Source organism: Electrona antarctica (genome assembly GCF_951216825.1).
Source record: "Electrona antarctica genome assembly, chromosome: 12".
Classification (NCBI taxonomy): domain Eukaryota; kingdom Metazoa; phylum Chordata; class Actinopteri; order Myctophiformes; family Myctophidae; genus Electrona; species Electrona antarctica.
The window spans coordinates 21,681,122-21,753,210 of NC_136793.1; positions in this window are offsets into that span (position 1 = coordinate 21,681,122).

A 72,089-nucleotide genomic window follows, 5' to 3' on the forward strand; every position below is an offset into this window, starting at 1 on the left:
CTGATGTGATGAGTGTATATATATCTGCATATAACAATCATACTCATAATTATTATTGTATACAGAATATGGTATTTGACCATATTCCTGTCTTTAACTTTCAAAAATCTCTGCCCATAGTCAATTTACAATTTAGGCATTTAGCAGACGCTCTTAATCCAGAGCGATTTACATTAAGCAAGAACAAAAAAGCATGGGAATACACATTCGTGTTAATGCTTTTGAATGTAGGCTATACTTCGATGCGTGCCGGTGTCATTTGCCAAAAATAGCAGATGTGATCTATTGTGAGCTTGTAGATCTGGTTGACACCGGCACAAAACGTTGTATGAAACAGACTTAACTTAAAGCGCAAATAACATGCATTTTAAAACTGCTTCTAATATTTAATATCATATTGTCTATGTCCCTCAAAGTTATTTCTAATGGTTTGAGCCTCAATCACCACTCTGATATAACCAGTTCTTGTCATTTCTTTCTGGACTTTGAAAGCCGTTTTAGCTGCAGTACCACAATGTCCTGGGGTGGTGGGGGTGCTGATATGCAGATTATTTAATATTTGAGTCATTATAATATTGATGCTAGATAAAACCAGGCTTGTTTCCATTCCATGCCAGCTTGGAAAATCAACAATGGTGGACATTGTAAACAAAGTGGAAATGCACATTTGGAACTGAAGACTGAAGAAGGGGAGGAATTATACAAAGTAGGGTGGCATTGATGACATCACGATGAGGACAAAATCAGTTGAGCTGTTCCTGAGAGCAATTCCATTAAAAGCACCTATATGATATGAAAGCCTGATTGTTCAAAATTGGTTATTTGTGGGGAGAGAAAACACATATGGGAGCCCCAAAAACACAAAATAAATTGAAAAAGTTGAATTTGATGTTATAGGTCCTTTAAGAGTGAACTGGTGACATCTGTAGATATACAGGTATGATTGTTGCCTGTGTCAGTCGCATGATATACTATCACACAGCTCCCTGACCGCTGTCATCTCCATGCGCGTGTGTGTATGTTTCAGGAGTGAAGGAGAGAGAGAGAGAGAGAGAGAGAGAAACAGAGAGAGAGAGAGTTGTTGCCTGCTCCCTGACCCCACTCGTGTAAACACGGACACACTCCGGCGAGGTGCTGAATGGCGGTGATTATGAGAGAGCGCGTACACACACACACACACACACACACACACACACACACACACACACACACACACACACACACACACACACACCAACACACGTTCTGGGAGCTCTGCCAAGGAGGGAAGACCTAGAGAGCAAGGCTCCCCTTGGCTCACTGCCAGCGCTCCATTAACAGAGTGAGGATGTGGAGAGGAGGGAGGGAGGGACAGAGGGAGGGAGCTGAGGAAAGGAGGAGGAGAGAAAGAAAACTAAGTGAAGGAGGGGAACTAGACGCAGAAGCAGAGAGGCAGGAAAGACAGAGGAAGGAGAAGAAAGACGCACCAGGAAATTGAAAGCGGCTGTGCTGTGCCGTGACCCTTGACCCGTGCCCCATAAACCCTACCCTGGCCTGTACAGTACCTGTGTTTTTGTTTTTTTTAACTGGAAACAACAATGATTTGACTTTGTTTAACTCACTGCTGGTTTTCAGAGGCACAATAAAGACATTTAAAGAATTAACCCATTACATCCGAAAGATCTGTGTAAGCGAAAAAGCATTATTTTATACTGTTAAAAAATAGCAGGTATACAAGCTCATAGTGTCAAACTCACTATGAGTTTGTAGATCTGCTATTTTTGAAAAATCTTGACAATTTATGCAAATCTTATATATATATACAGTATATATTTTCTTTTAAAGCAAACATTTCTCAAATCTAGTAGAATCGGCTTCAGGACTCAATGGGTTAAAGTTTGTGCTGCTGAGTTTAACTGTATTTATTCATTACAATCTGAAGCAGCAGGTTATACATGACATCCTGCAACCTTTTTTAAGTGTACAGTCAGCATGATATTTTGCAAAGCATACTACAAGACTTTTGTGTGCCTGCTAATATGTTTCCAAATGAACAGGTTTAAGAAACTCTAGGGTCTAATAGGTGTCTTCAAGATCGCAACAGCAACAAATCAATAATTCACTGAACTGCACTTTATACAAGCTGGGAAGGGAGAACTATTTAGCAGCGTCTCTGAGAGGACAGCAATAATTGATTGCTAAGGGGAAAGAAAGAAAGACAGAAAGACATATATTGGAGAAGTCATGCTGTGTTGTTTGCCAGATCACACTTTTCTGTCCTTTGCCCGTCTGGCTTGTTATCACAGAGGTGGGTTCATCCTATCAGCTGACTACATATGACCCGCGTCGACCCTGCAACCTCCACACAGATCATGTGATGGCATTGGTTACATTATATCCAGGACCATGGTCAATGTGGATGTGTTCATCAACACGCTCCCAAAACACACGCAAACAGTACAGTACTATGTATACAGTGCCTGGATACATATAGGTCTTCTAAAGATACATTTATTTAACACAAGAGTATTCAAATGGAACCAAATGGACCTCTGATGGTCTGTAAACAGACAGCGTACAAATGAAACCAAAAGGACCCTATTTGGTTCAGAGTTAAGTTAACACAGTATAGCTGAGATCAAGTCAGGGCATGAGTGTCTGATTGGGAGACATTTCAGGACAAGTTCTTATCAGGGGCAGGTCAATGATTAAAGGAAAATGCTTTTACACTCATCTATATCAGTTCTCTGCTACTCAGACCCACGTAGCCGGCTGCTGCGGTAGTTGGCGGCCATAGCTGGATGGGTAGAGTGGTCGCCTGGGAATCAGAAGGTCCCTGGTTCACCCCTGTGTCTGCGCAGCCTAGGACTCCACGTGTGCCTGAGCAAGACACTTAACCCTAACTGCTCCCTGGGTGCCGTATTAATAGCGCCCACTGCTCCTAATAGTTATGATGGGTTAATGCAGAGGACAAATTTCACATATGTGCAATGTACAGTGACAAAACAATGTATAAACCGCTGGATGCATACAGTACACAATCAAATCCTGTTCATTTTAACACGTACTAACAATGTGAAAATGGACAGTCCCATGTGTAAATTTGTACACCTTTGAAGTCGACTTTTGGGCCATGTTTAAACACTCATGGTTAAATTAACACTGAGGATTTGTGTACAGTGTGCCATGAGAATGTATTGGCTCACTATACACTATACGTTACCTCCTGCCCCTGGCTAAGGGCTCACTATACACTACGTTACCTCCTGCCCCTGGCTAAGGGCTCACTATACACTACGTTACCTCCTGCCCCTGGCTAAGGGCTCACTATACACTACATTACCTCCTGCCCCTGGCTAAGGGCTCACTATACACTACGTTACCTCCTGCCCCTGGCTAAGGGCTCACTATACACTACGTTACCTCCTGCCCCTGGCTAAGGGCTCACTATACACTATGTTACCTCCTGCCCCTGGCTAAGCGCTCACTATACACTACGTTACCTCCTGCCCCTGGCTAAGGGCGAAAGATCCTATTGCATTTGAAACATCCCAAACTCATAAATCCACTACAAAAGCAATTCAGTGGGAAATGGCATGGATGATGTAGTGTGGTGGTGCAATGGAGGAAATTATCCTTCCAATAAGTGAAGAACAATGATATTTTCATTTAAGAGCCAAGCCAAAGATTTGTACTGTGTACTCTTCATGGGTAATTGACTCAACTTCTTAATCGTCTTCGAGGCATTGAGTTTAGGTTGTATATGAGCCCCTGTTCCCCTGACACAGTGACAAATAGACAAACCCCCAACCCAGTGCACAAGTTCTCAAATGGCTAGGTACGGTATGAGTGAATTATTGCTTACAACCTTAAAGCAGCTCATATACTGTAGTTTAATAAATACAGCACACAAACTTTATAAAAAAGTGGTACAGCCAGCACACATGCTGCTGGTGGACAGTTTGAATAATGCATGGATGGTGTGCGAAGGGAAAAAACCCATGCAGACAGACCAGGTGCACTTCATGCCCTAGTACAGGGGTCTTCAACAGGGGGTCCGGAACCCTCCTCAGAGTTACTGCAGGGGGACCATCAAATCTTTGTGTCATATATATTTTTCTGAGCGGTGGCTAACCGCTCCAATGACTGCCTGGTCACGTGTGTCTGTCTGTCTGTCTGTCTGTCTGTCTGTCTGTCTGTCTGTCTGTCTGTCTGTCTGTCTGTCTGTCTGTTGGAGTACGAACAGCTGCAATACCGCTGGGTGACCTAAAGTGGCACTGTTGTGCAGCCTAAAGGGCCATTCACAATGAGCGCTCTGACTATAATTGCAGCCAGCCAGCGGTGTTGTTGAGCAGCCTGCACCGCTAAAAGAGGGAGGGTCTGAAAAAGAAAAAGAAAACGTGGTAGAATGTTCATTACCCAAAGACACACTTAACACTTAAGTGTCCAAGTCGGAGTTCTCCGTCCAAGTTCAAGGTCACGGTCAAGTGCCCAACACGGAGATTGATAAACAAGACGGAGATTAATGAAAACAAAACCGTTCGCATCGCTCTAGAGCCTTGGAGCGCTTGTTGCCCGAGCCGATGACGTGTCAAAAAGTGACACGTCATCGAAAATCTCCCCTGCCTGTTTAGCTGACGAAAACGAAATAACTCCCGATCTAAATCATCCCGTCTAATTCTGAAAAAAGATCCTGTGTTAGACGGCGCTCAGCGGTCCAGTCGCTAGTCGCGATAGATTTATTATTACCTCCCGTTGTTGTCGATCGACTCGACTCTGGTGTGGTTATAAGCCTATCTCACAGAATTTCCCCGCCCCCCTAAATACGCCCCCTTTCGGGGTTAGTGGTGATAGCGTGATGTCACTCCATAGACGCTACATGTTAACAGAGGTAATTTAAGAAGTCTACAACTTTTGTTTTCTCAAGGTAAGGTTTGTTCTATCTGTTCGACCTGATTTACCATCTTGTTTGCTTCATAATAATATTGGTCTGTCTATTTTTACATTAGAAAATGTACTTAGATTCTCCAGAGAAAAAAACGTGTAAATGCTCATGTTAAAGACACCACTATTTACCGGAAGTGGGCGTGGAAAGCGGGCTGTGAGATAGGCCTATTGTTAGCTGCTACACAGACATGCACACCAGCTTCCGGTGTGCCGGTAAAAGTGGTCCGTGCGCTACAAATTATGGGCACCCTGGATGAAATGGATTAAATAGTTCCGGGCTTCTAAGGTGTTTTCACACAAAAAAAAGAAAAGAAAAAGAAAATCAAAAACAATGTACAAGTGAAGGGAGTGCACCAAGTCATAGAGCCCCGGGACCCTGGTTAACTAAGTATATAGGGTTAAAGTGAGCAAACTTTCTTTCAAAATTATTACAAATAGGGGTGAGGACTGATGGTGATTTCAACTCAAAATGTTGTCTAAACTGGTTCCAAATTTTTAGAGAAGATAAGACTACAGGGTTATTGGTATGCTGAGAGTAACGTGTTGGTAGAGGAGCAAACAGTAAGGCAGGAAGAGAGGATGAAGTGCAAGAATTTGCCTCCATACTGCACCAAATAATGTCGGGGGAGTGGCACCACTTTTTGACCATTTGGAGGTTTGCAGCCCAGTAGTAAAATAGCATATTGGGTGATGCGAAGCCGCCGTCTTGTTTGGGTCTCTGAAGAGTCGATATTGGGATCCTAGGTGACTTACCAGCCCAGATGAAGGATGATAAAATATATCTAGGGACTTAAAAAAAACGTGGTAGAATGTTCATTACCCAAAGACACACTTAACCACTTTCACACAAAAAAAAGAAAAAATAAAGAAAGAAAAAGAAAATCAAAAACAACGTACAAGTGAAGGGAGTGAACCAAGTCATAGAGCCCCGGGACCCTGGTTAACTAAGTATATAGGGTTAAAGTGAGCAAACTTTCTTCCAAAATTAATTAGAAGACTAACTAAACAGACCGACATAACCACAGTGATCAATCAAAAAGACAGACATCTTGGGGGGAAAAACTATGATGTGGATCTCTGGATCAGTCATCCAAGATGTCAGTCTATAACGTATCTATGACGTATGATTCCAAATTTGGGCAAGATTTCAGTGTGATGCCAGCCCTATTGACCTCCATTATAAAATTAAATGAAGTAAAAGTAAGTATCACTAGTCTGAGTCATAGTGTTGGGGGTTGTCAGAGTACCCGTTGTACCTTTTATGTAGCCTCACTTAGCGATACTAATATCACTGCGTAGATATTAGTCTCGTCCCTCTCAGTATTAGATTTCTTTCTGCAATGTCCCGCCCCATATTTGCATACTGGGCCCTGGTTGGTTATAGCCTGGTTCCAGACACATCTGGTTGGCTCGTCACCACTTCGGCCGTGAAGTCAGACTTAATCTGCCTGGATATATGCCTATTCTATATGGACATATCGGTCGGATCGGTGGTTCTGGACAACCACATAATCTGACGTACTAGACAACAGAATCTCCAAATATGCCTATACACACATGGGTGTATGGGGTTTGTTTATGGTTAGTGACGTGACCGTGGATACCCCACCCGCCCTCCTAGCCAATTTGAATATAAGATGTGTGTGTGTGTGTGTGTGTGTGGGGGGGGGGGGGGGGGGGGGGGGTTGGGGGGCAGGATCAGCTCCGGCACACACACACACACACACACACACACACACACACACACACACACACACACACACACACACACATCACACACACACACACACACACACACACACACACACACACACACACACACACATCACACACACACACACACACACACACACACACACACACACACACACACACACACACACACACACACACACACACACACACACAGAGACCCTGTCATAGACTAGTCTCTTACAGAACTACGCCGTGAAGACGTGCTCTTCTTTTCTCCTTCCTCTCAGCCTCCCTGCATAGTTGTGTGGGAACTTTTTGCCACTGGACGGCTCCGTTAATACAGTAACTGCCCCCCTCCACCTTTTTCTTCTTCTTCTTCTTCTCCTTTTTTACTTTTTTTTTACCTCACCCCGTCCGCTCTCCTTCCTCCCCCGCTGAGGGGAAAAATGTGTCTCATTCCAATTTAATGCATGGCCAATTCCCACCTCGACAGAGCAGTAATTAAAATCCACACGCAAGGCCCCATTCATCAACAGAGATGACAGAGAGAGAGCAAGAATGAGAGAAGAGAGGCTGGAAGGAGGAAGGGGTGTGGACCGGAGGGTCTGGGAGGGTGGGGAGGGTGTGTGTGGGGGGTATGGTTGGTGGCAAAAGGGGTTCTGTCTCCAACCCTTGAATTCAAGAAACCCATTCAGAATGGGATAGGCGAGGGTAGGTCAGAGGGGTAGGCATCGGGTCAAACCATGCTTTTCCACACGGCAGAGAACGACATCCGTTCCATGTACACATGGTGCCCAGTGGATCATGTCTCCATGAATTGTTTCCTAGAAACAGCTGTAGTGAATTTAACTCTGAGTGTGTGAAAATGGTGCACTCAACGAGTTCAGAGTATTTCTGTGTGCATCTGTGTATTTAATGTATGTTCTTCTCTTATACAGTGTTGCATTGAGCTCTCATTGACTATAATAGATTCAGCTGCCACTCTGCCATACCTGCAGCAACTCATCCCCAGTTTAGCTCCGCCCATCTAGGCTACCACATGGCCCATCCAGCCCCACCCCCACCGCACCCCACCCTTTGCACCCCGTGGCAGACTTTCTGTGTTTTGACAGCAGTCCTGCTGTGCTTTCTTTGCTCCACACACACACATGCAAAACACGCACGCACGCACGCACGCACGCACGCACGCACGCACGCACGCACGCACGCACGCACGCACGCACGCACGCACGCACGCACGCACGCACAGACAGACAGACAGACAGACAGACAGACAGACAGACAGACAGACCCACCCACGCAGGCACACTGCATGACCATGACCCTTGGAGAGCCCTGTGTGTACTTGAGGGGCACATGGACAGCAGAGGGCTTCTGAGGGAGCTGAGGGGGGGGGGTATCTGTGTGTGTGTGTGTGTGTGCGTGCGTGCGTGCGTGCGTGCGTGCGTGCGTGCGTGCGTGCGTGCGTGCGTGCGTGCGTGCGTGCGTGCGTGCGTGCGTGCGCGTGTGTGTGTGTGTGTGTGTGTGTGTGTGTGTGTGTGTGTGTGTTTGTGTGTTTGTGTGTGTGGGTGTGTGTGTGGGTCATTGTTTGTTGTCTGATTGTGTGTGCGTTGCCACCCAGCAGCTGTTTGCATGTTTTATCCTGCTGCCCGTCCGTCCGCACATGGACTTGGGGCCACGTCTGGCGCCACAGTGACATCACAAAGCCAATGATGTCACTCACGCATACAGTGTACATAGATGCATACATACGTAAATACACATACACACGCATAAGTAAGTGTGCATAAGTAAGTTCATTTGCTTCCAGGGTGCTATCAAACTCTAAAGATCAAAATGAAATGAAATGAAAAGACAGTTTTTCCGTTGTATAGTGTGCAGATCAATGACCTATACAGTTTAACAAGACTTGATCATTTGAAGAAAAAGAAAATGCCCCACAACACTATTGTTTCTTTAAATGTATCCATTTGTAAATCTAAGAGTTCATATTGGTGCAAATATTTACGCTGCCTGCAATCCCTAACTACCCAGGATTCAAACCCCTGCATGAGAGTACTACACTACTCGTCAGTCTAAATGTCTCAATGGAAGAGCAGGGAGATGTGGCATATGTCCAGTATGGCCTCTGCCTCCAGCTACACTGTGTCTGAACCCCCCCTCCAGCCTGCAGTAGACTGCACTTGAGCTTGAATGGCTGGAGAGAGGTCCAGGCAGCTGGCTGGGCCTGCACCACCAGGCCGAGGGTATAGGGGAGGGATGGGGAGGGGTCACACATTTTAATGAGATGCGTTGTGTCAATGGCCACTCTCTCTGAAGAGGGCAAGAAGAAAAGAGTGCTCTCTCTTTTTCTCAGCTCCCCTCTCCTCTGTGCCCCTCTCGCTCCCTCTCTCTCTCTCTGTGTCTTCTGCCCTCCTCCCCAGCTGGCGAGGGTCTTTGTTAGGCGCCAGATGATACCCCAGATGCCCCGTCCCAGCCGCCCCTTTCAGCCACATTCACCAGCCTCCCCTCGGGTCAAAGGTCACCGCCGGGCATCTGAATGGGTCTCCGTGACAACCGCAGTCATGGCGGTTGAGAGGGAGAGAGCGAGAGAGAGTGGCATAGTTTTCTTTTTTTGTTATTGTTTGGCTGTCACGGGTAGTGCTAATTTACACCAATTCAGTGGGTGAAAATGCGTTTGAATATTAGGAATCTGAGGCTGTAGAGAGGAGGAAAAGCCAGTGAGTTAGGCCTATACCCTTTACAGTTGACGACACGGTTGGTGTAATGGACTCAAATCAAACTGAGGAAGAACTGAGTGGCCTGAGACACAAAAGGAATGGTGTATAGCGGGTTCATCTAATCAGGCATGAATGGTTTCACATACATTAGATTCTAATAATGTATGTGAAACCATTCCCGCCTGTACAGAATTCAAAGGCTTCACTGCTCTCAGTTTGTTAGTGCCTCAGCCCTCTGCTGGCCAAACAGCACACTGCAGTCAGTCAGTCAGTCAGAAGGGGAGCTCCCCCTCCCCACAAACCCAACCCAATTGACTGACTTATATGTAAACCAAAATTCATTAGCCCCCGCTCTAATTAGCCAGCCCACCTATAGTCCCCACAGTCACAATTTTCTGGAGCCATCGCTGTCAGTCAGTCAGTCACACCCAATACACAAAAGGTTTTGCCCCTTTTGTCAAATGTTATATCACTGCAACATTGTGTACTGTGGACTGAATGTATTTATGAATTTGAAAGCAGGTTTCAGCACTTAGTTCAAACTAACTAAGTCAACTAAGTATAGTTTAGTCTAGATCCAGTGAGTGGATATGGTATTGATTAGTTGACCGTCTCTAAATCCCAAAGATGTGCTCCAAGAATGTCCCATAGAAATGGAGCATTGTGAGAAAGCAGAATTATTTCCTTGTAATTCTGGGGCAAGGTTCCATCCTGAGATGCCATGCGAGTGTGCTGGTACGGGTGTGGCGCATTATTTACGTATAAAGATACAAGGCCATGCTGTGATTGATGTGCTGGAGTACAATGTCAACACAACAGCAATTAACATGCATAGTAGATCTAGTGAAGATATGGAGAGGACTCAGAGGAGTGACATGCAACAAGCTGGGAGCTCACAAGATTCACAACATACAGAGAGAGATGACAGAGTCGTTTTTGCTGTATACAAAGATATGTTTATCTGGGCGATACAAACATGAATTAAGTTTCATATCGCTATAGACATGGTGGTACATTGTTTAGACTAGCATTTTGGTCAAGGTGGGTTTAAGAATGACTTATGTCTTTCCCCATAGTTGACTCTGGCTGCTGTGTTGCAGCAGCCCCCCACCCCACCAACCCCCCCCCCCCCTCCCGCTCTTTCCTCACTGTAGCCCCCATCGGTCACGCTGTCCAAACAGATCAAAGGTCACACGATAAGGGAGGGCGAACACAGGGCCCCATTCAACAGGCCAGACCCTCAGACTGTAACACGTGGGCACAGATGAGAGAGAGAGAGAATTGCCCAATGTCTGTCCTGACAAGCCCTCACATATATATAGTGTGGAGGGGTGGTCTTTACTTTGGAATGGCCCTGCATGAGATAGCAGTGTGTTTGTGACAATAAAGGTATAACTTCAGGGTATAACTTCAGTGAAGTTACCTTGTGGTTCTACCTTTCTCTTATAAGGAACCTCAGCAGAATTGTTCCATTGGTGTGGAGGTAAATCTGACATGCGCGTGTCCTCACTTGAGTGTGTGTGTGTGGAAGCATATATATATATATATATATTTTTTTTTGTTTTGTTTTGTGAATGAGCAGTATTTGTCGCCTTATACTGCCTTTAGTCACCAGGTAAACAGTACGTAAGTGAGTGAATGAGTGTCTGTCATTATGAAGTTTAACCCCTCTGCCTGTCTTTTTAACCGTCACGCAATCAAAAAGCACAACACACAGATAACCGTTACAGTCACAGAGCCATAAGTTATTAACTCCTAATGCCATGCAGGACAAATCAAGCACCAACGTATAGTATATGAAATATACTGTATAATACTTATCACCATGCAGAAACGTTGTGTCCCCTTATTTTTTGCTATTTTAGCAATTTAAGTGAAAGTGTTTAAGTATCACTGTGGGTTTTATAATACTAAACCAATGTAAAATATTAAAAAGAGCTTGTGACTAAATAACTACACTGGATCCATCAAAACACAGGTTCTTTTTTCCCATTTCCTGAAAAGTTTGGTTGGTTTCCACCCAACAGTAACGATATGAAATACATATGAAAAAAATATTAAATATATATTTCTTCCATTTGAGTCATCTTTCAGATGGTTATGTGATGTGTGATGTGGATGTCATGGTAGCAGGGAGATCTCAGCTCTGATATTCAAGGGCCAGTATTTTGTCCCCCCCCCAGACACGGACCACCATTGGGCTTGGGCCCAATGGCACCACTGTGGAGTTGGTCCAGATTTATGGGATTGCCTCTCGGTGGCGTTAGCCTTTTGAGGTGAAAATAAACCGGTGCGACTACGACGGCAACCATGGAGGTGCTGGTGGTGGAGGTGGGGGATTACAGCCAGACTCTTGTGTGGCACCCGGCCTCTCTGCCGCGAAAAAGTACATAAACGCAGCTATTCAGGGCACAGTGGACGCTATTTCTGATTAGCGGCAGCGTCTCATCAATAGGCCTGACTGTCTGCAGTGGCCTTTGGACAAGTGGCCCTTTCTCCTCACCCTCACTCCTCACTGCTTTAATGGCTGGAACGACTCGGAGAACAGTTAATTATTGCACAGCACATGGCTGGCATACCGGGCCCTGGCCACACCAGTTCAAGGAGCACGAACATGTCACAAGACCCCCCCCCCCCCCTCGCACCAGAACCCCCCCCCAGCCCTGTCTTCACTTCAACGCATGTGATAAAAGATGAGATGTACAGAGATCGATTGAGGGGGGGGGGGGGGGGGGGGGGGGGCATGCATATGGCCGTTCTGGGGTTGAACGTTGCTCACTGGTTTTCACTTTTCAGTAATAGCCGTCTGGGTTTGCCCACTTACACTAGTTATGCATGAACCCACACAGTGTGCACACAAAATCACTCAAATGCTGGCACTGCACTGCAGGGTGTTACTTTAACTCTAAGTTTGACATACACAGACCCCACTCAAGACCCCACTCATGCTCACGGCCGCACGCACGGCCGCACGCACGCACGCACGCACGCACGCACGCACGCACGCACGCACGCACACACACACACACACACACACACACACACACACACGACACATGACATACTCCAAGCCCAGGCTCAGCCCAGGACTATCAGAATCATTGTCTCATGGTTTGATCAAGCCACACGCTGCAAGGCTGATAACAGTGTTGTTTTTAGAGACACTCCCATATCTTTAAACTCTGTAAAACGTTGGCTAACTGTGAAGTTAATCAATCAGTTATGTGATTGGCTTAATGGGCAGAGCATAGTTAAGCAGTGGATGGCTTTAGAAGAGTATTATCAACAACCCTGTTTACATTATCCAATATTTAGTCTTCAAGATCATATTGGTTCACATCTTGTCAGATTATAGTAGTATAATGTTTTCGAACGAGTGAAGCGCACACACACACACACACACACACACACACACACACACACACACACACACACACACACACACACGCGCGCACGCACGCACACACACACACACACACACACACACACACGCGCACGCGCACGCGCACGCGCACGCGCACGCGCACACGCACACATTCACACACACACACACACACACACACACACACACACACACACACACACACACACACACACACACACACACACACACACACACACACACACTTTGGGACACACTTTTTGAACACACACTTTGACAAAGAGCTGTGTTAATTGAAATTAAAACTGTGTACCGTACTGTACTACACTGCAGAATGTATAAATGTCTCCATGAAGCTTTGGGGATTGGATTAGCATGCCTGGAGGACCACAGGGAGTAGCCATGACAGATTTTACCACCGAGTGATCTGATCTCATCAAAAATGCATCACAGGGTGTCCCCTCTGGACATCTGTATGCAATGAAATATTAACCAAATATAGCACCTCCGCTCATAAACAAACAGAGCTGTGTTTTCTGTAAAGAAGTTATTAATCAGAGCCACAGGGATCTCAGCTGCGAGGGCTTAAAGGCAAGAGTAGCCTGAATCTGCCCGTGAACCAGCAGGTTATCATGGGATCTCTCTCTATTCCACTCTCTCTGTAGTCATTGTTTGAGTCATACATATAGGAGCCTGGCCTAAGGCATGTAGTCATTGTTTGAGTCACAGGAGCCTGGCCTAAGGCATGTTGCCCTGGTTCTTTCCTCAAGGTACTCCCTCTCATGTGCTGCTGACGCACCCAACTGTCCATCGCTCAGGTTCCATGCCCTCGCCTCTTTTGGGCTGGATGTTACTTTGAAGCTACTCACTCTAAATTTGTATGAATAATTCATACATAATGGGAAGAACACAACACGATTCCCACTGGACTACTGATGCATTTCACTCTTCCCCCCAAAAAAGGGTCTAATAATTAACTCATTTTGTTTTGCCTTTACATTTGGCAAGCAACCTCCTCTCTCTGAAGCAAAGCAGTTTCTAGCTCTGTTTTTTTTCACAGATACTTTATTTACATTAGTCAACATGCTATACTGCACACCTCTCCCACTGACAGCACAGATAAAATGTTCATTTAACTCTGACAGTGTGCTCTGAGCCTGAAGTGAAACCCCATTCGGAATGCCTCCTGGAATGCCACCCAACTAAGTTTCACACCTTTAATGGGCTGTTTTATTCCTATTTCCAGACTGTGCTTTACCCAACCTGTTTGGCAGGATGTCAACCACTTAGCTGTGTTCCAAGCCTGCCTTTTGACCAGCACAAACAGGCATGTACATGTTAGCGTTTTGCCAAAGCAATGCCGCCTCGTCGTCTGTAGTAGTATGTCAAGACATTTCTTCTAGTGTGGAGACAGCAATTAAGTAAGTCTGGCTTCTCAGTTTGACAAGGGTAAAACCTAGATGCCTTGTGAAAAACAAGGCACTCAAATTAACTGATATAAAGATAAAACGTCATGTGGTTTGCTTCAAGAAGTAGCTGTTTCTCTCAGATGAGTCATGCAACTTGTACAGAAACACAGACTCTCTAAACAATTAAATATTTCTTGTCTCTTCTCTATAACTATAATAGGTCCCATCACTGACTGACTGGCACCCACTAGAAAGATGTAAACATTTTGTTATGTCTGCTGCCCCCTGGTGGCATTTAATGTTATTAACATGTGGGGTCCAGTGGGGACAACATAACCTCATTAGTAGGCTAAACTAAGAGATTTCAGACCTCATACATATACTTGCCTACACTGTACACAACACTGCATCAAACCTATTTAGGTTCATCCTACGGTGGACACTTAAACGCCCAATGCATTCTCAAAGTGGCAAGTCAAAAAATCACTTTCACCTAGAAACTCCATTCACACTCACACTTTTTATAATTCAGCTTACTGTGGAGACACATGCTGGAACCTTTTACTTTGAAATGTCTTGTAGTTTCTGAGTTATTTAACTTAAACGCCCAATGCAATCTCAATGGCAATAGCACAAACTTTGGCATGCTACTAGTCCTACATACTTACACCTAGAATCCCCATTCAAACCTATTTAGGTTCATCTTACGGTGGACATGTTTGCCTGAAAAGGAATCTTTGAAATGTTTAATAGTTTTAGAAATATAGTGCTTTAAATTTGAGACATTTACAATGGGGCTCAATGGCAGATATAGGCATGTCAAAAAAGCACTTTCACCTAGAAACTCCATTCACACTTTTTATAATTCAGCTTTCTGTGGAGACACATGCTGGAACTTTTTACTTTGAAATGTTTTGTAGTTTCTGAGTTATTTAGGTTAAACGCCCAATGCATTCCCAATGGCAATAGCACAAACTTTGGCATGCTAGTGGTCCTACATACTTACACCTAGAAACCCCATGCAAACCTATTTAGGTTCATCTTACGGTGGACATGTTTGCCTGAAAAGGAATCTTTGAAATGTTTCATAGTTTTAGAAATATAGTGCTTTTAAATTTGAGAAATTCAGAATGGGGGTCAATGGCAGATTTTGGCAAGTAAAGATTTGAGTGGGGTTTGAACCCATAGATATATATATAAACACTAGATGGCTCAAGGCGGAGTTTCTGACGTCGTTCACCCGGCAGCCATTTTACTTCGGGGCTACAGTACAGTATGTTCAATGGCAGCTCAAACAGAAACAGTCATAACTCGCTCAAATCTTGACGGATTTACAAACGGGTTGGTTTATTACAAACGTTGTCAACGTGGCTATGATTCAGGACGCTTATCTGCTTAATTTATGTTTTTTATATGAACGTCGTATAAAATCATATACGTATGCGGACGTCTCTGACGTTTATAACAAACCAAACCGTTTGAAAATCGGTTGAAAATTGAGCAAGTTATGGTCATTTAAGAGTACATGCCCCATATACACAATGTTATGTGTCCCGAGGTAAGATGGCCGCCACGTAACGACGTCGCTCTCCATTGGCCAACAGCGTGGGTGAGCTATCTAGAGTTTATATATATCTATGTTTGAACCCACAATCTCCAGATCATGCAGACAGTGTGCAAAGTCACTGATCTACTTGCTACCTGCCACAACACAGTCTGCTGTTCCCTTTGTGTCATGTAATAAATAAATAGGTTAAAACATTTAAACATTATTCTAAATAAACCTGAATGCATATGGTTTAAATAGGGTCAAATATATGGAAGAAGCCATGTATTAAAATAGGAAACTAATTCACAGTGCTTTGAGTTGAAACCTTGAAATGAGTGCATTAGGCCTTTAATGCATTTGTTTGCATTGTACATTGCCCAGCACATGGTGTGCAGGCACACAATTCCTATCTTGTTAGCAGAAGTTGTGTCAATCTTGTTTTCGATTTGTTCATGCTTAATTGACAGCCAATCGGGAGTCCAGTCTCAGGTGGAGGTGGGCTCTCAGAGCCAGCTAGGGAACAGGTGTTCTAAATCAGCCCAAAAGCCTCTAATCAGTCATTCTAACAGAGACAGGCAGAGTGAGAAGTCACAGTTTGTTCAGTGATCCTGTGTGAAGAGAAAATAAGTTTGTAACCTTGGTTGACGACCAGTTATCCTGTTGGTGTGAACATTATTGATCTGCAAGAGGTAAATATGCCTGTGTAATGTTTCTGTGCTGTAACTAAATGTTGGAGTGTAACAGTTAATTTGTATGTATATTGTGACTAGCAATTAGCATTTTCACAACATCACATGGCTTTGTATTATGTTGTAAATGCATAGCTTGGCATTCTAAGTGACTGATTTAAGTACAAGCTACAACTATCTCTTCATGATGTAGTATATGGACTTGTTGCTTAGGTGATTTATTTGCTTCAGGACACTGGCAATTGTGAGCATCACAGTTCCATTGGAACACACTGCCCTGCTGAAGAGTGGCTGTCTCTACTGTTTCTTCTTCCTGAGTGTTTCTTCTGGAGTTTGTTCTCCTGGAGTGTTTCATCGCTGCTGTTCCCTGTGCTGCATTCCCACCATCACGCAGCTAACCCTCACCATTCCCCCTCTAACATATCCCTGGACTTGTGAGTACTGTACATGAGCACGTGCACTTTTATTTTCTGCTTGTGAAACAAGTGAAGCGGCCACTACAGTTTGTAGGCCACAACGCACCCAAGCCACGACTCAGGCCTGCAACGAGCGTTCAGTTAGGGTCACTAAAGAACTTTAAGTTGCAAAGTCAGGTGTGTGTGTGAGTGTGCGAGTGGGGCCCATAACTGTATGTGATCTGTTGTTTACCATTCTGCAATTATTCACATTCTGAATCTTTTTATTTTATATTTCATACTGCATTGAGAAACGTTCATTGTTTTTGGTGTTAATAAATACCCCTGTCTATGCTAGGTATTTATAAGGTTTTCAAAAACCATCGCAAGCGAGTTGGGCTTGCCTCCTAGTGGTCTGTTTGCAATTAATCAAATATTAAAGTATATGGTTTTTAACCATATACTGGCCCATTTAATATTAGATTCATTGCAAACGGACCACTAGGGGGTGAGCCCAACTCGTTGGCGATGGTTTTTCAAAACCTTATGCCCATCCCTAACACCATGCCAAAATTCAAGAACTTGTCATCAAGTGCACGATTACGAATTGGGACCCAGCTATGTATTTTAAACTGAACAAAGAGAGTAGGACTACTTGCAATCAATTGAGCTATCAATAACAGCCCACTTGATCTCTTAGCTCCTCCTTCACTTTTGAAGAAAAACTCTCCACCTACTATATAGGTAGCTCAGTTTCAGAGACAGTCTGACTAGCGGTCTGACTCTGCATTTGCTTGTGAACCTGCACTTTTGGCACACAGTAAGTGGAAACACACTCTACTTTTTCTTCCTTTACACTTCTGAGCTTTCTTAGCTCCTTTCCTTTCCCCCACACTTAGACCGTGACCCATGGCTGGTTGAATCTCGATCTTTATCGAACAAATCACACAGGCTGACTTATATAGCCTAGTGTCCAATCCAAAGACCCGGACATCCAGACACATCCAGCGAAGGAGGCCGCCTCCTAGGGTTTTGTATCAACTTACTTCCTACTTCCTATTATTATGTTATAATTATTAGTTATTTATTATTATTATTATTACTCTATTATTATTATCTCTTATATCTGTTTATAATGTGCTTTCCCACCGTCCCTATAGAGCGTCGCAGTCCCGCCTCCTACCCTGGACCAGGAAATGAAATCCAATGCATTATTCTCATAGACATTTCTTAAAGTATTTATTTAAAGACTGTTACGCCGCGGACAAAGCCAACTCGAGTCGTGACAACTCATGACAACACAAACAATATTTTGGACCAAACAAATAATTACAAAGAAGAAAAACAACAAAAAAAGTGTTGTAACCTGCCGTTTTTTTCTTCTTTCTAATTATTTGTTTGGTCCAAAATATTGTTTGTGTTGTCATGAGTTGTCACGACTCGAGTTGGCTTTGTCCGCGGCGTAACCGTCTTTAAATAAATACTTTAAGAAATGTCTATGAGAATAATGCATTGGATTTCATTTCCTGGTCCAGGGTAGGAGGCGGGACTGCGACGCTCTATACTGTCCTCCTCATGTCGCCCTAGACCAGGGCTATTCAACTAAATTGTTCAGGGGGCCACATTGTCAGAAACCCAAGGGGCCGGACTGCCACGGCGCCTCCCCCGTGCTATGAATATATGTACACTTGACACAACACTCAACCACATTTTCACAACTTTTATTTAACTACATTGCAAAAGTAGTATACTTTTCAAAAAAAGTGCTTCATTTATGTGCAACTGCAAATAAACAAGTGCATGATGTGCATCTGAACATTCTAACACCAACACTTGTAACACATGTATAGTGCATCTGAGCTTATGAAAAAGTGCTTCATTTATGTGCAACTGCAACATCTCTTCTTATACATTTCAATATAAAAATAAAATAAAAATAAACAAGTGCATGATGTGCATCTGAACATACCAACACCAACACTTGAACAAAAACAAATTTATAGTGCAGCTGAGCACTAAGTGCTGAGAAAAAGTGCTTCATGTCTGTGCAACAACAGCAAATCACAGCATCTTATTGTCCACTCTTAATATCTCTCAAACATCAGGGGGGGCAGGGGGCAGACAGGCCTAGCCTACATACACACAACTAATGAGAGAGATTGCACTTCCTTGACTGGGCAATGGAAGAGAAAGAGGGTTCATAGGAAGTGAGGGCTACCCGCAAACAGTGATGCAAATGCTCATTTGTCAAGGAGGCACGGTTGTTTGTTTTAATGGCATTCATGTGAGAGAAACTGGATTCACAGGTGTATGTTGAGCCAAACATTGTTAGCGCAGATCTTGCCAGCTTTCTTATGTTGGGGAATGTGTTGACATGAATACACTTTGTCCAAAATGTTGTGGTGGATTCATTCTCAAGAGCCTGCTTCAGAGCAGAAGATGCTTGCATGTCAATTATTTCAAGCTGCACAAAATCCATCAATTCTCTGGGCATGTCAAATTCATCAAATCGTCTTGCAAAGTTTTCCCTCAATTTAGCAATGAAATCTGTCATTAATTGAGTGACTTTTGGCTTGACTTTACTTGTTGATGACTTGATCAGGTTACAAAGTGTGGGAAATTGGAGCATTCTGTCAGTGAGATCAGATGAGAAAAGAACTAGTTTCGTTTGAAATGCAGTTAGACTTTCAACAATATCAACAACTGTTTTATTTCTACCCTGCAGTCCCAGATTAAGATGATTCAAATGATGAAATATGTCGCTTAAAAAGCACATATTGGACACAAACCCATCATCCAACATTAGCGACAGAAACGTGTTGGCTTTCTTCTGCTTGGAGTCAGAATGTCCTCTCTGAAAACGTCACCATCGAAAAAACGCACAAATAAACACAGCTGAGCTATGTCGGAGTTATCTGTGGACTCGTCCGCAGCCAGCTATATTACAGCAGCTTTCCTCAATTGACCCAAAAGAGTTTCAAAGACGTCTGTGGCTAAAATATCTATCCTTCTCGCTGTTGTTGTATCCGACATGGGTATTGACTTGATAGAGGCCATCACTTGCTCTCTCACTTTATCCTCCGTTACCACCTCCTCAACAGCGGCCAGCATGCATTCTTTTATCATCTCAGCATCTGTGAATGGTTTTTTCTTTTTGCCAAGGATCCATGACACACGGAGAGATGCTGCAGTTGCTTTCTCCTGTACTGTGCAGGCCCGAGTGAAGTTACGCCGTGTTTTATCGTAACTTTCAGACAGCTTTTTTTATCCTTTCCTTGCGCATATCTGAACCTGGTGGATAGTTTGCATCAAACTTGTCATGAGTTGTGTTGAAGTGCCTCCGCAGGTTATACTCCTTTGCAACAGCGTTGATTTGGTTGCAGAGCAAACACATTGGTTTGCCCTCGGGAGTTTCAATGTATGCATATTTCTCGGTCCACTCGTTATTAAACTGGCGATTTTCTGAATCAACTTTTCTCTTTTTCAATTTCGATAGCGACATGGTTACACTAGTACACACACTACACGACACCACACCAGTGGGAGCGAGCCGGGTGGGATGCAATGTTTGTTTTCATTTGATTTCACGTGCAGGAAGGAGAGCTCGGAGCGTTCTTTTTCTTCTGTCGTTTGGGTGCATGGCACTGCATACCGCACACAGACATAATGATTATTATGTCTGTGTACATATGGCGAACGTATGTGGTTGTTCCGACCATTCCGGTATAATAAGTAAATAAGTAACATAACGATTTATATATTAAAAAAAAAATGTTACTGTTCAGTATGTCATTATCTGCGATTGTAGCATTGTCATTATCACTGATGTCCTGACGGAGGCGCGCCGTGTCTGGTGGCCATGAGCTACGTGAGGCACCGCAGAGCCGAGCGCTGCGAAGGCCACCAGACCCGACTCAGCGCCGTTCGAGTTACGTCCTGATAGACAGAGAATAGTATATATTAGTAGCTCCTAGTTCCATCATGCACCAAACTGACACGTCCACCAGGGGGAAACCTTGACCAGGCTATGTGGTGAGGATGCCAGTATGGACATTTTGGCCCCATTCAAACGGGCTGATAACAGATGATTTTGCCGATTTATATGGGGTGATATCAGTCTAATCGGCTGCAAATCTCATCTATCCAGCTCGTTCACCCAGTCACCACATTGTGGTGGAGGGAGGCCTATGGAACTGCCACGCAGCTACCAAGAAGAATATGCCTGAATTCATTTCAGGCCAAGCCTCCCTCAGGTCTCTGCATTTCCTTGCTCTGACTGAAACCTGGATTACCCCAGATAACACTGCAACCCCGGCCGCCCTCTGTTTCTCACAAGTTTACCCACACCCCTCGCCCAACAGGTACAGGGGGTGGTACAGGACTACTAATGTCCCCCAAATGGAATTTCCGTGTCTTAAATATCTCTCACCTTTCCCTGTCCACATTTGAATTCCATGCTATCTCAATATCACAACCAGTCCCCCTCACCCTCATTGTGCTCTATCGCCCCCCCAGGAACTCTAGGGAACTTCCTGGAAGAACTAGATTCTCTGATCAGCTCGTGTCCGGAGGATGGCACCCCACTGATCCTACTGGGTGATTTCAACCTACCTACAGCAGAGAAGTATCTTCCCGTTACATCCCTTCTGGCCTCACTTGACCTCTCCCTCCCCTCCCATTCACAAGGCTGGTAATGTTTTGGACCTGGTGTTCTCCAGAGCCTGCTCTCCCTCTACACTCTCTGTTACACCCTTAATTAGGTCTGACCACCACTTCATAACCTTCTCCCTCTCTCTCTCCACCCTCCCGCCTAAACCTACTAACCCTCCGAACGTCACCACCCGACGCAATCTCAAGTCCCTAAACCCCTCCTCCCTCTCATCCTCTATTCTCTCCTCTCTACCCTCACTGGAGTCCTTCCTCTCTCTCTCTCACCTGACTCTGCAACCTCATCCTTCCTCTCCTCCATCTCATCGGCATTCGACCAACACTGCTGGCCTCTCATCCAGGCCAGCTCGCTCATGTCCACCGGCCCCCTGGTTATCTGAAACTCTCAGATCTGAACGAACACCTCTAAGGACAGCCGAAAGGAAGTGGCCAATCCTGTACTTCTAACCCAAGGAAGCTCTTCTCCACTTTCTCCTCCCTCCTTAAGCCCCCTCCCCCCACCCAACCTTCATCCCTCACTGCTGATGTTTTTGTCAACTACTTCGAGAAGAAGGTTGATGATATCAGCAGCTCCTTCCCCCCCTCCCCCATAAAGTGGCATCTGACTCAACCAACACTAACCCCAACATACCATGCATGTCCTCCTTCTCTCCTCTTTCCCCAGACGAGGTCCTACAACTAGTGACTTCCACTAGACCTACCACCTGTCCTCTCGACCCTGTCCCGTCTCCAATCTTCCAGACCATCGCACCTGATCTGCTCCCCTTCATCACCTCCATCATCAACACCTCAGTAACCTCAGGCTGCGTCCCATCTGCCCTCAAGTCAGCCAGAGTAACACCACTCCTCAAGAAACCAACCCTTGACCCCTCGGGTGTCAAGAACTACAGACCGGTATCACTCCTTTCATTTCTGTCTAAAAGCATTGAACGTGTTGTCTCCAACCAGCTCTCTCTCCATCTCTCACAGAACAACCTGCTGGATCCCAACCAGTCCGGATTCAAAAAGGCCCACTCCACAGAAACTGCCCTGCTGGCAGTCACAGAAGCACTACATGCTGCCCAGGCTGCTTCCCACTCTGCAGTCCTGATTCTCCTAGACCTATCAGCAGCATTTGACACAGTGAACCACCAGCTGCTCCTAGACACCCTAGCGGATCTAGGCATCGGCGGGACAGCACTAAAGTGGTTCTCTTCCTATCTCACAGACCGGACCTACCAGGTCTCCTGGAAAGGTCTGCTATCATCCCCCCGAACCCTCCAAACTGGGGTCCCACAGGGATCTGTACTTGGTCCCCTCCTTTTCTCACTGTACACTAAATCCCTTGGCACTATCATCTCTGCTCACAATATATCCTATCACTGTTATGCCGATGACACACAACTGTTTCTATCCTTCCCCCCCCTCTGCCACCCAGGTGGAAGAGCGCATCACTGCATGCCTGGCTGACATTTCACAGTGGATGTCCTCCAACCACCTCAAGCTGAACCCAGACAAGACTGAGCTTCTCTTCTTCCCAGCTAAGTCCTGCCCTATGCGGGAGCTAACTATTTCCGTAGACAACACCCTGGTAACGTCTGTCCCAACAGCCAGGAACCTTGGTATAGTCCTGGACAGTCAGCTCTCGTTCAAAACTCACATCACAGCTGTCACTCGATCCTGTAGGTTCACACTCTATAACATACGACGAATTAGACCGTTCCTCACCCAGGAATCAGCCCAGCTCCTAATCCAGACAACAGTCTTGTCAACTTGACTATTGTAACTCCCTCCTCACTGGCCTACCGGCATGTGCACTTAAGCCTCTCCAACTGATCCAAAATGCCGCAGCTCGCTTGGTCTTCAACCAGCCAAAATTCTCACATGTCTCCCCCCTGCACTGGCTCCCGGTCGCTGCCCGCACAGAATACAAAACTCTGATGCTGGCATTTAAAGCAACCAAAGGTATGGCTCCCCCGTATCTTGCAAGCATGATTGAACCCTACAAACCCTCCCGCGCACTCAGATCAGCCAACGCAGGGAAGCTGGAAGTACCCTCACTAAAAACGCCGGGACAACGCTCCACACGTCCCAAACTCTTCTCCCTTCTGGCCCCAAAACTGTGGAATGCACTTCCCGTTGCAATCAGAACTGCAGCATCACTCCCGATCTTCCGCCATAGTTTGAAAACCCACCTTTTCAGACTCCACCATGGCCCATAGCACTTACCCTACCCCCTTAGACAGCACTTTTTAGACTTAGATAGCACTTGAAACAGACTTATAGCAGGTCATGTAGACAGCACAACAACAGTACAGCATAGTATCATTTATATGTATAGCTTATATGTATAGTGTCATTATATATAGATATGTTCTAGTTACGTTCTTAGCTTACGCATGTTTCTTGATAAATGCTTTTTATATATGTGATGTATTCCCATGCTTTTTGTTCTTGCTTAATGTAAGTCGCTCTGGATTAAGAGCGTCTGCTAAATGCCTAAATTGTAAAATTATGAAGGTCATTTATACTGGTCAAGGTCATTTATACTGGTCAAGGTCATTTACTAGTCTTATGAAGGTAATTTATACTGGTCAAGGTCATTTAAACTGGTGAAGGTCATTGAGGGGCGCGCTTTAGTGCGCGATTCTTCAACATTCTTGAGGATTTGAAAGAAAGGTGAAAATCTCTCGGAGGGCGCATACTATAGTACGCTATGTCGTTTTTCACGATTTCTGAGAATTAAAAGATTTTCCAATGGATTCTATTAGTATTGGGTATGCTAAATAACATATTAAAAATGTGGGTGAAAATAACTTCTGGAAAGGCATCATTTTCAAGATGGTGTCCACGATGGCCTCAGTGAGCTTAAAATGCTTATAAACTGGGATTGAATACATAAAAAATCATAACAATTATACACTTGGTGACAAGTTTTTGTTTTTTGGCATGGTGTTAGGTATGGGCATAAGGTTTTCAAAAACCATCGCAAGCGAGTTGGGCTCGCCCCCTAGTGGTCCGTTTGCAATGAATCCAATGTTAAATAGGCCAGCATTGGATTCATTGCAAACAGACCACTATGGGGCGAGCCCAACTTGTTTGCAATGGTTTTTGAAAACATTATGCCCATACCTAACATCGTGCCAAATATCTAAAACCTGTCACCAAGTGCATAATTGTTATGATTTGTTATGTATTAAATCCCAGTTTATAGGCATTTTAGGCTCACTGAGGTCACCGTGGACGCCATCTTGAAAATGATGCCTTCCAGAAGTTGTTTCCTACATTTTTAATGTTATTTAGCATAGCCAATACTAATAGAATCCATTGAATATTTTCTTTTATCCATTATTATGGTTTTTAACCATATACTGGCCCATTTAATATTAGATTCATTGCAAACGGACCACTAGGGGGCGAGCCCAATTCGTTGGCGATGGTTTTTCAAAAGCTTATGCCCATCCCTAACACCATGCCAAAATTGAAGAACTTGTCATGAAGTGCACGATTATAACTAATTCACGATTATAACTAATTGGGACCCAGCTATGAAGGTCATTTACTAGTCTTATGAAGGTCATTATTCTGGTCAAGGTCATTTATACTGGTCATTTACTAGTCTTATGAAGGTAATTTATACTGGTCAAGGTCATTTAAACTGGTGAAGGTAATTTACTAGTCTTATGAAGGTCATTTTTACTGGTAAAGGTCATTGAGGGGCGTGCTTTAGTGCGCGATTCGTCATAATTCTTGAGGTTTTGAAAGAAAGGTGAAAATCTCTCGGAGGGCATACTATAGTACGGTATGTCGTTTTTCACGATTTCGGAGGACTTGAAAAAAAGTTGAAAATCACGGAAAAGTTAAAGGCTATAGTTTATGGTCTCGGACGGCATACTATAGTATGTTGTTTTTCACCATTTCGGAGGTCATTTATACTGGTCAAGGTCATTTATACTGGTCAAGGTAATTTACTAGTCTTACGAAGGTCATTTATACTGGTCAAGGTCATTTATACTGGTCAAGGTCATTTATACTGGTGAAGGTAATTTACTAGTCTTACGAAGGTAATTTATACTAGTCAAGGTCATTTATACTGGTCAAGGTCATTTACTAGTCTTTTGAAGGTCATTTATAATGGTCACGGTCATTTATACTGTTCAAGGTAATTTAAACTGGTGAAGGTCATTTACGAGTCTTATGAAGGTCATTTATACTCAAGGTCATTGATATTGGTCAAGGTCATTGAGTGACGCGCTATAGTGCGCGATTCTTCATCATTGTTGAGGATTTGAAAAAAAGGTGAAAATCCCGGAATACGAAAGGCTATAGTCCAAGGTCTCGGAGGGCTTTAAATAAATACTTTCTGAAGTCTGAGGAAAATGAACAGGGATTTATTTTCCGGGTCTCTCGAGGGGGGGACTGCGACGCTCTATAGTATGCCGTGGTGCAACCCAACGGAGTTGCACCACTTACTTCACACGGGTGTGATTTTCATGATTTTGGAGGATTAAAAAAAAAGAAGGGCATACTATAGTCCATGGTTTCGGACTGCATGACGTTTTTCATGATTTTGCAGGATTTGAGAACAAGATGAAAATAATGGACCTGTAAATTACAACAAAACAAACTAAGGCACTGGTGTGGTACTCCTGGTTTTCCAGAACGGGGTTCAAGTCCCTGCAGTGCTCTGCTCAATGTGTTGTATTTACATGGTTTATTTTAATGTTCTGCTCATTGTGTTGCCTTTTCATAGATGATAGATGATAACCCCCAGGTCACGCTTTCGTCACGCTTTTTCGTCACGCTTTTTCTCTGAGTGATTTTCGTCTTTTCAAATCCTCAAAAATGATATAAAACGGCATGTTTGCCTGAAAAGGAATCTTTGAAATGTTTCATAGTTTTAGAAATATAGTGCTTTTAAATTTGAGAAATTCAGAATGGGGTCAATGGCAGATTTTGGCAAGTAAAGATTTGAGTGGGGTTTGAACCCACAATCTCCAGATCATGCAGCCAGTGTGCAAAGTCACTGATCTACTTGCTACCTGCCACAATGCCGTCCGAGACCATGGTCAAAAATGATGAAAAACGAGGATTTGAAAAAAAGACTAAAGTCACTCCGAGACCATTGGCTATAGTCCATTGTCTCGAGTGATTTTCGTCTTTTTCAAATCCTCAAAAATGATGAAAAATGGCATGCTATAGTATGCCGTCTGAGATGGGCTATAATAGTATGTCGCTTTCTTCTCGATTTTCATCTTTCTCTCAAAACCTAAAAAATCGAGAAACTACAACTATAGTATGCCGTCCGAAAAAATATATATCTTTGCCATGCTACTAGTCCTACATACTTACACCATGTTTGCCTGAAAATGAATCTTTGAAATGTTTCATAGTTTTAGAAATATAGTGCTTTAAATTTGAGAAATTTATAATGACAGATAGTGGCACGTCAAAAATCACTTTCACCTAGAAATTCCATGTTGGCCTGAAAAGGAATCTTTGAAGTGTTTCGTTTTAGAAATATAGTGCTTTGAAATTTGAGACATTTACAATGGGGCTCAATGGCAGATATAGGCACGTCAAAAAAGCACTTTCACCTAGAAACTCCATTCACACTTTTTATAATTCAGCTTTCTGTGGAGACACATGCTGGAACTTTTTACTTTGAAATGTTTTGTAGTTTCTGAGTTATTTAAGTTAAACGCCCAATGCATTCTCAATGGCAATAGCACATACTTTGGCATGCTAGTGGTCCTACATACTTACACCTAGAAACCCCATTCAAACCTATTTAGGTTCATCTTACGGTGGACATGTTTGCCTGAAAAGGAATCTTTGAAATGTTTCATCGTTTTAGAAATATAGTGCTTTTAAATTTGAGAAATTCAGAATGGGGGTCAATGGCAGATTTTGGCAAGTAAAGATTTGAGTGGGGTTTGAACCCACAATCTCCAGATCATGCAGACAGTGTGCAAAGTCACTGATCTACTTGCTACCTGCCACAACACAGTCTGCTGTTCCCTTTGAGTACAACATTGATACAAAAATAAAATACAAAAAATAAAATAACAGGAGATTTGTCTATTGTTTCTTTTGCTGTTGTTTATCTCTAGACGTTCGAATGTTTATGAACCACAATGGAAACAAGTCTCTGGCTCTTCTGTCATTATCTATGCGGCCTTTTAAGAACAGCATGCACAGTGGCTCACTGTGTACAGAGCCTGCCTGGGAATCAGGAGGCTGCAGGTTCAAGTCCTGGCTCTGACATAGTGTCCCAAAATCATAAATATGACAAAATATATTATGCCGTCCCAAACCATGGACTATAGTGTGTCGTTTTTTCATGATTTTCATCTTTTTTTCAAATCCTCCAAAATCATGAAAAACGACATGCTATAGTATGCCGTCCGAAACCATGTCCATAGTATGTCGTTTTTTCATGATTTTCATCTTTTTTTCAAATAGTCCAAAATCACGAAAAACGACATGCTATAGTATGCCGTCCGAAAAAAATTATAACTTTGGCATGCTACTAGTCCTACATACTTACACCTAGAATCCCCATTCAAACCTATTTAGGTTCATCTTACGGTGGACATGTTTGCCTGAAAAGGAATCTTTGAAATGTTTCATAGTTTTAGAAATATAGTGCTTTAAATTTGAGAAATGTATAATGGCAGATAGTGGCACGTCAAAATCACTTTCACCTAGAAACTCCATTCACACGTTTTATAATTCAGCTTACTGTGGAGACACATGCTGGAACTTTTTACTTTGAAATGTTTTGTAGTTTCTGAGTTATTTAACTTAAACGCCCAATGCATTCCCAATGGCAATAGCACAAACTTTGGCATGCTACTAGTCCTACATACTTACACCTAGAAACCCCATTCAAACCTATTTAGGTTCATCTTACGGTGGACATGTTTGCCTGAAAAGGAATCTTTGAAATGTTTCATCGTTTTAGAAATATAGTGCTTTTAAATTTAAGACATTTACAATGGGGCTCAATGGCAGATATTGGCACGTCAAAAAAGCACTTTCACCTAGAAACTCCATTCACACTTTTTATAATTCAGCTTTCTGTGGAGACACATGCTGGAACTTTTTACTTTTAAATGTTTTGTAGTTTCTGAGTTATTTAAGTTAAACGCCCAATGCATTCCCAATGGCAATAGCACAAACTTTGGCATGCTACTAGTCCTACATACTTACACCTAGAAACCCCATTCAAACCTATTTAGGTTCATCTTACGGTGGACATGTTTACCTGAAAAGGAATCTTTGAAATGTTTCATCGTTTTAGAAATATAGTGCTTTCAAATTTGAGACATTTACAATGGGGCTCAATGGCAGATATTGGCACGTCAAAAAAGCACTTTCACCTAGAAACTCCATTCACACTTTTTATAATTCAGCTTTCTGTGGAGACACATGCTGGAACTTTTTACTTTGAAATGTTTTGTAGTTTCTGAGTTATTTAGGTTAAACGCCCAATGCATTCCCAATGGCAATAGCACAAACTTTGGCATGCTAGTGGTCCTACATACTTACACCTAGAAACCCCATTCAAACCTATTTAGGTTCATCTTACGGTGGACATGTTTGCCTGAAAAGGAATCTTTGAAATGTTTCATCGTTTTAGAAATATAGTGCTTTTAAATTTGAGAAATTCAGAATGGGGGTCAATGGCAGATTTTGGCAAGTAAAGATTTGAGTGGGGTTTGAACCCACAATCTCCAGATCATGCAGCCAGTGTGCAAAGTCACTGATCTACTTGCTACCTGCCACAACACAGTCTGCTGTTCCCTTTGAGTACAACATTGATACAAAAATAAAATACAAAAAATAAAATAACAGGAGATTTGTCTATTGTTTCTTTTGCTGTTGTTTATCTCTAGACGTTCGAATGTTTATGAACCACAATGGAAACAAGTCTCTGGCTCTTCTGTCATTATCTATTCGGCCTTTTAAGAACAGCATGCACAGTGGCTCACTGGGTACAGAGCCTGCCTGGGAATCAGGAGGCTGCAGGTTCAAGTCCTGGCTCTGACATAGTGTCCCAAAATCATGAAAATATGACAAAATATATTATGCCGTCCCAAACCATGGACTATAGTATGTCGTTTTTTCATGATTTTCATCTTTTTTTCAAATCCTCCAAAATCATGAAAAACGACATGCTATAGTATGCCGTCCGAAACCATGTCCATAGTATGTCGTTTTTTCATGATTTTCATATTTTTTTCAAATAGTCCAAAATCACGAAAAACGACATGCTATAGTATGCCGTCCGAAAAAAATTATAACTTTGGCATGCTACTAGTCCTACATACTTACACCTAGAAACCCCATTCAAACCTATTTAGGTTCATCTTACGGTGGACATGTTTACCTGAAAAGGAATCTTTGAAATGTTTCATCGTTTTAGAAATATAGTGCTTTCAAATTTGAGACATTTACAATGGGGCTCAATGGCAGATATTGGCACGTCAAAAAAGCACTTTCACCTAGAAACTCCATTCACACTTTTTATAATTCAGCTTTCTGTGGAGACACATGCTGGAACTTTTTACTTTGAAATGTTTTGTAGTTTCTGAGTTATTTAGGTTAAACGCCCAATGCATTCCCAATGGCAATAGCACAAACTTTGGCATGCTACTAGTCCTACATACTTACACCTAGAAACCCCATTCAAACCTATTTAGGTTCATCTTACGGTGGACATGTTTGCCTGAAAAGGAATCTTTGAAATGTTTCATCGTTTTAGAAATATAGTGCTTTTAAATTTGAGACATTTACAATGGGGCTCAATGGCAGATATTGGCACGTCAAAAAAGCACTTTCACCTAGAAACTCCATTCACACTTTTTATAATTCAGCTTTCTGTGGAGACACATGCTGGAACTTTTTACTTTGAAATGTTTTGTAGTTTCTGAGTTATTTAAGTTAAACGCCCAATGCATTCCCAATGGCAATAGCACAAACTTTGGCATGCTACTAGTCCTACATACTTACACCTAGAAACCCCATTCAAACCTATTTAGGTTCATCTTACGGTGGACATGTTTGCCTGAAAAGGAATCTTTGAAATGTTTCATCGTTTTAGAAATATAGTGCTTTTAAATTTGAGACATTTACAATGGGGCTCAATGGCAGATATTGGCACGTCAAAAAAGCACTTTCACCTAGAAACTCCATTCACACTTTTTATAATTCAGCTTTCTGTGGAGACACATGCTGGAACTTTTTACTTTGAAATGTTTTGTAGTTTCTGAGTTATTTAAGTTAAACGCCCAATGCATTCCCAATGGCAATAGCACAAACTTTGGCATGCTACTAGTCCTACATACTTACACCTAGAAACCCCATTCAAACCTATTTAGGTTCATCTTACGGTGGACATGTTTACCTGAAAAGGAATCTTTGAAATGTTTCATCGTTTTAGAAATATAGTGCTTTCAAATTTGAGACATTTACAATGGGGCTCAATGGCAGATATTGGCACGTCAAAAAAGCACTTTCACCTAGAAACTCCATTCACACTTTTTATAATTCAGCTTTCTGTGGAGACACATGCTGGAACTTTTTACTTTGAAATGTTTTGTAGTTTCTGAGTTATTTAGGTTAAACGCCCAATGCATTCCCAATGGCAATAGCACAAACTTTGGCATGCTAGTGGTCCTACATACTTACACCTAGAAACCCCATTCAAACCTATTTAGGTTCATCTTACGGTGGACATGTTTGCCTGAAAAGGAATCTTTGAAATGTTTCATCGTTTTAGAAATATAGTGCTTTTAAATTTGAGAAATTCAGAATGGGGGTCAATGGCAGATTTTGGCAAGTAAAGATTTGAGTGGGGTTTGAACCCACAATCTCCAGATCATGCAGCCAGTGTGCAAAGTCACTGATCTACTTGCTACCTGCCACAACACAGTCTGCTGTTCCCTTTGAGTACAACATTGATACAAAAATAAAATACAAAAAATAAAATAACAGGAGATTTGTCTATTGTTTCTTTTGCTGTTGTTTATCTCTAGACGTTCGAATGTTTATGAACCACAATGGAAACAAGTCTCTGGCTCTTCTGTCATTATCTATTCGGCCTTTTAAGAACAGCATGCACAGTGGCTCACTGGGTACAGAGCCTGCCTGGGAATCAGGAGGCTGCAGGTTCAAGTCCTGGCTCTGACATAGTGTCCCAAAATCATGAAAATATGACAAAATATATTATGCCGTCCCAAACCATGGACTATAGTATGTCGTTTTTTCATGATTTTCATCTTTTTTTCAAATCCTCCAAAATCATGAAAAACGACATGCTATAGTATGCCGTCCGAAACCATGTCCATAGTATGTCGTTTTTTCATGATTTTCATATTTTTTTCAAATAGTCCAAAATCACGAAAAACGACATGCTATAGTATGCCGTCCGAAAAAAATTATAACTTTGGCATGCTACTAGTCCTACATACTTACACCTAGAAACCCCATTCAAACCTATTTAGGTTCATCTTACGGTGGACATGTTTACCTGAAAAGGAATCTTTGAAATGTTTCATCGTTTTAGAAATATAGTGCTTTCAAATTTGAGACATTTACAATGGGGCTCAATGGCAGATATTGGCACGTCAAAAAAGCACTTTCACCTAGAAACTCCATTCACACTTTTTATAATTCAGCTTTCTGTGGAGACACATGCTGGAACTTTTTACTTTGAAATGTTTTGTAGTTTCTGAGTTATTTAGGTTAAACGCCCAATGCATTCCCAATGGCAATAGCACAAACTTTGGCATGCTACTAGTCCTACATACTTACACCTAGAAACCCCATTCAAACCTATTTAGGTTCATCTTACGGTGGACATGTTTGCCTGAAAAGGAATCTTTGAAATGTTTCATCGTTTTAGAAATATAGTGCTTTTAAATTTGAGACATTTACAATGGGGCTCAATGGCAGATATTGGCACGTCAAAAAAGCACTTTCACCTAGAAACTCCATTCACACTTTTTATAATTCAGCTTTCTGTGGAGACACATGCTGGAACTTTTTACTTTGAAATGTTTTGTAGTTTCTGAGTTATTTAAGTTAAACGCCCAATGCATTCCCAATGGCAATAGCACAAACTTTGGCATGCTACTAGTCCTACATACTTACACCTAGAAACCCCATTCAAACCTATTTAGGTTCATCTTACGGTGGACATGTTTACCTGAAAAGGAATCTTTGAAATGTTTCATCGTTTTAGAAATATAGTGCTTTCAAATTTGAGACATTTACAATGGGGCTCAATGGCAGATATTGGCACGTCAAAAAAGCACTTTCACCTAGAAACTCCATTCACACTTTTTATAATTCAGCTTTCTGTGGAGACACATGCTGGAACTTTTTACTTTGAAATGTTTTGTAGTTTCTGAGTTATTTAGGTTAAACGCCCAATGCATTCCCAATGGCAATAGCACAAACTTTGGCATGCTAGTGGTCCTACATACTTACACCTAGAAACCCCATTCAAACCTATTTAGGTTCATCTTACGGTGGACATGTTTGCCTGAAAAGGAATCTTTGAAATGTTTCATCGTTTTAGAAATATAGTGCTTTTAAATTTGAGAAATTCAGAATGGGGGTCAATGGCAGATTTTGGCAAGTAAAGATTTGAGTGGGGTTTGAACCCACAATCTCCAGATCATGCAGCCAGTGTGCAAAGTCACTGATCTACTTGCTACCTGCCACAACACAGTCTGCTGTTCCCTTTGAGTACAACATTGATACAAAAATAAAATACAAAAAATAAAATAACAGGAGATTTGTCTATTGTTTCTTTTGCTGTTGTTTATCTCTAGACGTTCGAATGTTTATGAACCACAATGGAAACAAGTCTCTGGCTCTTCTGTCATTATCTATTCGGCCTTTTAAGAACAGCATGCACAGTGGCTCACTGGGTACAGAGCCTGCCTGGGAATCAGGAGGCTGCAGGTTCAAGTCCTGGCTCTGACATAGTGTCCCAAAATCATGAAAATATGACAAAATATATTATGCCGTCCCAAATCATGGACTATAGTATGTCGTTTTTTCATGATTTTCATCTTTTTTTCAAATCCTCCAAAATCATGAAAAACGACATGCTATAGTATGCCGTCCGAAACCATGTCCATAGTATGTAGTTTTTTCATGATTTTCATCTTTTTTTCAAATAGTCCAAAATCACGACATGCTATAGTATGCCGTCCGAAAAAAATTATAACTTTGGCATGCTACTAGTCCTACATACTTACACCTAGAATCCCCATTCAAACCTATTTAGGTTCATCTTACGGTGGACATGTTTGCCTGAAAAGGAATCTTTGAAATGTTTCATAGTTTTAGAAATATAGTGCTTTAAATTTGAGAAATGTATAATGGCAGATAGTGGCACGTCAAAATCACTTTCACCTAGAAACTCCATTCACACGTTTTATAATTCAGCTTACTGTGGAGACACATGCTGGAACTTTTTACTTTGAAATGTTTTATAGTTTGAGTTATTTAACTTAAACGCCCAATGCATTCCCAATGGCAATAGCACAAACTTTGGCATGCTACTAGTCCTACATACTTACACCTAGAAACCCCATTCAAACCTATTTAGGTTCATCTTACGGTGGACATGTTTACCTGAAAAGGAATCTTTGAAATGTTTCATCGTTTTAGAAATATAGTGCTTTTAAATTTAAGACATTTACAATGGGGCTCAATGGCAGATATTGGCACGTCAAAAAATCACTTTCACCTAGAAACCCCATTCACACGTTTTATAATTCAGCTTTCTGTGGAGACACATGCTGGAACCTTTTACTTTGAAATGTTTTGTAGTTTCTGAGTTATTTAAGTTAAACGCCCAATGCATTCCCAATGGCAATAGCACAAACTTTGGCATGCTACTAGTCCTACATACTTACACCTAGAAACCCCATTCAAACCTATTTAGGTTCATCTTACGGTGGACATGTTTGCCTGAAAAGGAATCTTTGAAATGTTTCATCGTTTTAGAAATATAGTGCTTTTAAATTTAAGACATTTACAATGGGGCTCAATGGCAGATATTGGCACGTCAAAAAAGCACTTTCACCTAGAAACTCCATTCACACTTTTTATAATTCAGCTTTCTGTGGAGACACATGCTGGAACTTTTTACTTTGAAATGTTTTGTAGTTTCTGAGTTATTTAAGTTAAACGCCCAATGCATTCCCAATGGCAATAGCACAAACTTTGGCATGCTACTAGTCCTACATACTTACACCTAGAAACCCCATTCAAACCTATTTAGGTTCATCTTACGGTGGACATGTTTACCTGAAAAGGAATCTTTGAAATGTTTCATCGTTTTAGAAATATAGTGCTTTCAAATTTGAGACATTTACAATGGGGCTCAATGGCAGATATTGGCACGTCAAAAAAGCACTTTCACCTAGAAACTCCATTCACACTTTTTATAATTCAGCTTTCTGTGGAGACACATGCTGGAACTTTTTACTTTGAAATGTTTTGTAGTTTCTGAGTTATTTAGGTTAAACGCCCAATGCATTCCCAATGGCAATAGCACAAACTTTGGCATGCTAGTGGTCCTACATACTTACACCTAGAAACCCCATTCAAACCTATTTAGGTTCATCATACGGTGGACATGTTTGCCTGAAAAGGAATCTTTGAAATGTTTAATCGTTTTAGAAATATAGTGCTTTTAAATTTGAGAAATTCAGAATGGGGGTCAATGGCAGATTTTGGCAAGTAAAGATTTGAGTGGGGTTTGAACCCACAATCTCCAGATCATGCAGCCAGTGTGCAAAGTCACTGATCTACTTGCTACCTGCCACAACACAGTCTGCTGTTCCCTTTGAGTACAACATTGATACAAAAATAAAATAAAATAAATAAAATAACAGGAGATTTGTCTATTGTTTCTTTTGCTGTTGTTTATCTCTAGACGTTCGAATGTTTATGAACCACAATGGAAACAAGTCTCTGGCTCTTCTGTCATTATCTATTCGGCCTTTTAAGAACAGCATGCACAGTGGCTCACTGGGTACAGAGCCTGCCTGGGAATCAGGAGGCTGCAGGTTCAAGTCCTGTCTCTGACATAGTGTCCCAAAATCATGAAAATATGACAAAATATATTATGCCGTCCCAAACCATGGACTATAGTATGTCGTTTTTTCATGATTTTCATCTTTTTTTCAAATCCTCCAAAATCATGAAAAACGACATGCTATAGTATGCCGTCCGAAACCATGTCCATAGTATGTCGTTTTTTCATGATTTTCATCTTTTTTTCAAATAGTCCAAAATCACGACATGCTATAGTATGCCGTCCGAAAAAAATTATAACTTTGGCATGCTACTAGTCCTACATACTTACACCTAGAATCCCCATTCAAACCTATTTAGGTTCATCTTACGGTGGACATGTTTGCCTGAAAAGGAATCTTTGAAATGTTTCATAGCTTTAGAAATATAGTGCTTTAAATTTGAGAAATGTATAATGGCAGATAGTGGCACGTCAAAATCACTTTCACCTAGAAACTCCATTCACACGTTTTATAATTCAGCTTACTGTGGAGACACATGCTGGAACTTTTTACTTTGAAATGTTTTGTAGTTTCTGAGTTATTTAACTTAAACGCCCAATGCATTCCCAATGGCAATAGCACAAACGTTGGCATGCTACTAGTCCTACATACTTACACCTAGAAACCCCATTCAAACCTATTTAGGTTCATCTTACGGTGGACATGTTTGCCTGAAAAGGAATCTTTGAAATGTTTCATCGTTTTAGAAATATAGTGCTTTTAAATTTGAGACATTTACAATGGGGCTCAATGGCAGATATTGGCACGTCAAAAAAGCACTTTCACCTAGAAACTCCATTCACACTTTTTATAATTCAGCTTTCTGTGGAGACACATGCTGGAACTTTTTACTTTTAAATGTTTTGTAGTTTCTGAGTTATTTAAGTTAAACGCCCAATGCATTCCCCATGGCAATAGCACAAACTTTGGCATGCTACTAGTCCTACATACTTACACCTAGAAACCCCATTCAAACCTATTTAGGTTCATCCTACGGTGGACATGTTTGCCTGAAAATGAATCTTTGAAATGTTTCATCGTTTTAGAAATATAGTGCTTTTAAATTTAAGACATTTACAATGGGGCTCAATGGCAGATATTGGCACGTCAAAAAAGCACTTTCACCTAGAAACTCCATTCACACTTTTTATAATTCAGCTTTCTGTGGAGACACATGCTGGAACTTTTTACTTTGAAATGTTTTGTAGTTTCTGAGTTATTTAAGTTAAACGCCCAATGCATTCCCAATGGCAATAGCACAAACTTTGGCATGCTACTAGTCCTACATACTTACACCTAGAAACCCCATTCAAACCTATTTAGGTTCATCTTACGGTGGACATGTTTACCTGAAAAGGAATCTTTGAAATGTTTCATCGTTTTAGAAATATAGTGCTTTCAAATTTGAGACATTTACAATGGGGCTCAATGGCAGATATTGGCACGTCAAAAAAGCACTTTCACCTAGAAACTCCATTCACACTTTTTATAATTCAGCTTTCTGTGGAGACACATGCTGGAACTTTTTACTTTGAAATGTTTTGTAGTTTCTGAGTTATTTAGGTTAAACGCCCAATGCATTCCCAATGGCAATAGCACAAACTTTGGCATGCTACTAGTCCTACATACTTACACCTAGAAACCCCATTCAAACCTATTTAGGTTCATCTTACGGTGGACATGTTTGCCTGAAATGGAATCTTTGAAATGTTTCATCGTTTTAGAAATATAGTGCTTTTAAATTTGAGACATTTACAATGGGGCTCAATGGCAGATATTGGCACGTCAAAAAAGCACTTTCACCTAGAAACTCCATTCACACGTTTTATAATTCAGCTTTCTGTGGAGACACATGCTGGAACTTTTTACTTTGAAATGTTTTGTAGTTTCTGAGTTATTTAAGTTAAACGCCCAATGCATTCCCAATGGCAATAGCACAAACTTTGGCATGCTACTAGTCCTACATACTTACACCTAGAAACCCCATTCAAACCTATTTAGGTTCATCTTACGGTGGACATGTTTGCCTGAAAAGGAATCTTTGAAATGTTTCATCGTTTTAGAAATATAGTGCTTTTAAATTTAAGACATTTACAATGGGGCTCAATGGCAGATATTGGCACGTCAAAAAATCACTTTCACCTAGAAACTCCATTCACACGTTTTATAATTCAGCTTTCTGTGGAGACACATGCTGGAACTTTTTACTTTGAAATGTTTTGTAGTTTCTGAGTTATTTAAGTTAAACGCCCAATGCATTCCCAATGGCAATAGCACAAACTTTGGCATGCTACTAGTCCTACATACTTACACCTAGAAACCCCATTCAAACCTATTTAGGTTCATCTTACGGTGGACATGTTTACCTGAAAAGGAATCTTTGAAATGTTTCATCGTTTTAGAAATATAGTGCTTTCAAATTTGAGACATTTACAATGGGGCTCAATGGCAGATATTGGCACGTCAAAAAAGCACTTTCACCTAGAAACTCCATTCACACTTTTTATAATTCAGCTTTCTGTGGAGACACATGCTGGAACTTTTTACTTTGAAATGTTTTGTAGTTTCTGAGTTATTTAAGTTAAACGCCCAATGCATTCCCAATGGCAATAGCACAAACTTTGGCATGCTACTAGTCCTACATACTTACACCTAGAAACCCCATTCAAACCTATTTAGGTTCATCCTACGGTGGACATGTTTGCCTGAAAAGGAATCTTTGAAATGTTTCATCGTTTTAGAAATATAGTGCTTTTAAATTTAAGACATTTACAATGGGGCTCAATGGCAGATATTGGCACGTCAAAAAAGCACTTTCACCTAGAAACTCCATTCACACTTTTTATAATTCAGCTTTCTGTGGAGACACATGCTGGAACTTTTTACTTTGAAATGTTTTGTAGTTTCTGAGTTATTTAAGTTAAACGCCCAATGCATTCCCAATGGCAATAGCACAAACTTTGGCATGCTACTAGTCCTACATACTTACACCTAGAAACCCCATTCAAACCTATTTAGGTTCATCTTACGGTGGACATGTTTACCTGAAAAGGAATCTTTGAAATGTTTCATCGTTTTAGAAATATAGTGCTTTCAAATTTGAGACATTTACAATGGGGCTCAATGGCAGATATTGGCACGTCAAAAAAGCACTTTCACCTAGAAACTCCATTCACACTTTTTATAATTCAGCTTTCTGTGGAGACACATGCTGGAACTTTTTACTTTGAAATGTTTTGTAGTTTCTGAGTTATTTAGGTTAAACGCCCAATGCATTCCCAATGGCAATAGCACAAACTTTGGCATGCTAGTGGTCCTACATACTTACACCTAGAAACCCCATTCAAACCTATTTAGGTTCATCTTACGGTGGACATGTTTGCCTGAAAAGGAATCTTTGAAATGTTTCATCGTTTTAGAAATATAGTGCTTTTAAATTTGAGAAATTCAGAATGGGGGTCAATGGCAGATTTTGGCAAGTAAAGATTTGAGTGGGGTTTGAACCCACAATCTCCAGATCATGCAGACAGTGTGCAAAGTCACTGATCTACTTGCTACCTGCCACAACACAGTCTGCTGTTCCCTTTGAGTACAACATTGATACAAAAATAAAATACAAAAAATAAAATAACAGGAGATTTGTCTATTGTTTCTTTTGCTGTTGTTTATCTCTAGACGTTCGAATGTTTATGAACCACAATGGAAACAAGTCTCTGGCGCTTCTGTCATTATCTATTCGGCCTTTTAAGAACAGCATGCACAGTGGCTCACTGGGTACAGAGCCTGCCTGGGAATCAGGAGGCTGCAGGTTCAAGTCCTGGCTCTGACATAGTGTCCCAAAATCATGAAAATATGACAAAATATATTATGCCGTCCCAAACCATGGACTGTAGTATGTCGTTTTTTCATGATTTTCATCTTTTTTTCAAATCCTCCAAAATCATGAAAAACGACATGCTATAGTATGCCGTCTGAAACCATGTCCATAGTATGTCGTTTTTTCATGATTTTCATATTTTTTTCAAATAGTCCAAAATCACGAAAAACGACATGCTTTAGTATGCCGTCCGAAAAAAATTATAACTTTGGCATGCTACTAGTCCTACATACTTACACCTAGAATCCCCATTCAAACCTATTTAGGTTCATCTTACGGTGGACATGTTTGCCTGAAAAGGAATCTTTGAAATGTTTCATAGTTTTAGAAATATAGTGCTTTAAATTTGAGAAATGTATAATGGCAGATAGTGGCACGTCAAAATCACTTTCACCTAGAAACTCCATTCACACGTTTTATAATTCAGCTTACTGTGGAGACACATGCTGGAACTTTTTACTTTGAAATGTTTTCTAGTTTCTGAGTTATTTAACTTAAACGCCCAATGCATTCCCAATGGCAATAGCACAAACTTTGGCATGCTACTAGTCCTACATACTTACACCTAGAAACCCCATTCAAACCTATTTAGGTTCATCTTACGGTGGACATGTTTGCCTGAAAAGGAATCTTTGAAATGTTTCATCGTTTTAGAAATATAGTGCTTTTAAATTTGAGACATTTACAATGGGGCTCAATGGCAGATATTGGCACGTCAAAAAAGCACTTTCACCTAGAAACTCCATTCACACTTTTTATAATTCAGCTTTCTGTGGAGACACATGCTGGAACTTTTTACTTTGAAATGTTTTGTAGTTTCTGAGTTATTTAAGTTAAACGCCCAATGCATTCCCAATGGCAATAGCACAAACTTTGGCATGCTACTAGTCCTACATACTTACACCTAGAAACCCCATTCAAACCTATTTAGGTTCATCTTACGGTGGACATGTTTGCCTGAAAAGGAATCTTTGAAATGTTTCATCGTTTTAGAAATATAGTGCTTTTAAATTTGAGACATTTACAATGGGGCTCAATGGCAGATATTGGCACGTCAAAAAAGCACTTTCACCTAGAAACTCCATTCACACTTTTTATAATTCAGCTTTCTGTGGAGACACATGCTGGAACTTTTTACTTTGAAATGTTTTGTAGTTTCTGAGTTATTTAAGTTAAACGCCCAATGCATTCCCAATGGCAATAGCACAAACTTTGGCATGCTACTAGTCCTACATACTTACACCTAGAAACCCCATTCAAACCTATTTAGGTTCATCTTACGGTGGACATGTTTGCCTGAAAAGGAATCTTTGAAATGTTTCATCGTTTTAGAAATATAGTGCTTTTAAATTTAAGACATTTACAATGGGGCTCAATGGCAGATATTGGCACGTCAAAAAATCACTTTCACCTAGAAACTCCATTCACACGTTTTATAATTCAGCTTTCTGTGGAGACACATGCTGGAACTTTTTACTTTGAAATGTTTTGTAGTTTCTGAGTTATTTAAGTTAAACGCCCAATGCATTCCCAATGGCAATAGCACAAACTTTGGCATGCTACTAGTCCTACATACTTACACCTAGAAACCCCATTCAAACCTATTTAGGTTCATCTTACGGTGGACATGTTTACCTGAAAAGGAATCTTTGAAATGTTTCATCGTTTTAGAAATATAGTGCTTTCAAATTTGAGACATTTACAATGGGGCTCAATGGCAGATATTGGCACGTCAAAAAGCACTTTCACCTAGAAACTCCATTCACACTTTTTATAATTCAGCTTTCTGTGGAGACACATGCTGGAACTTTTTACTTTGAAATGTTTTGTAGTTTCTGATTTTTTTAGGTTAAACGCCCAATGCATTCCCAATGGCAATAGCACAAACTTTGGCATGCTAGTGGTCCTACATACTTACACCTAGAAACCCCATTCAAACCTATTTAGGTTCATCATACGGTGGACATGTTTGCCTGAAAAGGAATCTTTGAAATGTTTAATCGTTTTAGAAATATAGTGCTTTTAAATTTGAGAAATTCAGAATGGGGGTCAATGGCAGATTTTGGCAAGTAAAGATTTGAGTGGGGTTTGAACCCACAATCTCCAGATCATGCAGACAGTGTGCAAAGTCACTGATCTACTTGCTACCTGCCACAACACAGTCTGCTGTTCCCTTTGAGTACAACATTGATACAAAAATAAAATACAAAAAATAAAATAACAGGAGATTTGTCTATTGTTTCTTTTGCTGTTGTTTATCTCTAGACGTTCGAATGTTTATGAACCACAATGGAAACAAGTCTCTGGCGCTTCTGTCATTATCTATTCGGCCTTTTAAGAACAGCATGCACAGTGGCTCACTGGGTACAGAGCCTGCCTGGGAATCAGGAGGCTGCAGGTTCAAGTCCTGGCTCTGACATAGTGTCCCAAAATCATGAAAATATGACAAAATATATTATGCCGTCCCAAACCATGGACTGTAGTATGTATTTTTTTCATGATTTTCATCTTTTTTTCAAATCCTCCAAAATCATGAAAAACGACATGCTATAGTATGCCGTCTGAAACCATGTCCATAGTATGTCGTTTTTTCATGATTTTCATATTTTTTTCAAATAGTCCAAAATCACGAAAAACTACATGCTATAGTATGCCGTCCGAAAAAAATTATAACTTTGGCATGCTACTAGTCCTACATACTTACACCTAGAATCCCCATTCAAACCTATTTAGGTTCATCTTACGGTGGACATGTTTGCCTGAAAAGGAATCTTTGAAATGTTTCATAGTTTTAGAAATATAGTGCTTTAAATTTGAGAAATGTATAATGGCAGATAGTGGCACGTCAAAATCACTTTCACCTAGAAACTCCATTCACACGTTTTATAATTCAGCTTACTGTGGAGACACATGCTGGAACTTTTTACTTTGAAATGTTTTGTAGTTTCTGAGTTATTTAACTTAAACGCCCAATGCATTCCCAATAGCAATAGCACAAACTTTGGCATGCTACTAGTCCTACATACATACACCTAGAAACCCCATTCAAACCTATTTAGGTTCATCTTACGGTGGACATGTTTGCCTGAAAAGGAATCTTTGAAATGTTTCATCGTTTTAGAAATATAGTGCTTTTAAATTTTAGACATTTACAATGGGGCTCAATGGCAGATATTGGCACGTCAAAAAAGCACTTTCACCTAGAAACTCCATTCACACTTTTTATAATTCAGCTTTCTGTGGAGACACATGCTGGAACTTTTTACTTTGAAATGTTTTGTAGTTTCTGAGTTATTTAAGTTAAACGCCCAATGCATTCCCAATGGCAATAGCACAAACTTTGGCATGCTACTAGTCCTACATACTTACACCTAGAAACCCCATTCAAACCTATTTAGGTTCATCTTACGGTGGACATGTTTGCCTGAAAAGGAATCTTTGAAATGTTTCATCGTTTTAGAAATATAGTGCTTTTAAATTTAAGACATTTACAATGGGGCTCAATGGCAGATATTGGCACGTCAAAAAATCACTTTCACCTAGAAACTCCATTCACACGTTTTATAATTCAGCTTTCTGTGGAGACACATGCTGGAACTTTTTACTTTGAAATGTTTTGTAGTTTCTGAGTTATTTAAGTTAAACGCCCAATGCATTCCCAATGGCAATAGCACAAACTTTGGCATGCTACTAGTCCTACATACTTACACCTAGAAACCCCATTCAAACCTATTTAGGTTCATCTTACGGTGGACATGTTTGCCTGAAAAGGAATCTTTGAAATGTTTCATCGTTTTAGAAATATAGTGCTTTTAAATTTAAGACATTTACAATGGGGCTCAATGGCAGATATTGGCACGTCAAAAAAGCACTTTCACCTAGAAACTCCATTCACACTTTTTATAATTCAGCTTTCTGTGGAGACACATGCTGGAACTTTTTACTTTGAAATGTTTTGTAGTTTCTGAGTTATTTAAGTTAAACGCCCAATGCATTCCCAATGGCAATAGCACAAACTTTGGCATGCTACTAGTCCTACATACTTACACCTAGAAACCCCATTCAAACCTATTTAGGTTCATCTTACGGTGGACATGTTTACCTGAAAAGGAATCTTTGAAATGTTTCATCGTTTTAGAAATATAGTGCTTTCAAATTTGAGACATTTACAATGGGGCTCAATGGCAGATATTGGCACGTCAAAAAAGCACTTTCACCTAGAAACTCCATTCACACTTTTTATAATTCAGCTTTCTGTGGAGACACATGCTGGAACTTTTTACTTTGAAATGTTTTGTAGTTTCTGATTTTTTTAGGTTAAACGCCCAATGCATTCCCAATGGCAATAGCACAAACTTTGGCATGCTAGTGGTCCTACATACTTACACCTAGAAACCCCATTCAAACCTATTTAGGTTCATCATACGGTGGACATGTTTGCCTGAAAAGGAATCTTTGAAATGTTTAATCGTTTTAGAAATATAGTGCTTTTAAATTTGAGAAATTCAGAATGGGGGTCAATGGCAGATTTTGGCAAGTAAAGATTTGAGTGGGGTTTGAACCCACAATCTCCAGATCATGCAGACAGTGTGCAAAGTCACTGATCTACTTGCTACCTGCCACAACACAGTCTGCTGTTCCCTTTGAGTACAACATTGATACAAAAATAAAATACAAAAAATAAAATAACAGGAGATTTGTCTATTGTTTCTTTTGCTGTTGTTTATCTCTAGACGTTCGAATGTTTATGAACCACAATGGAAACAAGTCTCTGGCTCTTCTGTCATTATCTATTCGGCCTTTTAAGAACAGCATGCACAGTGGCTCACTGGGTACAGAGCCTGCCTGGGAATCAGGAGGCTGCAGGTTCAAGTCCTGGCTCTGACATAGTGTCCCAAAATCATGAAAATATGACAAAATATATTATGCCGTCCCAAACCATGGACTATAGTATGTCGTTTTTTCATGATTTTCATCTTTTTTTCAAATCCTCCAAAATCATGAAAAACGACATGCTATAGTATGCCGTCCGAAACCATGTCCATAGTATGTCGTTTTTTCATGATTTTCATATTTTTTTCAAATAGTCCAAAATCACGAAAAACGACATGCTATAGTATGCCGTCCGAAAAAAATTATAACTTTGGCATGCTACTAGTCCTACATACTTACACCTAGAAACCCCATTCAAACCTATTTAGGTTCATCTTACGGTGGACATGTTTACCTGAAAAGGAATCTTTGAAATGTTTCATCGTTTTAGAAATATAGTGCTTTCAAATTTGAGACATTTACAATGGGGCTCAATGGCAGATATTGGCACGTCAAAAAAGCACTTTCACCTAGAAACTCCATTCACACTTTTTATAATTCAGCTTTCTGTGGAGACACATGCTGGAACTTTTTACTTTGAAATGTTTTGTAGTTTCTGAGTTATTTAGGTTAAACGCCCAATGCATTCCCAATGGCAATAGCACAAACTTTGGCATGCTACTAGTCCTACATACTTACACCTAGAAACCCCATTCAAACCTATTTAGGTTCATCTTACGGTGGACATGTTTGCCTGAAAAGGAATCTTTGAAATGTTTCATCGTTTTAGAAATATAGTGCTTTTAAATTTGAGACATTTACAATGGGGCTCAATGGCAGATATTGGCACGTCAAAAAAGCACTTTCACCTAGAAACTCCATTCACACTTTTTATAATTCAGCTTTCTGTGGAGACACATGCTGGAACTTTTTACTTTGAAATGTTTTGTAGTTTCTGAGTTATTTAAGTTAAACGCCCAATGCATTCCCAATGGCAATAGCACAAACTTTGGCATGCTACTAGTCCTACATACTTACACCTAGAAACCCCATTCAAACCTATTTAGGTTCATCTTACGGTGGACATGTTTGCCTGAAAAGGAATCTTTGAAATGTTTCATCGTTTTAGAAATATAGTGCTTTTAAATTTGAGACATTTACAATGGGGCTCAATGGCAGATATTGGCACGTCAAAAAAGCACTTTCACCTAGAAACTCCATTCACACTTTTTATAATTCAGCTTTCTGTGGAGACACATGCTGGAACTTTTTACTTTGAAATGTTTTGTAGTTTCTGAGTTATTTAAGTTAAACGCCCAATGCATTCCCAATGGCAATAGCACAAACTTTGGCATGCTACTAGTCCTACATACTTACACCTAGAAACCCCATTCAAACCTATTTAGGTTCATCTTACGGTGGACATGTTTACCTGAAAAGGAATCTTTGAAATGTTTCATCGTTTTAGAAATATAGTGCTTTCAAATTTGAGACATTTACAATGGGGCTCAATGGCAGATATTGGCACGTCAAAAAAGCACTTTCACCTAGAAACTCCATTCACACTTTTTATAATTCAGCTTTCTGTGGAGACACATGCTGGAACTTTTTACTTTGAAATGTTTTGTAGTTTCTGAGTTATTTAGGTTAAACGCCCAATGCATTCCCAATGGCAATAGCACAAACTTTGGCATGCTAGTGGTCCTACATACTTACACCTAGAAACCCCATTCAAACCTATTTAGGTTCATCATACGGTGGACATGTTTGCCTGAAAAGGAATCTTTGAAATGTTTAATCGTTTTAGAAATATAGTGCTTTTAAATTTGAGACATTTACAATGGGGCTCAATGGCAGATATTGGCACGTCAAAAAAGCACTTTCACCTAGAAACTCCATTCACACTTTTTATAATTCAGCTTTCTGTGGAGACACATGCTGGAACTTTTTACTTTGAAATGTTTTGTAGTTTCTGAGTTATTTAAGTTAAACGCCCAATGCATTCCCAATGGCAATAGCACAAACTTTGGCATGCTACTAGTCCTACATACTTACACCTAGAAACCCCATTCAAACCTATTTAGGTTCATCTTACGGTGGACATGTTTGCCTGAAAAGGAATCTTTGAAATGTTTCATCGTTTTAGAAATATAGTGCTTTTAAATTTAAGACATTTACAATGGGGCTCAATGGCAGATATTGGCACGTCAAAAAATCACTTTCACCTAGAAACTCCATTCACACGTTTTATAATTCAGCTTTCTGTGGAGACACATGCTGGAACTTTTTACTTTGAAATGTTTTGTAGTTTCTGAGTTATTTAAGTTAAACGCCCAATGCATTCCCAATGGCAATAGCACAAACTTTGGCATGCTACTAGTCCTACATACTTACACCTAGAAACCCCATTCAAACCTATTTAGGTTCATCTTACGGTGGACATGTTTGCCTGAAAAGGAATCTTTGAAATGTTTCATCGTTTTAGAAATATAGTGCTTTTAAATTTAAGACATTTACAATGGGGCTCAATGGCAGATATTGGCACGTCAAAAAAGCACTTTCACCTAGAAACTCCATTCACACTTTTTATAATTCAGCTTTCTGTGGAGACACATGCTGGAACTTTTTACTTTGAAATGTTTTGTAGTTTCTGAGTTATTTAAGTTAAACGCCCAATGCATTCCCAATGGCAATAGCACAAACTTTGGCATGCTACTAGTCCTACATACTTACACCTAGAAACCCCATTCAAACCTATTTAGGTTCATCTTACGGTGGACATGTTTACCTGAAAAGGAATCTTTGAAATGTTTCATCGTTTTAGAAATATAGTGCTTTCAAATTTGAGACATTTACAATGGGGCTCAATGGCAGATATTGGCACGTCAAAAAAGCACTTTCACCTAGAAACTCCATTCACACTTTTTATAATTCAGCTTTCTGTGGAGACACATGCTGGAACTTTTTACTTTGAAATGTTTTGTAGTTTCTGATTTTTTTAGGTTAAACGCCCAATGCATTCCCAATGGCAATAGCACAAACTTTGGCATGCTAGTGGTCCTACATACTTACACCTAGAAACCCCATTCAAACCTATTTAGGTTCATCATACGGTGGACATGTTTGCCTGAAAAGGAATCTTTGAAATGTTTAATCGTTTTAGAAATATAGTGCTTTTAAATTTGAGAAATTCAGAATGGGGGTCAATGGCAGATTTTGGCAAGTAAAGATTTGAGTGGGGTTTGAACCCACAATCTCCAGATCATGCAGACAGTGTGCAAAGTCACTGATCTACTTGCTACCTGCCACAACACAGTCTGCTGTTCCCTTTGAGTACAACATTGATACAAAAATAAAATACAAAAAATAAAATAACAGGAGATTTGTCTATTGTTTCTTTTGCTGTTGTTTATCTCTAGACGTTCGAATGTTTATGAACCACAATGGAAACAAGTCTCTGGCTCTTCTGTCATTATCTATTCGGCCTTTTAAGAACAGCATGCACAGTGGCTCACTGGGTACAGAGCCTGCCTGGGAATCAGGAGGCTGCAGGTTCAAGTCCTGGCTCTGACATAGTGTCCCAAAATCATGAAAATATGACAAAATATATTATGCCGTCCCAAACCATGGACTATAGTATGTCGTTTTTTCATGATTTTCATCTTTTTTTCAAATCCTCCAAAATCATGAAAAACGACATGCTATAGTATGCCGTCCGAAACCATGTCCATAGTATGTCGTTTTTTCATGATTTTCATATTTTTTTCAAATAGTCCAAAATCACGAAAAACGACATGCTATAGTATGCCGTCCGAAAAAAATTATAACTTTGGCATGCTACTAGTCCTACATACTTACACCTAGAAACCCCATTCAAACCTATTTAGGTTCATCTTACGGTGGACATGTTTACCTGAAAAGGAATCTTTGAAATGTTTCATCGTTTTAGAAATATAGTGCTTTCAAATTTGAGACATTTACAATGGGGCTCAATGGCAGATATTGGCACGTCAAAAAAGCACTTTCACCTAGAAACTCCATTCACACTTTTTATAATTCAGCTTTCTGTGGAGACACATGCTGGAACTTTTTACTTTGAAATGTTTTGTAGTTTCTGAGTTATTTAGGTTAAACGCCCAATGCATTCCCAATGGCAATAGCACAAACTTTGGCATGCTACTAGTCCTACATACTTACACCTAGAAACCCCATTCAAACCTATTTAGGTTCATCTTACGGTGGACATGTTTGCCTGAAAAGGAATCTTTGAAATGTTTCATCGTTTTAGAAATATAGTGCTTTTAAATTTGAGACATTTACAATGGGGCTCAATGGCAGATATTGGCACGTCAAAAAAGCACTTTCACCTAGAAACTCCATTCACACTTTTTATAATTCAGCTTTCTGTGGAGACACATGCTGGAACTTTTTACTTTGAAATGTTTTGTAGTTTCTGAGTTATTTAAGTTAAACGCCCAATGCATTCCCAATGGCAATAGCACAAACTTTGGCATGCTACTAGTCCTACATACTTACACCTAGAAACCCCATTCAAACCTATTTAGGTTCATCTTACGGTGGACATGTTTGCCTGAAAAGGAATCTTTGAAATGTTTCATCGTTTTAGAAATATAGTGCTTTTAAATTTGAGACATTTACAATGGGGCTCAATGGCAGATATTGGCACGTCAAAAAAGCACTTTCACCTAGAAACTCCATTCACACTTTTTATAATTCAGCTTTCTGTGGAGACACATGCTGGAACTTTTTACTTTGAAATGTTTTGTAGTTTCTGAGTTATTTAAGTTAAACGCCCAATGCATTCCCAATGGCAATAGCACAAACTTTGGCATGCTACTAGTCCTACATACTTACACCTAGAAACCCCATTCAAACCTATTTAGGTTCATCTTACGGTGGACATGTTTACCTGAAAAGGAATCTTTGAAATGTTTCATCGTTTTAGAAATATAGTGCTTTCAAATTTGAGACATTTACAATGGGGCTCAATGGCAGATATTGGCACGTCAAAAAAGCACTTTCACCTAGAAACTCCATTCACACTTTTTATAATTCAGCTTTCTGTGGAGACACATGCTGGAACTTTTTACTTTGAAATGTTTTGTAGTTTCTGAGTTATTTAGGTTAAACGCCCAATGCATTCCCAATGGCAATAGCACAAACTTTGGCATGCTAGTGGTCCTACATACTTACACCTAGAAACCCCATTCAAACCTATTTAGGTTCATCATACGGTGGACATGTTTGCCTGAAAAGGAATCTTTGAAATGTTTAATCGTTTTAGAAATATAGTGCTTTTAAATTTGAGACATTTACAATGGGGCTCAATGGCAGATATTGGCACGTCAAAAAAGCACTTTCACCTAGAAACTCCATTCACACTTTTTATAATTCAGCTTTCTGTGGAGACACATGCTGGAACTTTTTACTTTGAAATGTTTTGTAGTTTCTGAGTTATTTAAGTTAAACGCCCAATGCATTCCCAATGGCAATAGCACAAACTTTGGCATGCTACTAGTCCTACATACTTACACCTAGAAACCCCATTCAAACCTATTTAGGTTCATCTTACGGTGGACATGTTTGCCTGAAAAGGAATCTTTGAAATGTTTCATCGTTTTAGAAATATAGTGCTTTTAAATTTAAGACATTTACAATGGGGCTCAATGGCAGATATTGGCACGTCAAAAAATCACTTTCACCTAGAAACTCCATTCACACGTTTTATAATTCAGCTTTCTGTGGAGACACATGCTGGAACTTTTTACTTTGAAATGTTTTGTAGTTTCTGAGTTATTTAAGTTAAACGCCCAATGCATTCCCAATGGCAATAGCACAAACTTTGGCATGCTACTAGTCCTACATACTTACACCTAGAAACCCCATTCAAACCTATTTAGGTTCATCTTACGGTGGACATGTTTGCCTGAAAAGGAATCTTTGAAATGTTTCATCGTTTTAGAAATATAGTGCTTTTAAATTTAAGACATTTACAATGGGGCTCAATGGCAGATATTGGCACGTCAAAAAAGCACTTTCACCTAGAAACTCCATTCACACTTTTTATAATTCAGCTTTCTGTGGAGACACATGCTGGAACTTTTTACTTTGAAATGTTTTGTAGTTTCTGAGTTATTTAAGTTAAACGCCCAATGCATTCCCAATGGCAATAGCACAAACTTTGGCATGCTACTAGTCCTACATACTTACACCTAGAAACCCCATTCAAACCTATTTAGGTTCATCTTACGGTGGACATGTTTACCTGAAAAGGAATCTTTGAAATGTTTCATCGTTTTAGAAATATAGTGCTTTCAAATTTGAGACATTTACAATGGGGCTCAATGGCAGATATTGGCACGTCAAAAAAGCACTTTCACCTAGAAACTCCATTCACACTTTTTATAATTCAGCTTTCTGTGGAGACACATGCTGGAACTTTTTACTTTGAAATGTTTTGTAGTTTCTGATTTTTTTAGGTTAAACGCCCAATGCATTCCCAATGGCAATAGCACAAACTTTGGCATGCTAGTGGTCCTACATACTTACACCTAGAAACCCCATTCAAACCTATTTAGGTTCATCATACGGTGGACATGTTTGCCTGAAAAGGAATCTTTGAAATGTTTAATCGTTTTAGAAATATAGTGCTTTTAAATTTGAGAAATTCAGAATGGGGGTCAATGGCAGATTTTGGCAAGTAAAGATTTGAGTGGGGTTTGAACCCACAATCTCCAGATCATGCAGACAGTGTGCAAAGTCACTGATCTACTTGCTACCTGCCACAACACAGTCTGCTGTTCCCTTTGAGTACAACATTGATACAAAAATAAAATACAAAAAATAAAATAACAGGAGATTTGTCTATTGTTTCTTTTGCTGTTGTTTATCTCTAGACGTTCGAATGTTTATGAACCACAATGGAAACAAGTCTCTGGCTCTTCTGTCATTATCTATTCGGCCTTTTAAGAACAGCATGCACAGTGGCTCACTGGGTACAGAGCCTGCCTGGGAATCAGGAGGCTGCAGGTTCAAGTCCTGGCTCTGACATAGTGTCCCAAAATCATGAAAATATGACAAAATATATTATGCCGTCCCAAACCATGGACTATAGTATGTCGTTTTTTCATGATTTTCATCTTTTTTTCAAATCCTCCAAAATCATGAAAAACGACATGCTATAGTATGCCGTCCGAAACCATGTCCATAGTATGTCGTTTTTTCATGATTTTCATATTTTTTTCAAATAGTCCAAAATCACGAAAAACGACATGCTATAGTATGCCGTCCGAAAAAAATTATAACTTTGGCATGCTACTAGTCCTACATACTTACACCTAGAAACCCCATTCAAACCTATTTAGGTTCATCTTACGGTGGACATGTTTACCTGAAAAGGAATCTTTGAAATGTTTCATCGTTTTAGAAATATAGTGCTTTCAAATTTGAGACATTTACAATGGGGCTCAATGGCAGATATTGGCACGTCAAAAAAGCACTTTCACCTAGAAACTCCATTCACACTTTTTATAATTCAGCTTTCTGTGGAGACACATGCTGGAACTTTTTACTTTGAAATGTTTTGTAGTTTCTGAGTTATTTAGGTTAAACGCCCAATGCATTCCCAATGGCAATAGCACAAACTTTGGCATGCTACTAGTCCTACATACTTACACCTAGAAACCCCATTCAAACCTATTTAGGTTCATCTTACGGTGGACATGTTTGCCTGAAAAGGAATCTTTGAAATGTTTCATCGTTTTAGAAATATAGTGCTTTTAAATTTGAGACATTTACAATGGGGCTCAATGGCAGATATTGGCACGTCAAAAAAGCACTTTCACCTAGAAACTCCATTCACACTTTTTATAATTCAGCTTTCTGTGGAGACACATGCTGGAACTTTTTACTTTGAAATGTTTTGTAGTTTCTGAGTTATTTAAGTTAAACGCCCAATGCATTCCCAATGGCAATAGCACAAACTTTGGCATGCTACTAGTCCTACATACTTACACCTAGAAACCCCATTCAAACCTATTTAGGTTCATCTTACGGTGGACATGTTTGCCTGAAAAGGAATCTTTGAAATGTTTCATCGTTTTAGAAATATAGTGCTTTTAAATTTGAGACATTTACAATGGGGCTCAATGGCAGATATTGGCACGTCAAAAAAGCACTTTCACCTAGAAACTCCATTCACACTTTTTATAATTCAGCTTTCTGTGGAGACACATGCTGGAACTTTTTACTTTGAAATGTTTTGTAGTTTCTGAGTTATTTAAGTTAAACGCCCAATGCATTCCCAATGGCAATAGCACAAACTTTGGCATGCTACTAGTCCTACATACTTACACCTAGAAACCCCATTCAAACCTATTTAGGTTCATCTTACGGTGGACATGTTTACCTGAAAAGGAATCTTTGAAATGTTTCATCGTTTTAGAAATATAGTGCTTTCAAATTTGAGACATTTACAATGGGGCTCAATGGCAGATATTGGCACGTCAAAAAAGCACTTTCACCTAGAAACTCCATTCACACTTTTTATAATTCAGCTTTCTGTGGAGACACATGCTGGAACTTTTTACTTTGAAATGTTTTGTAGTTTCTGAGTTATTTAGGTTAAACGCCCAATGCATTCCCAATGGCAATAGCACAAACTTTGGCATGCTAGTGGTCCTACATACTTACACCTAGAAACCCCATTCAAACCTATTTAGGTTCATCATACGGTGGACATGTTTGCCTGAAAAGGAATCTTTGAAATGTTTAATCGTTTTAGAAATATAGTGCTTTTAAATTTGAGACATTTACAATGGGGCTCAATGGCAGATATTGGCACGTCAAAAAAGCACTTTCACCTAGAAACTCCATTCACACTTTTTATAATTCAGCTTTCTGTGGAGACACATGCTGGAACTTTTTACTTTGAAATGTTTTGTAGTTTCTGAGTTATTTAAGTTAAACGCCCAATGCATTCCCAATGGCAATAGCACAAACTTTGGCATGCTACTAGTCCTACATACTTACACCTAGAAACCCCATTCAAACCTATTTAGGTTCATCTTACGGTGGACATGTTTACCTGAAAAGGAATCTTTGAAATGTTTCATCGTTTTAGAAATATAGTGCTTTCAAATTTGAGACATTTACAATGGGGCTCAATGGCAGATATTGGCACGTCAAAAAAGCACTTTCACCTAGAAACTCCATTCACACTTTTTATAATTCAGCTTTCTGTGGAGACACATGCTGGAACTTTTTACTTTGAAATGTTTTGTAGTTTCTGAGTTATTTAGGTTAAACGCCCAATGCATTCCCAATGGCAATAGCACAAACTTTGGCATGCTAGTGGTCCTACATACTTACACCTAGAAACCCCATTCAAACCTATTTAGGTTCATCTTACGGTGGACATGTTTGCCTGAAAAGGAATCTTTGAAATGTTTCATCGTTTTAGAAATATAGTGCTTTTAAATTTGAGAAATTCAGAATGGGGGTCAATGGCAGATTTTGGCAAGTAAAGATTTGAGTGGGGTTTGAACCCACAATCTCCAGATCATGCAGCCAGTGTGCAAAGTCACTGATCTACTTGCTACCTGCCACAACACAGTCTGCTGTTCCCTTTGAGTACAACATTGATACAAAAATAAAATACAAAAAATAAAATAACAGGAGATTTGTCTATTGTTTCTTTTGCTGTTGTTTATCTCTAGACGTTCGAATGTTTATGAACCACAATGGAAACAAGTCTCTGGCTCTTCTGTCATTATCTATTCGGCCTTTTAAGAACAGCATGCACAGTGGCTCACTGGGTACAGAGCCTGCCTGGGAATCAGGAGGCTGCAGGTTCAAGTCCTGGCTCTGACATAGTGTCCCAAAATCATGAAAATATGACAAAATATATTATGCCGTCCCAAACCATGGACTATAGTATGTCGTTTTTTCATGATTTTCATCTTTTTTTCAAATCCTCCAAAATCATGAAAAACGACATGCTATAGTATGCCGTCCGAAACCATGTCCATAGTATGTAGTTTTTTCATGATTTTCATCTTTTTTTCAAATAGTCCAAAATCACGACATGCTATAGTATGCCGTCCGAAAAAAATTATAACTTTGGCATGCTACTAGTCCTACATACTTACACCTAGAATCCCCATTCAAACCTATTTAGGTTCATCTTACGGTGGACATGTTTGCCTGAAAAGGAATCTTTGAAATGTTTCATAGTTTTAGAAATATAGTGCTTTAAATTTGAGAAATGTATAATGGCAGATAGTGGCACGTCAAAATCACTTTCACCTAGAAACTCCATTCACACGTTTTATAATTCAGCTTACTGTGGAGACACATGCTGGAACTTTTTACTTTGAAATGTTTTATAGTTTGAGTTATTTAACTTAAACGCCCAATGCATTCCCAATGGCAATAGCACAAACTTTGGCATGCTACTAGTCCTACATACTTACACCTAGAAACCCCATTCAAACCTATTTAGGTTCATCTTACGGTGGACATGTTTACCTGAAAAGGAATCTTTGAAATGTTTCATCGTTTTAGAAATATAGTGCTTTTAAATTTAAGACATTTACAATGGGGCTCAATGGCAGATATTGGCACGTCAAAAAATCACTTTCACCTAGAAACCCCATTCACACGTTTTATAATTCAGCTTTCTGTGGAGACACATGCTGGAACCTTTTACTTTGAAATGTTTTGTAGTTTCTGAGTTATTTAAGTTAAACGCCCAATGCATTCCCAATGGCAATAGCACAAACTTTGGCATGCTACTAGTCCTACATACTTACACCTAGAAACCCCATTCAAACCTATTTAGGTTCATCTTACGGTGGACATGTTTGCCTGAAAAGGAATCTTTGAAATGTTTCATCGTTTTAGAAATATAGTGCTTTTAAATTTAAGACATTTACAATGGGGCTCAATGGCAGATATTGGCACGTCAAAAAAGCACTTTCACCTAGAAACTCCATTCACACTTTTTATAATTCAGCTTTCTGTGGAGACACATGCTGGAACTTTTTACTTTGAAATGTTTTGTAGTTTCTGAGTTATTTAAGTTAAACGCCCAATGCATTCCCAATGGCAATAGCACAAACTTTGGCATGCTACTAGTCCTACATACTTACACCTAGAAACCCCATTCAAACCTATTTAGGTTCATCTTACGGTGGACATGTTTACCTGAAAAGGAATCTTTGAAATGTTTCATCGTTTTAGAAATATAGTGCTTTCAAATTTGAGACATTTACAATGGGGCTCAATGGCAGATATTGGCACGTCAAAAAAGCACTTTCACCTAGAAACTCCATTCACACTTTTTATAATTCAGCTTTCTGTGGAGACACATGCTGGAACTTTTTACTTTGAAATGTTTTGTAGTTTCTGAGTTATTTAGGTTAAACGCCCAATGCATTCCCAATGGCAATAGCACAAACTTTGGCATGCTAGTGGTCCTACATACTTACACCTAGAAACCCCATTCAAACCTATTTAGGTTCATCATACGGTGGACATGTTTGCCTGAAAAGGAATCTTTGAAATGTTTAATCGTTTTAGAAATATAGTGCTTTTAAATTTGAGAAATTCAGAATGGGGGTCAATGGCAGATTTTGGCAAGTAAAGATTTGAGTGGGGTTTGAACCCACAATCTCCAGATCATGCAGCCAGTGTGCAAAGTCACTGATCTACTTGCTACCTGCCACAACACAGTCTGCTGTTCCCTTTGAGTACAACATTGATACAAAAATAAAATAAAATAAATAAAATAACAGGAGATTTGTCTATTGTTTCTTTTGCTGTTGTTTATCTCTAGACGTTCGAATGTTTATGAACCACAATGGAAACAAGTCTCTGGCTCTTCTGTCATTATCTATTCGGCCTTTTAAGAACAGCATGCACAGTGGCTCACTGGGTACAGAGCCTGCCTGGGAATCAGGAGGCTGCAGGTTCAAGTCCTGTCTCTGACATAGTGTCCCAAAATCATGAAAATATGACAAAATATATTATGCCGTCCCAAACCATGGACTATAGTATGTCGTTTTTTCATGATTTTCATCTTTTTTTCAAATCCTCCAAAATCATGAAAAACGACATGCTATAGTATGCCGTCCGAAACCATGTCCATAGTATGTCGTTTTTTCATGATTTTCATCTTTTTTTCAAATAGTCCAAAATCACGACATGCTATAGTATGCCGTCCGAAAAAAATTATAACTTTGGCATGCTACTAGTCCTACATACTTACACCTAGAATCCCCATTCAAACCTATTTAGGTTCATCTTACGGTGGACATGTTTGCCTGAAAAGGAATCTTTGAAATGTTTCATAGCTTTAGAAATATAGTGCTTTAAATTTGAGAAATGTATAATGGCAGATAGTGGCACGTCAAAATCACTTTCACCTAGAAACTCCATTCACACGTTTTATAATTCAGCTTACTGTGGAGACACATGCTGGAACTTTTTACTTTGAAATGTTTTGTAGTTTCTGAGTTATTTAACTTAAACGCCCAATGCATTCCCAATGGCAATAGCACAAACGTTGGCATGCTACTAGTCCTACATACTTACACCTAGAAACCCCATTCAAACCTATTTAGGTTCATCTTACGGTGGACATGTTTGCCTGAAAAGGAATCTTTGAAATGTTTCATCGTTTTAGAAATATAGTGCTTTTAAATTTGAGACATTTACAATGGGGCTCAATGGCAGATATTGGCACGTCAAAAAAGCACTTTCACCTAGAAACTCCATTCACACTTTTTATAATTCAGCTTTCTGTGGAGACACATGCTGGAACTTTTTACTTTTAAATGTTTTGTAGTTTCTGAGTTATTTAAGTTAAACGCCCAATGCATTCCCCATGGCAATAGCACAAACTTTGGCATGCTACTAGTCCTACATACTTACACCTAGAAACCCCATTCAAACCTATTTAGGTTCATCCTACGGTGGACATGTTTGCCTGAAAATGAATCTTTGAAATGTTTCATCGTTTTAGAAATATAGTGCTTTTAAATTTAAGACATTTACAATGGGGCTCAATGGCAGATATTGGCACGTCAAAAAAGCACTTTCACCTAGAAACTCCATTCACACTTTTTATAATTCAGCTTTCTGTGGAGACACATGCTGGAACTTTTTACTTTGAAATGTTTTGTAGTTTCTGAGTTATTTAAGTTAAACGCCCAATGCATTCCCAATGGCAATAGCACAAACTTTGGCATGCTACTAGTCCTACATACTTACACCTAGAAACCCCATTCAAACCTATTTAGGTTCATCTTACGGTGGACATGTTTACCTGAAAAGGAATCTTTGAAATGTTTCATCGTTTTAGAAATATAGTGCTTTCAAATTTGAGACATTTACAATGGGGCTCAATGGCAGATATTGGCACGTCAAAAAAGCACTTTCACCTAGAAACTCCATTCACACTTTTTATAATTCAGCTTTCTGTGGAGACACATGCTGGAACTTTTTACTTTGAAATGTTTTGTAGTTTCTGAGTTATTTAGGTTAAACGCCCAATGCATTCCCAATGGCAATAGCACAAACTTTGGCATGCTACTAGTCCTACATACTTACACCTAGAAACCCCATTCAAACCTATTTAGGTTCATCTTACGGTGGACATGTTTGCCTGAAATGGAATCTTTGAAATGTTTCATCGTTTTAGAAATATAGTGCTTTTAAATTTGAGACATTTACAATGGGGCTCAATGGCAGATATTGGCACGTCAAAAAAGCACTTTCACCTAGAAACTCCATTCACACGTTTTATAATTCAGCTTTCTGTGGAGACACATGCTGGAACTTTTTACTTTGAAATGTTTTGTAGTTTCTGAGTTATTTAAGTTAAACGCCCAATGCATTCCCAATGGCAATAGCACAAACTTTGGCATGCTACTAGTCCTACATACTTACACCTAGAAACCCCATTCAAACCTATTTAGGTTCATCTTACGGTGGACATGTTTGCCTGAAAAGGAATCTTTGAAATGTTTCATCGTTTTAGAAATATAGTGCTTTTAAATTTAAGACATTTACAATGGGGCTCAATGGCAGATATTGGCACGTCAAAAAATCACTTTCACCTAGAAACTCCATTCACACGTTTTATAATTCAGCTTTCTGTGGAGACACATGCTGGAACTTTTTACTTTGAAATGTTTTGTAGTTTCTGAGTTATTTAAGTTAAACGCCCAATGCATTCCCAATGGCAATAGCACAAACTTTGGCATGCTACTAGTCCTACATACTTACACCTAGAAACCCCATTCAAACCTATTTAGGTTCATCTTACGGTGGACATGTTTACCTGAAAAGGAATCTTTGAAATGTTTCATCGTTTTAGAAATATAGTGCTTTCAAATTTGAGACATTTACAATGGGGCTCAATGGCAGATATTGGCACGTCAAAAAAGCACTTTCACCTAGAAACTCCATTCACACTTTTTATAATTCAGCTTTCTGTGGAGACACATGCTGGAACTTTTTACTTTGAAATGTTTTGTAGTTTCTGAGTTATTTAAGTTAAACGCCCAATGCATTCCCAATGGCAATAGCACAAACTTTGGCATGCTACTAGTCCTACATACTTACACCTAGAAACCCCATTCAAACCTATTTAGGTTCATCCTACGGTGGACATGTTTGCCTGAAAAGGAATCTTTGAAATGTTTCATCGTTTTAGAAATATAGTGCTTTTAAATTTAAGACATTTACAATGGGGCTCAATGGCAGATATTGGCACGTCAAAAAAGCACTTTCACCTAGAAACTCCATTCACACTTTTTATAATTCAGCTTTCTGTGGAGACACATGCTGGAACTTTTTACTTTGAAATGTTTTGTAGTTTCTGAGTTATTTAAGTTAAACGCCCAATGCATTCCCAATGGCAATAGCACAAACTTTGGCATGCTACTAGTCCTACATACTTACACCTAGAAACCCCATTCAAACCTATTTAGGTTCATCTTACGGTGGACATGTTTACCTGAAAAGGAATCTTTGAAATGTTTCATCGTTTTAGAAATATAGTGCTTTCAAATTTGAGACATTTACAATGGGGCTCAATGGCAGATATTGGCACGTCAAAAAAGCACTTTCACCTAGAAACTCCATTCACACTTTTTATAATTCAGCTTTCTGTGGAGACACATGCTGGAACTTTTTACTTTGAAATGTTTTGTAGTTTCTGAGTTATTTAGGTTAAACGCCCAATGCATTCCCAATGGCAATAGCACAAACTTTGGCATGCTAGTGGTCCTACATACTTACACCTAGAAACCCCATTCAAACCTATTTAGGTTCATCTTACGGTGGACATGTTTGCCTGAAAAGGAATCTTTGAAATGTTTCATCGTTTTAGAAATATAGTGCTTTTAAATTTGAGAAATTCAGAATGGGGGTCAATGGCAGATTTTGGCAAGTAAAGATTTGAGTGGGGTTTGAACCCACAATCTCCAGATCATGCAGACAGTGTGCAAAGTCACTGATCTACTTGCTACCTGCCACAACACAGTCTGCTGTTCCCTTTGAGTACAACATTGATACAAAAATAAAATACAAAAAATAAAATAACAGGAGATTTGTCTATTGTTTCTTTTGCTGTTGTTTATCTCTAGACGTTCGAATGTTTATGAACCACAATGGAAACAAGTCTCTGGCGCTTCTGTCATTATCTATTCGGCCTTTTAAGAACAGCATGCACAGTGGCTCACTGGGTACAGAGCCTGCCTGGGAATCAGGAGGCTGCAGGTTCAAGTCCTGGCTCTGACATAGTGTCCCAAAATCATGAAAATATGACAAAATATATTATGCCGTCCCAAACCATGGACTGTAGTATGTCGTTTTTTCATGATTTTCATCTTTTTTTCAAATCCTCCAAAATCATGAAAAACGACATGCTATAGTATGCCGTCTGAAACCATGTCCATAGTATGTCGTTTTTTCATGATTTTCATATTTTTTTCAAATAGTCCAAAATCACGAAAAACAACATGCTTTAGTATGCCGTCCGAAAAAAATTATAACTTTGGCATGCTACTAGTCCTACATACTTACACCTAGAATCCCCATTCAAACCTATTTAGGTTCATCTTACGGTGGACATGTTTGCCTGAAAAGGAATCTTTGAAATGTTTCATAGTTTTAGAAATATAGTGCTTTAAATTTGAGAAATGTATAATGGCAGATAGTGGCACGTCAAAATCACTTTCACCTAGAAACTCCATTCACACGTTTTATAATTCAGCTTACTGTGGAGACACATGCTGGAACTTTTTACTTTGAAATGTTTTCTAGTTTCTGAGTTATTTAACTTAAACGCCCAATGCATTCCCAATGGCAATAGCACAAACTTTGGCATGCTACTAGTCCTACATACTTACACCTAGAAACCCCATTCAAACCTATTTAGGTTCATCTTACGGTGGACATGTTTGCCTGAAAAGGAATCTTTGAAATGTTTCATCGTTTTAGAAATATAGTGCTTTTAAATTTGAGACATTTACAATGGGGCTCAATGGCAGATATTGGCACGTCAAAAAAGCACTTTCACCTAGAAACTCCATTCACACTTTTTATAATTCAGCTTTCTGTGGAGACACATGCTGGAACTTTTTACTTTGAAATGTTTTGTAGTTTCTGAGTTATTTAAGTTAAACGCCCAATGCATTCCCAATGGCAATAGCACAAACTTTGGCATGCTACTAGTCCTACATACTTACACCTAGAAACCCCATTCAAACCTATTTAGGTTCATCTTACGGTGGACATGTTTGCCTGAAAAGGAATCTTTGAAATGTTTCATCGTTTTAGAAATATAGTGCTTTTAAATTTGAGACATTTACAATGGGGCTCAATGGCAGATATTGGCACGTCAAAAAAGCACTTTCACCTAGAAACTCCATTCACACTTTTTATAATTCAGCTTTCTGTGGAGACACATGCTGGAACTTTTTACTTTGAAATGTTTTGTAGTTTCTGAGTTATTTAAGTTAAACGCCCAATGCATTCCCAATGGCAATAGCACAAACTTTGGCATGCTACTAGTCCTACATACTTACACCTAGAAACCCCATTCAAACCTATTTAGGTTCATCTTACGGTGGACATGTTTGCCTGAAAAGGAATCTTTGAAATGTTTCATCGTTTTAGAAATATAGTGCTTTTAAATTTAAGACATTTACAATGGGGCTCAATGGCAGATATTGGCACGTCAAAAAATCACTTTCACCTAGAAACTCCATTCACACGTTTTATAATTCAGCTTTCTGTGGAGACACATGCTGGAACTTTTTACTTTGAAATGTTTTGTAGTTTCTGAGTTATTTAAGTTAAACGCCCAATGCATTCCCAATGGCAATAGCACAAACTTTGGCATGCTACTAGTCCTACATACTTACACCTAGAAACCCCATTCAAACCTATTTAGGTTCATCTTACGGTGGACATGTTTACCTGAAAAGGAATCTTTGAAATGTTTCATCGTTTTAGAAATATAGTGCTTTCAAATTTGAGACATTTACAATGGGGCTCAATGGCAGATATTGGCACGTCAAAAAGCACTTTCACCTAGAAACTCCATTCACACTTTTTATAATTCAGCTTTCTGTGGAGACACATGCTGGAACTTTTTACTTTGAAATGTTTTGTAGTTTCTGATTTTTTTAGGTTAAACGCCCAATGCATTCCCAATGGCAATAGCACAAACTTTGGCATGCTAGTGGTCCTACATACTTACACCTAGAAACCCCATTCAAACCTATTTAGGTTCATCATACGGTGGACATGTTTGCCTGAAAAGGAATCTTTGAAATGTTTAATCGTTTTAGAAATATAGTGCTTTTAAATTTGAGAAATTCAGAATGGGGGTCAATGGCAGATTTTGGCAAGTAAAGATTTGAGTGGGGTTTGAACCCACAATCTCCAGATCATGCAGACAGTGTGCAAAGTCACTGATCTACTTGCTACCTGCCACAACACAGTCTGCTGTTCCCTTTGAGTACAACATTGATACAAAAATAAAATACAAAAAATAAAATAACAGGAGATTTGTCTATTGTTTCTTTTGCTGTTGTTTATCTCTAGACGTTCGAATGTTTATGAACCACAATGGAAACAAGTCTCTGGCGCTTCTGTCATTATCTATTCGGCCTTTTAAGAACAGCATGCACAGTGGCTCACTGGGTACAGAGCCTGCCTGGGAATCAGGAGGCTGCAGGTTCAAGTCCTGGCTCTGACATAGTGTCCCAAAATCATGAAAATATGACAAAATATATTATGCCGTCCCAAACCATGGACTGTAGTATGTATTTTTTTCATGATTTTCATCTTTTTTTCAAATCCTCCAAAATCATGAAAAACGACATGCTATAGTATGCCGTCTGAAACCATGTCCATAGTATGTCGTTTTTTCATGATTTTCATATTTTTTTCAAATAGTCCAAAATCACGAAAAACTACATGCTATAGTATGCCGTCCGAAAAAAATTATAACTTTGGCATGCTACTAGTCCTACATACTTACACCTAGAATCCCCATTCAAACCTATTTAGGTTCATCTTACGGTGGACATGTTTGCCTGAAAAGGAATCTTTGAAATGTTTCATAGTTTTAGAAATATAGTGCTTTAAATTTGAGAAATGTATAATGGCAGATAGTGGCACGTCAAAATCACTTTCACCTAGAAACTCCATTCACACGTTTTATAATTCAGCTTACTGTGGAGACACATGCTGGAACTTTTTACTTTGAAATGTTTTGTAGTTTCTGAGTTATTTAACTTAAACGCCCAATGCATTCCCAATAGCAATAGCACAAACTTTGGCATGCTACTAGTCCTACATACATACACCTAGAAACCCCATTCAAACCTATTTAGGTTCATCTTACGGTGGACATGTTTGCCTGAAAAGGAATCTTTGAAATGTTTCATCGTTTTAGAAATATAGTGCTTTTAAATTTTAGACATTTACAATGGGGCTCAATGGCAGATATTGGCACGTCAAAAAAGCACTTTCACCTAGAAACTCCATTCACACTTTTTATAATTCAGCTTTCTGTGGAGACACATGCTGGAACTTTTTACTTTGAAATGTTTTGTAGTTTCTGAGTTATTTAAGTTAAACGCCCAATGCATTCCCAATGGCAATAGCACAAACTTTGGCATGCTACTAGTCCTACATACTTACACCTAGAAACCCCATTCAAACCTATTTAGGTTCATCTTACGGTGGACATGTTTGCCTGAAAAGGAATCTTTGAAATGTTTCATCGTTTTAGAAATATAGTGCTTTTAAATTTAAGACATTTACAATGGGGCTCAATGGCAGATATTGGCACGTCAAAAAATCACTTTCACCTAGAAACTCCATTCACACGTTTTATAATTCAGCTTTCTGTGGAGACACATGCTGGAACTTTTTACTTTGAAATGTTTTGTAGTTTCTGAGTTATTTAAGTTAAACGCCCAATGCATTCCCAATGGCAATAGCACAAACTTTGGCATGCTACTAGTCCTACATACTTACACCTAGAAACCCCATTCAAACCTATTTAGGTTCATCTTACGGTGGACATGTTTGCCTGAAAAGGAATCTTTGAAATGTTTCATCGTTTTAGAAATATAGTGCTTTTAAATTTAAGACATTTACAATGGGGCTCAATGGCAGATATTGGCACGTCAAAAAAGCACTTTCACCTAGAAACTCCATTCACACTTTTTATAATTCAGCTTTCTGTGGAGACACATGCTGGAACTTTTTACTTTGAAATGTTTTGTAGTTTCTGAGTTATTTAAGTTAAACGCCCAATGCATTCCCAATGGCAATAGCACAAACTTTGGCATGCTACTAGTCCTACATACTTACACCTAGAAACCCCATTCAAACCTATTTAGGTTCATCTTACGGTGGACATGTTTACCTGAAAAGGAATCTTTGAAATGTTTCATCGTTTTAGAAATATAGTGCTTTCAAATTTGAGACATTTACAATGGGGCTCAATGGCAGATATTGGCACGTCAAAAAAGCACTTTCACCTAGAAACTCCATTCACACTTTTTATAATTCAGCTTTCTGTGGAGACACATGCTGGAACTTTTTACTTTGAAATGTTTTGTAGTTTCTGATTTTTTTAGGTTAAACGCCCAATGCATTCCCAATGGCAATAGCACAAACTTTGGCATGCTAGTGGTCCTACATACTTACACCTAGAAACCCCATTCAAACCTATTTAGGTTCATCATACGGTGGACATGTTTGCCTGAAAAGGAATCTTTGAAATGTTTAATCGTTTTAGAAATATAGTGCTTTTAAATTTGAGAAATTCAGAATGGGGGTCAATGGCAGATTTTGGCAAGTAAAGATTTGAGTGGGGTTTGAACCCACAATCTCCAGATCATGCAGACAGTGTGCAAAGTCACTGATCTACTTGCTACCTGCCACAACACAGTCTGCTGTTCCCTTTGAGTACAACATTGATACAAAAATAAAATACAAAAAATAAAATAACAGGAGATTTGTCTATTGTTTCTTTTGCTGTTGTTTATCTCTAGACGTTCGAATGTTTATGAACCACAATGGAAACAAGTCTCTGGCGCTTCTGTCATTATCTATTCGGCCTTTTAAGAACAGCATGCACAGTGGCTCACTGGGTACAGAGCCTGCCTGGGAATCAGGAGGCTGCAGGTTCAAGTCCTGGCTCTGACATAGTGTCCCAAAATCATGAAAATATGACAAAATATATTATGCCGTCCCAAACCATGGACTGTAGTATGTATTTTTTTCATGATTTTCATCTTTTTTTCAAATCCTCCAAAATCATGAAAAACGACATGCTATAGTATGCCGTCTGAAACCATGTCCATAGTATGTCGTTTTTTCATGATTTTCATATTTTTTTCAAATAGTCCAAAATCACGAAAAACTACATGCTATAGTATGCCGTCCGAAAAAAATTATAACTTTGGCATGCTACTAGTCCTACATACTTACACCTAGAATCCCCATTCAAACCTATTTAGGTTCATCTTACGGTGGACATGTTTGCCTGAAAAGGAATCTTTGAAATGTTTCATAGTTTTAGAAATATAGTGCTTTAAATTTGAGAAATGTATAATGGCAGATAGTGGCACGTCAAAATCACTTTCACCTAGAAACTCCATTCACACGTTTTATAATTCAGCTTACTGTGGAGACACATGCTGGAACTTTTTACTTTGAAATGTTTTGTAGTTTCTGAGTTATTTAACTTAAACGCCCAATGCATTCCCAATAGCAATAGCACAAACTTTGGCATGCTACTAGTCCTACATACATACACCTAGAAACCCCATTCAAACCTATTTAGGTTCATCTTACGGTGGACATGTTTGCCTGAAAAGGAATCTTTGAAATGTTTCATCGTTTTAGAAATATAGTGCTTTTAAATTTGAGACATTTACAATGGGGCTCAATGGCAGATATTGGCACGTCAAAAAAGCACTTTCACCTAGAAACTCCATTCACACTTTTTATAATTCAGCTTTCTGTGGAGACACATGCTGGAACTTTTTACTTTGAAATGTTTTGTAGTTTCTGAGTTATTTAAGTTAAACGCCCAATGCATTCCCAATGGCAATAGCACAAACTTTGGCATGCTACTAGTCCTACATACTTACACCTAGAAACCCCATTCAAACCTATTTAGGTTCATCTTACGGTGGACATGTTTGCCTGAAAAGGAATCTTTGAAATGTTTCATCGTTTTAGAAATATAGTGCTTTTAAATTTAAGACATTTACAATGGGGCTCAATGGCAGATATTGGCACGTCAAAAAATCACTTTCACCTAGAAACTCCATTCACACGTTTTATAATTCAGCTTTCTGTGGAGACACATGCTGGAACTTTTTACTTTGAAATGTTTTGTAGTTTCTGAGTTATTTAAGTTAAACGCCCAATGCATTCCCAATGGCAATAGCACAAACTTTGGCATGCTACTAGTCCTACATACTTACACCTAGAAACCCCATTCAAACCTATTTAGGTTCATCTTACGGTGGACATGTTTGCCTGAAAAGGAATCTTTGAAATGTTTCATCGTTTTAGAAATATAGTGCTTTTAAATTTAAGACATTTACAATGGGGCTCAATGGCAGATATTGGCACGTCAAAAAAGCACTTTCACCTAGAAACTCCATTCACACTTTTTATAATTCAGCTTTCTGTGGAGACACATGCTGGAACTTTTTACTTTGAAATGTTTTGTAGTTTCTGAGTTATTTAAGTTAAACGCCCAATGCATTCCCAATGGCAATAGCACAAACTTTGGCATGCTACTAGTCCTACATACTTACACCTAGAAACCCCATTCAAACCTATTTAGGTTCATCTTACGGTGGACATGTTTACCTGAAAAGGAATCTTTGAAATGTTTCATCGTTTTAGAAATATAGTGCTTTCAAATTTGAGACATTTACAATGGGGCTCAATGGCAGATATTGGCACGTCAAAAAAGCACTTTCACCTAGAAACTCCATTCACACTTTTTATAATTCAGCTTTCTGTGGAGACACATGCTGGAACTTTTTACTTTGAAATGTTTTGTAGTTTCTGAGTTATTTAGGTTAAACGCCCAATGCATTCCCAATGGCAATAGCACAAACTTTGGCATGCTAGTGGTCCTACATACTTACACCTAGAAACCCCATTCAAACCTATTTAGGTTCATCATACGGTGGACATGTTTGCCTGAAAAGGAATCTTTGAAATGTTTAATCGTTTTAGAAATATAGTGCTTTTAAATTTGAGAAATTCAGAATGGGGGTCAATGGCAGATTTTGGCAAGTAAAGATTTGAGTGGGGTTTGAACCCACAATCTCCAGATCATGCAGCCAGTGTGCAAAGTCACTGATCTACTTGCTACCTGCCACAACACAGTCTGCTGTTCCCTTTGAGTACAACATTGATACAAAAATAAAATACAAAAAATAAAATAACAGGAGATTTGTCTATTGTTTCTTTTGCTGTTGTTTATCTCTAGACGTTCGAATGTTTATGAACCACAATGGAAACAAGTCTCTGGCTCTTCTGTCATTATCTATTCGGCCTTTTAAGAACAGCATGCACAGTGGCTCACTGGGTACAGAGCCTGCCTGGGAATCAGGAGGCTGCAGGTTCAAGTCCTGGCTCTGACATAGTGTCCCAAAATCATGAAAATATGACAAAATATATTATGCCGTCCCAAACCATGGACTATAGTATGTCGTTTTTTCATGATTTTCATCTTTTTTTCAAATCCTCCAAAATCATGAAAAACGACATGCTATAGTATGCCGTCCGAAACCATGTCCATAGTATGTCGTTTTTTCATGATTTTCATCTTTTTTTCAAATAGTCCAAAATCACGAAAAACGACATGCTATAGTATGCCGTCCGAAAAAAATTATAACTTTGGCATGCTACTAGTCCTACATACTTACACCTAGAATCCCCATTCAAACCTATTTAGGTTCATCTTACGGTGGACATGTTTGCCTGAAAAGGAATCTTTGAAATGTTTCATAGTTTTAGAAATATAGTGCTTTAAATTTGAGAAATGTATAATGGCAGATAGTGGCACGTCAAAATCACTTTCACCTAGAAACTCCATTCACACGTTTTATAATTCAGCTTACTGTGGAGACACATGCTGGAACTTTTTACTTTGAAATGTTTTGTAGTTTCTGAGTTATTTAACTTAAACGACCAATGCATTCCCAATGGCAATAGCACAAACTTTGGCATGCTACTAGTCCTACATACTTACACCTAGAAACTCCATTCAAACCTATTTAGGTTCATCTTACGGTGGACATGTTTGCCTGAAAAGGAATCTTTGAAATGTTTCATAGTTTTAGAAATATAGTGCTTTAAATTTGAGAAATGTATAATGGCAGATAGTGGCACGTCAAAAAAGCACTTTCACCTAGAAACTCCATTCACACTTTTTATAATTCAGCTTTCTGTGGAGACACATGCTGGAACTTTTTACTTTGAAATGTTTTGTAGTTTCTGAGTTATTTAAGTTAAACGCCCAATGCATTCCCAATGGCAATAGCACAAACTTTGGCATGCTACTAGTCCTACATACTTACACCTAGAAACCCCATTCAAACCTATTTAGGTTCATCTTACGGTGGACATGTTTACCTGAAAAGGAATCTTTGAAATGTTTCATCGTTTTAGAAATATAGTGCTTTCAAATTTGAGACATTTACAATGGGGCTCAATGGCAGATATTGGCACGTCAAAAAAGCACTTTCACCTAGAAACTCCATTCACACTTTTTATAATTCAGCTTTCTGTGGAGACACATGCTGGAACTTTTTACTTTGAAATGTTTTGTAGTTTCTGAGTTATTTAGGTTAAACGCCCAATGCATTCCCAATGGCAATAGCACAAACTTTGGCATGCTACTAGTCCTACATACTTACACCTAGAAACCCCATTCAAACCTATTTAGGTTCATCTTACGGTGGACATGTTTACCTGAAAAGAAATCTTTGAAATGTTTCATCGTTTTAGAAATATAGTGCTTTCAAATTTGAGACATTTACAATGGGGCTCAATGGCAGATATTGGCACGTCAAAAAAGCACTTTCACCTAGAAACTCCATTCACACTTTTTATAATTCAGCTTTCTGTGGAGACACATGCTGGAACTTTTTACTTTGAAATGTTTTGTAGTTTCTGAGTTATTTAGGTTAAACGCCCAATGCATTCCCAATGGCAATAGCACAAACTTTGGCATGCTACTAGTCCTACATACTTACACCTAGAAACCCCATTCAAACCTATTTAGGTTCATCTTACGGTGGACATGTTTGCCTGAAAAGGAATCTTTGAAATGTTTCATCGTTTTAGAAATATAGTGCTTTTAAATTTGAGACATTTACAATGGGGCTCAATGGCAGATATTGGCACGTCAAAAAAGCACTTTCACCTAGAAACTCCATTCACACTTTTTATAATTCAGCTTTCTGTGGAGACACATGCTGGAACTTTTTACTTTGAAATGTTTTGTAGTTTCTGAGTTATTTAGGTTAAACGCCCAATGCATTCCCAATGGCAATAGCACAAACTTTGGCATGCTAGTGGTCCTACATACTTACACCTAGAAACCCCATTCAAACCTATTTAGGTTCATCTTACGGTGGACATGTTTGCCTGAAAAGGAATCTTTGAAATGTTTCATCGTTTTAGAAATATAGTGCTTTTAAATTTGAGAAATTCAGAATGGGGGTCAATGGCAGATTTTGGCAAGTAAAGATTTGAGTGGGGTTTGAACCCACAATCTCCAGATCATGCAGCCAGTGTGCAAAGTCACTGATCTACTTGCTACCTGCCACAACACAGTCTGCTGTTCCCTTTGAGTACAACATTGATACAAAAATAAAATACAAAAAATAAAATAACAGGAGATTTGTCTATTGTTTCTTTTGCTGTTGTTTATCTCTAGACGTTCGAATGTTTATGAACCACAATGGAAACAAGTCTCTGGCTCTTCTGTCATTATCTATTCGGCCTTTTAAGAACAGCATGCACAGTGGCTCACTGGGTACAGAGCCTGCCTGGGAATCAGGAGGCTGCAGGTTCAAGTCCTGGCTCTGACATAGTGTCCCAAAATCATGAAAATATGACAAAATATATTATGCCGTCCCAAACCATGGACTATAGTATGTCGTTTTTTCATGATTTTCATCTTTTTTTCAAATCCTCCAAAATCATGAAAAACGACATGCTATAGTATGCCGTCCGAAACCATGTCCATAGTATGTCGTTTTTTCATGATTTTCATCTTTTTTTCAAATAGTCCAAAATCACGAAAAACGACATGCTATAGTATGCCGTCCGAAAAAAATTATAACTTTGGCATGCTACTAGTCCTACATACTTACACCTAGAATCCCCATTCAAACCTATTTAGGTTCATCTTACGGTGGACATGTTTGCCTGAAAAGGAATCTTTGAAATGTTTCATAGTTTTAGAAATATAGTGCTTTAAATTTGAGAAATGTATAATGGCAGATAGTGGCACGTCAAAATCACTTTCACCTAGAAACTCCATTCACACGTTTTATAATTCAGCTTACTGTGGAGACACATGCTGGAACTTTTTACTTTGAAATGTTTTGTAGTTTCTGAGTTATTTAACTTAAACGCCCAATGCATTCCCAATGGCAATAGCACAAACTTTGGCATGCTACTAGTCCTACATACTTACACCTAGAAACCCCATTCAAACCTATTTAGGTTCATCTTACGGTGGACATGTTTGCCTGAAAAGGAATCTTTGAAATGTTTCATCGTTTTAGAAATATAATGCTTTTAAATTTGAGACATTTACAATGGGGCTCAATGGCAGATATTGGCACGTCAAAAAAGCACTTTCACCTAGAAACTCCATTCACACTTTTTATAATTCAGCTTTCTGTGGAGACACATGCTGGAACTTTTTACTTTGAAATGTTTTGTAGTTTCTGAGTTATTTAAGTTAAACGCCCAATGCATTCCCAATGGCAATAGCACAAACTTTGGCATGCTACTAGTCCTACATACTTACACCTAGAAACCCCATTCAAACCTATTTAGGTTCATCTTACGGTGGACATGTTTGCCTGAAAAGGAATCTTTGATATGTTTCATCGTTTTAGAAATATAGTGCTTTTAAATTTAAGACATTTACAATGGGGCTCAATGGCAGATATTGGCACGTCAAAAAATCACTTTCACCTAGAAACTCCATTCACACGTTTTATAATTCAGCTTTCTGTGGAGACACATGCTGGAACTTTTTACTTTGAAATGTTTTGTAGTTTCTGAGTTATTTAAGTTAAACGCCCAATGCATTCCCAATGGCAATAGCACAAACTTTGGCATGCTACTAGTCCTACATACTTACACCTAGAAACCCCATTCAAACCTATTTAGGTTCATCTTACGGTGGACATGTTTACCTGAAAAGGAATCTTTGAAATGTTTCATCGTTTTAGAAATATAGTGCTTTCAAATTTGAGACATTTACAATGGGGCTCAATGGCAGATATTGGCACGTCAAAAAAGCACTTTCACCTAGAAACTCCATTCACACTTTTTATAATTCAGCTTTCTGTGGAGACACATGCTGGAACTTTTTACTTTGAAATGTTTTGTAGTTTCTGAGTTATTTAGGTTAAACGCCCAATGCATTCCCAATGGCAATAGCACAAACTTTGGCATGCTAGTGGTCCTACATACTTACACCTAGAAACCCCATTCAAACCTATTTAGGTTCATCATACGGTGGACATGTTTGCCTGAAAAGGAATCTTTGAAATGTTTAATCGTTTTAGAAATATAGTGCTTTTAAATTTGAGAAATTCAGAATGGGGGTCAATGGCAGATTTTGGCAAGTAAAGATTTGAGTGGGGTTTGAACCCACAATCTCCAGATCATGCAGCCAGTGTGCAAAGTCACTGATCTACTTGCTACCTGCCACAACACAGTCTGCTGTTCCCTTTGAGTACAACATTGATACAAAAATAAAATACAAAAAATAAAATAACATGAGATTTGTCTATTGTTTCTTTTGCTGTTGTTTATCTCTAGACGTTCGAATGTTTATGAACCACAATGGAAACAAGTCTCTGGCTCTTCTGTCATTATCTATTCGGCCTTTTAAGAACAGCATGCACAGTGGCTCACTGGGTGCAGAGCCTGCCTGGGAATCAGGAGGCTGCAGGTTCAAGTCCTGGCTCTGACATAGTGTCCCAAAATCATGAAAATATGACAAAATATATTATGCCGTCCCAAACCATGGACTATA